This window comes from Lathyrus oleraceus, chromosome 5 (assembly GCF_024323335.1).
Source record: "Lathyrus oleraceus cultivar Zhongwan6 chromosome 5, CAAS_Psat_ZW6_1.0, whole genome shotgun sequence".
Taxonomy (NCBI): domain Eukaryota; kingdom Viridiplantae; phylum Streptophyta; class Magnoliopsida; order Fabales; family Fabaceae; genus Lathyrus; species Lathyrus oleraceus.
In genome coordinates this window covers 231,731,473-231,803,561 of record NC_066583.1, presented here as the reverse complement: position 1 = coordinate 231,803,561, position 72,089 = coordinate 231,731,473, and the positions used below count along the sequence as shown (strand labels likewise).

General features: G+C 36.7%; 1 protein-coding gene across 2 annotated transcripts; it reads right to left on the bottom strand.

The window, feature by feature from the left end:
- Positions 1-27,900: 27,900 nt before the first annotated feature.
- On the bottom strand, positions 27,901-33,606 carry LOC127083239 (uncharacterized). Of its 2 annotated transcripts, none has more exons than XM_051023531.1 (4): positions 33,219-33,606; positions 33,049-33,135; positions 32,585-32,757; positions 27,901-28,220 (listed from the first exon to the last, which is right to left on the bottom strand). In XM_051023531.1, exons 1-4 carry the CDS (start codon positions 33,502-33,504, stop codon positions 28,026-28,028), a joined length of 741 nt encoding a protein of 246 aa, XP_050879488.1. In that variant the 5' UTR covers positions 33,505-33,606; the 3' UTR covers positions 27,901-28,025. The 2 variants fall into 2 exon arrangements, with proteins under 2 accessions (XP_050879488.1, XP_050879487.1); XM_051023530.1 differs by lacking the exon at positions 27,901-28,220 and adding an exon at positions 32,179-32,498.
- Between the last annotated feature and the right edge of the window lie 38,483 nt (positions 33,607-72,089).

Genomic DNA, 72,089 nt, shown 5'->3' with positions numbered 1-72,089 from the left:
AATTCCATCTCATACAAGCCCTAAGATTGTTCTGCAAACCCCAAGGGTGCAATTCAATTTCATTCGATCTCTCCAATCAGATTTGCCCTATCCCCATTATTTTACGCCTTCAATTTGAAATCTCTAAATGTATGAGGCATTATGAGAAGAGTGGGTATCGTTAGGTTTTGCGTGTGGGTTTAAATATGCATGAATGAATATAGCAATGCCTTGAATGTTTGATCACTTAATTTCTGAGATGTGTACCATATGGTTTGGGGTTACCAAAATCGGACTGTTATCAAGGAAGGAACTAAAACCCGCAGGCATTCGCTAGCACATCGCTAAGCGAATATGTAGCGAAGCTTTGCTAGCACCTCGCTAGGCGAAGCAGTAGCGAGCGTGACAGTAGTTGTCTTTGACTGTTTGCTCCAATCTATTTTGTGTTCTGTCATGACATGTTTTCTATTGCATCCGTGCACTGTTTCTCTGACACTGTTGTTTTTATGTTTCTTTTATTTGGTGCAACCCTTGATTGCACCCCATCTTGTTACTCTAACCTGATTGTTGAGTTTTTTGTGAGGGCTCACATGACTCCTGAAAGGATAGCTTGCTTGGCATTCCACTTTATTTGTGGGATACCATTTGGAGATTTATTCCGATTACCTGTATTGACTTGCTTTCTTTGATGGTGCCAGCTCGAGAGATCTCTGGGTTTCTTATTTCTTTAGCCGTTATTACTTCGGATCTTTATCCGTGTGGTAGATCTCTTGATCCTTTATCATTCCCGCATTTTACCTCTTTCTTAGCTGGAAGACCTCAATAGGAGGCAATGTTTTCTTTTGTTTATTTACTTTTATGCCTAAAGACCTCCACGAAGAGGCAATTGACGGATAAAAGGGATTAGTAATCAATCCCCCGTTATTCAGTGTGTCGTTCTTTATGCTCACACTATGTGTCGATGCTTCAGAACAAAAACCCAAGATCTTTTGTCCGGTCAGTCAGTGGAGAGGGTTCCACCTTTCTGAATCCCCACTTTGTTCATGAGCTCACCCCGTCCAGGGTTAAGAGCTATGAGGTCTTATCCTCATTACTCTTTTGATCTGCTCACCCTGACGTTCAATGTCAGTGGTTAAGAGCCCGTTTGATTACTATTCCATGGCTTGTTTGTCGAGGTTGATATGACCCCTCTTGACTAAAGCCCTACCCATATATGTTTAAAGCCCCTTGTTGGTACGTTTGCTTTATGCATATTTGTTTTGTATGGTGTGATTGTCTCCCCATAGGATTGCCAGGCTTCGTACAGTCTCTCGTTTGCATGTCAATTAAGGTAGCACTGTTCCTTCGTCTAGGACTTCCTTTTTGCATGAGAATTCCCAAAACACAAGCAAACTCATTGATTTTTCTTCTCCTAAGAACACGTTTACTCCTTCTACTACAGGCGAGTAAGTCTCCAAAGGTCGAGCATCCGGTAGATTGCGTAGTAACATCGTTCATCCAAAACCAACACCGTAGTTAGCCAAACTACGACTTGCTCTGATTCTCATTCCAGATGAGATACGTAGGCATAAGACGCGATGTCTTAGCGAGCACACTCCTCTTTAACCCATAGGTAGCCAAGCTACGAAGACTCTGGTTCTCATATTCAGATGAGATACGTATGCAGTGGATGCGACATCCGTGCGAGTCATTTTCTTTTGACCCCTCTTTTAGTAAATAATACATTAGATAAACCCACACCCTTTAGACAAGAACAACAAGAGTGGATCCCGTAGAGTACTACGGATGCGTAGGGGTGCTAATACCTTCCCTTCGCATAATCGACTCCCGAACCCAAGATTTGGTTGCGAGACCTTGTCTTTTCCTTTCCTTTCTCCAGGTTTACTTCGAGCGTTTCCTTTCCCTCCTTTGGGATAAATAACGCACGGTGGCGACTCTTCTGTCATTTCTTTCTCGCCGGTTGTTTTTTCGCATCTCCTTTTTCAGGTTGCGACAATACGTCAAACATCATTATTCATACTATTCTTCTTATTGTTGTTGTTGTTGTTGTTGTTGTTGAGATCTGAAACCCTAATGATTTTATCTCGTTGTTATGGTTGTTGTTTAAACATATTTATATTATAGATTTATTTATATTGTTGTTGTTGTTGTTGTTGTTGAGACCTGTTATTGAGATCCTAAACCCTAGAGGTATAATATTGCTGTTGTTGTTTAAGCAAATTTATGTTATATGTCTATTGACATTGTTGTTGTTGATGATGATGTTATTGTTGTTGTTGAGACCCTAATTCTAGAGGTTTAATCTTGTTGTTGTTGTATAAACTTATTTATGTTATAGGTTTATTGAAGATGTTGTTTGTAGTTTTGTCAATAGATTGTTTTTTTTAGTTGTTGTTTAATGTAAGATGTTGTTTTTGAGTTGTTGATGTTATTGTTGTTGTTTAGTGAAAATTCTGGTATGCATATATAAGACTTCGTATGTGATGTCATAACACTAATACCAGGACTTCACACAACAATAATAGTAAGCAGATAACAAATGTTGTATACGATGTCACGACACCAAGATTAGGACATGTCACACCAGAAACAATTATGCAGATAACAAATGTTGTATATGATGTCACGACACCATGATCAAGACATGTCGCACAAGAAAACATTATTCAGATAACAGATGTTGTATATGATGTCACGACACCAAGTTCAGGACATATCACACCAGAAATAATAACAGTGTAAAAAGCAAGAAGAAAATAACACATGTCAATTGTTAACCCAGTTCAGTGCAACGTCACCTGCATCTGGGGGTATTCAAGCTAGGAAGGAAATCCACTATAACAGTATTAGATTGAAGTTCTAAACAGCCAATGGTTTTATAAACTTCTCATCTAATCATTACCCGTAGAATTTCTATCTAAGACTTACCTAGATATGAGACCTTTCTCAATTCTCGTCAATCACGCAACAATGATAACAACTGAAAAAACAAACAAAGAACAGAAGACACAATTTCAATGAAACATAATGCACTCTTGCTTAAAAGCTCATGAGTGTTTCACAATTATAACTTAATAAACCCAACCTAATTCAAGTATCAAAGAGATGCTAGAATGGCTCACAAATAACAACGACAACTTAACCTTAACAATAACAATTTCCATCGCAACTCTCTCTTCTGTCCATTAGGTTTAGTAACGTCCTCTTTAAATAGCCTTTGGTAAGCACAGGCTTAGGCATAAAAAATCAGTAGATCTAAAACAAATTAAATCAAATTAAATTTGATGTCTCATTAAATATTTTGACATCTGTCTGCAGAATCAAATCAAATGTTTCCTTAAATGTTTCAGCATCCATTATACACAATCTTCTGCAGAATCAAATCAAATTTGATCTAATATTTCTTTAAAATGTCTCAATATCCCTTTTTATGAAACAAGTGCACAACTGGAAATGAAATAAGAGTTCCTAAAAAGCCCTTATTGGACAGTCAGATATAATAGCTAAATATTCAGAGAATCTTTAGATATCTCATAATAAAATAAGTCTTCCAAGAAGTAAAACAAAACACACAAAGATGTCTGATCAACATGTCATGACATCTTGCTTAACATCTTGCTGTGATACAAGTTTTAACAAAATTGATGCCAATCATAAAAACCCAGAACTAACATTTAGTTGTTCTAATACCCAAAGTTAGGAGAATCTATATGTTTTATTATAGTCTTTTTTATTGAGTTTGAATTTTAAATTGATATTGATATTGAGTTTTTGTTTTTTGTGATTCGTTGTGCACCTCCTCATTTTGTTTTGTCGAGTTGAGTTTATTATATCTAATGTCGATTGTTTGTTTCACTAACCCCTCTTTGAATATATAACCTAGTAAATTTATTTTAGAAATAATCATATGCAATATTATGTTGTATTTGAAACTTATCTTACACTGATTAATGATTTTTAGCATTCTGCAACTCATCATTTGTCTCATGTTGTTTTATCATTAAAATTTCTCCAATACTTCTATTTTTCGTTGAACTTTCTTCCATATTTGTTCATTTTTCAAAGCATCGAATTTTATGCTGTCAAGAATGAATTAGTAGAAAAGGAAGCATTAAATAAAGAACTTGAGACATTAAAGAGATTTTAACCATAAAATAACGTGAGATGAATAATGAGTTGCACGATGCTTAAAAATCACTAATCAATATAAGTTGTTCATATAATTATTTTCCTAACCAATTTTGAGAAGTTATACGTTCAGTATAAGATTTAGTGAAATAAGCAGGCTACATTAGATTTAATAAACTCAAAATTGTTTTTCCTCTCGGTTTTATTAGATAACCGAGGTGAAAATGTGTATATCCGTCGGTGAAATTACAAAACTGAGGGGACATGTATTTTCACTATTTCAAAATTCCAAAAGGGTCCCCCTGGGGATCGAACCCATGACCTTTTCACATACCCGTAGGTTATTTTAAAATCGAGAGGTAAAGTGTGCATTTTTCATGACGTTATTCTTTACCTTGCCTTTGTAGCCGAGGTTAAATGCATTTCGTGTTCGACGTTAAATATGCTTTTTTTAGTAGTGACTACTATTAAGATGACAACACAAAATATTTGAGCGTAACGCTTGACAAGTCGCCGCCAATGATAGTGGAGTTGTGATCGTAGTTGGTATAAGCTTTTGATGGATCGAACTTGAGGCCTAGGTTAGTTTTATTGGGCTCCATGTTAGGTGTCACTGTACTGGTAAAAAAGTACATGTGTGTGTTCCTCCTACAATGGTAGAGAGACTTATAAGCCTTAGTAAGTGTATAACTCACGTGAGGTGTAAGGCTGTGTTGGTGGTCGGCGTTGCTTGATTGTAGGTGGGCGGTGAGAATAATCATGTATTATGGTTACAGGGAGCATGATGCTCTTTTAGGTAGTAGAAGATGGGTATGACTTTGAGTCTGTCCCATTTCTCCTACTAGTGGATAACTATATATAGAGGCCTATTAGGTAATGGCTAGAGGTCCAAATAATGTTTTACCCTAGCTTAGTGACCAAGGAATATTGTCATGGGATGACTTAGTCTTCTTGGATTATGGAGAGAGTGGTTTCTCCCTTTACTAGCCCTTTTCTAGTTAGTCATTGTAGGTCTACATCATCATCCATGTTTAATGGACGTGGGAGCCAGCTCTCGGCAGCCACAATTCCTTTTTCGAGCAACCATATGGCTTCTTCGGGTGTTCCCTAACTTTACAGGGTATCTCGCCCCTCTCCATGACGCCTAGCCTTCTAGTGGAGGGGGGCTTTGTCGGATGACTCGCCTCTCGCCCCTCTATTGTCCTTCCTCGCCTTTGCTTAAGTTGTCATCTCTTAGAACCCAATAAAAATATAACACTACACATTAGTTACTTGTACAAGTTTTGTCTAACCACGTGGCATATTTTTGTCACTAAGAATTTATTCTATAGAGATTCCAATATATGAGATGTGAGTTTTTCCTAAAGTTATCCCTACAAACCTTCTTACAATCAAATATGAGATTTTACACTAGCTAATCCACAAACCAAACAAGATATTTTACAACTGATTAATCTTAGAACCAAAACCGAGCTTTTTCACCTGACTGAGCTTAGAAACCAAACTTAATTTTTTACATCTAAATTCAATAACCAAACGGGTTATGTTTTCACATACTATATCTTTTCCAAGATATCCCGTCGATTATTAAAAAATAATTTATCTTTTATTGAAAAAAATAAATTAAAAATAATAATATTTAAGAAACGACACCAAAAAAAAGAATGATTTACAATTAGAAAAAATATATTAAAAAAATGATAAATTGAAATTATCAAACTAAGTTTTTCATTATGACCAATATTTAAAGTTGCATATCCCTATGGGAGACTGAAGTTGTATGTCCCTAATACATTCATGGGAGAATCCCAATAGTGTTTTTGTTGTCTGTCTTATCGCTTTCGTTTTCATTTACTTTTTTCTATTGAGTCTCCTTCATAATTGCACAACTCTAAATCATGTTTGAATCAATTTGTTTTTAGCATGCATAAACCAATGATTATATTTGAGCTTGATCATGATGTTTTTAGTCAATTGCATAGTGGAATAAGAACCATGTGTTTTATTGGTTCAAGTTAGGTGGAAAGAAAAATATCAAAGTATTTTTAAAATCATGAAAAATTAAGATTTTGTGTGCATCATTCGAATCATGTACATATCTTGACTCGAACCAAATTGAACAATGGAAAACCAAAAATTTTCAAACACTCCGATTAGAATATTAATTTTAACTTGATTTGAATCAGAAAACTTTGTGATTCAAATCAAACGTTACACTTGATTCGAATGAAACTGATATGAGTCACCCCTGCTTCATTTGATTCGAATCAGACTTTACACTTGATTCAAATCAGACAATTTTTTCTGCATTTCTCTTTTGGCTATGTTTAAACTAATTTGAATATTTTTTTACACTTGATTCGAATCACATGCTTTCTGACTCGAATCATACTATGTTCTTAATTCGAAATAGATGAGAAATGGGTCAAAATTCTTTTGCTTTCTTATTCCACTTCACTTGCTCATTTGACTTAAATCATGTAATGTTCTTGATTCGAATCTAACTAACTTTTTTCCATTCATTTTTGTGCTTAATCTCAAGTACATATACAATATTTTTATCATCATTTTACAGTAAGAACTTAACATAACTTTACAACTTCTTTGCATTGTGATTTTGTGAAATCAACACTCTCTCTTTTGGGAAGTTCAAAAACTCTTGCAAATGAATTTCTTGAATCTCCAACTTTTAGCTTGATTTTAGATCTTGATCATGAGAGATTTGTAATCGATTGAGGGAGACATTGTTTTGAAACTAATCGTTCTTGAAGATTTGGTTGAGATTTTCAGGTAACTTGTAAGATTGAGGTTGTTATTATTGGTCCTGAAAAGTTCCAGTGAAAAGAATGAGGTTCTTCTCTCAAGACTACCTTGATAGTGATTGTGTGGAAATCTATGAACAAGGTAGCATTCTTCTCAAATCTTCATACAGTTCATCGCTCAAGGAATCAGTAAGATCAAGGGGTGATTACTACACACGAAAGCTTGGAGCAGATAGGTGAAACTTGAAGATTCAAGAAGCGTGAATTGATTAAAGATTACACAGAAGAGTTTGATATTACGTTGTATACAAGTCAAGATTCATATAGTAGATTTATTTTTCTCAGTATTATTGTGGATTAGTGATTGTATGAACTTTTGCAATATTTTTCAAAATAAAAAAGGAACACAACAAGTTCCAATGGGAAGCCATTGAAGAGTGGAGTAGGCAAAGTGAGAAAGAACACTGAACCATTATATATCCCAATGTACTCTCTCTCACTCTTGCATTTAATTTTTGTAGGATATTGCATGCTCAGGTTTTCAATTCTTAGTCAATTGGTAGTGATTTATTACGTAAGGTTAGTTTTTGTTAGAGTTTGTGCCTGTCATACCCAAAAATTTGCCCGTTAATCTTGCAAGACATTTTTCAAGACATTGATCTTAAGGGAACAAAGACCCAGCACACAGGTGGCCAAATCCAGAAAATGACTTAAAATGGCTTGCTCGCTAGGCGAGCAAAATCATTCGCCTAGCGAATCCTTTGCTGCACCACTCGCCTAGCGAAGCTTGCGAATACCAGAAATTTTGGGCTTCATTCTGAGCCCATCAGGTCGCAAAAATTATTATAAATAGCAGAGCTTCATTCACAAAGGGGGAGACAGAAGGAGACGGACAGAAACCCTAGCAAGGAGACAGACAACAAACCCTGGGGGCTAACCAAGAGAATTCAGAGCAACCCTAAAGGAAACCCTGAAGGAAACTCATCTGCACAAAGGTTACCTCCGCCCAACTCAATCCGGCACCAACCCTAAGAGTGATCTGCCAATTCAACATTGCAATTCAATTGCCAACAGGTTTGCACTACCACTACCGATTTATGCTTCCAATTTACATGTGGTATTATGATTGAATTTATAAATATATCTTAGGTTTTGCATGTGGATTTAAATATGTATGGATATCTTGAATGTTTAACCATAAAATTTCTGTAATGAATGCCATAGGGTGTAGAGCTTGCTGAAATCGTACTGTTCTTAAATTCAAAACCCGCAGCCGTTCGCTAGCACATCGCTAAGCGAACATGTAACGAGGGTTCGCCAGGCCCTCGCTAGGCGAGGCAGCAGCGAACATGACAGTCGCTGATTTTTTTTTTGTTCTGATTTTTGCTAATCTGACATGTTTTATTGTAACCATGCATGGTTTACCTGACATTATTACTGTTGTGATTCCTTTTGGTTTGGTGCAACTCCCGATTGCACCCTGATTTGGTATTCTGACCTGTTTTCTGAATATTGTAAGGGCTCACATACTCCTGGAAAAGGTAGCTTGCTAGGTATTCCACTTTATTTGTGGGATACCCCTGTGGAGAGTCATCCTAATTACCTAATTGATTATAATGTGGAGATTCATCCTAATTACCTAATTGATTATAATGTGGAGATTCATCCTAATTACCTAATGGATTATAAAATATTGCCTTTGAATATGTGATCCTGGACCTCTCTTTGTTGCCCTACGGTATTACGGTAATACGGTCATGTCCCGCGAATATGGGGATGCACTTAGCAAAGACCCTTCGGTTAAATCATCATGTCCCTATAAGATAAATCATAGTCCCTCGGATGTTGCCTGCGAATATATGATTTTTGTCCCTCGATGACCCGTCGTTGTAGCCTACGGTTAAATGATGATCGTCCCTTCGAATGCTAAGGTATCCTTACAAATGTTGCCTTCAATGACCAATCGATGACCCTACGATGTCCCTTTTACATCCAAAGGATAAAACTACTTACTTCTCAATAGTAAGGACAGTTTTACCCTCATAAGGATAGGAAATGCCCATAAAGACCTTGGGTAGGTATAACTCTTAAATGCTGACTCACAACCTAAAACATTTTTCATACATCACACTTTGCAAAACATCTACTAGAAAATCACCACTTGGTATACATTCATACTAGAATCATTGCCAAGTTATATTTTTCTAAACAACTTTCAAAATTAAACGAGATAAATACTTTGTATACATTCATACAAGAATCATTACAAAGCTAAACTCTCTTTTCAAAACATTTTCTAAGCAGTTCACAAACACTTTTTTAGACAAGAAAAACATAAGTGATCCAGCAATTAAGAGCCCATGGATAACCATGGATACAAAGGGTGCTAACACCTTCCCTTTGTATAATGTACCTCCCGAACCCAAAATCTAATTAAGGTCTTTCCTGTTCTTTTCCACCTTTCCTTATTGGATAAAAGAAAAGTCGGTGGCGACTCTTGCTATCCACGACATTTGCTTTCCAAAGCAAAAACACACCAAGGTCAGTTCACCGTATGACAGAACTGGCGACTCTGCTGGGGAACCTTAAAAAGAGAGGTTACCTTAAAAAACAAGATCACTTATTTGAATTGTCTGATTTACTTTTAAGGGATTGCTTGGGTATTTTATGCTTGAGTGAAAGATCCTACACCCGGATCTAGTGTACCTTAGGTAAGTAGCAAGAGATCATCGCGACTATCCGGCGTATACTGGAATGGTTAAAATGATGGCTACGGTTAATGTGACACTTTGGATGTCCTGATGTTCCTCATGTTTACTTGAGGAAAAATTTGGCGTCTGCGTGGTGTCATCAAAGCATTAACCAGACCTTTAGAACCCTAATTGACTCATCCTAGCTGTAGGTGTTTGATTGGCTGCATTATATGGTAAAACACTAATGTCTTGACTGATGTCATGACATGTATATGTGACTAAATTGTAGTTACTGCAGGACTAGCTAACACAGGATTATTGAATGCTGTGACATTCATACCTGTCAACAGATACTAAGGAACAGAAGTTCTGTTAGAACTTAGTATTCATTTGCAGTCTGGTTATCAAGGAAGAACCAGACCTGGCATAAGGCCTACTGACTGAATGTCAAACTGGATGTTGTGACATTCATCATTGACAGCAGCTACTGAAGATTAGGCAGAGTGGTGTTCTGCTATACTTCAGCATATTACTTAGTTTGTTCTTCAAGAGAATAACAGAACTAACTTAAGGCCAATTGTGTAAATGTTAAGTTGGACACTTTGACATTTATTAATGTAAGCTGTTACTGTAGTTTGGTCATTTTGATCATGTACAGGTCAGCAAAATTGTACAGTCTGTTTTCTGGAAAAACAGACTCAGCATATGGACCTTGATGTCAAGCTGAATGTCGTGACATTCGTGCCTGACAGCATATGCTAAATTGTAGGTTGTTCAGTTTTCTGTTTAAGCTTTTTCTCAGGCTATTCTTTAGGGATTCAACAGCTGAGAGAAAATCCAGGAAATCAACAACCAAGCTACATTCAATGAACCTAACAAATAGCCTATTTGTTAGCAACCTAAATGTTGAATTTGAGGGAACTTGTGTGACCTAAAATTCAGGAAAATACAGGTGCAAAAGCCCAGGTGCTGCAATATAAAAAGGAAGGCATTCCTTCATTCAGTTTCGGGGATTTTGAGGCGTGAAGATTTAGTGTGTCCATCATACTTCATTGATGTATTTTGTGAGTCTTGTATTAGACGTATCTTGTAAGCCAAGCCATTATCAAGTAGATGATTGCTTTGGCATAGGGTGTTCATTGAGTTATAAGTGTTGTGTCACTCAAAGCTTTTAAGCGTGAGTGCTGTGTATCTTGATTTAAGCTGTGAAGCATAATCAAGAGTTGTTTTTGAAGTGTGACTTCAAAGTGTCTTTAATATCACTGAGGTGATTGAGGGGGAGTGAGTAGGAACTCTGATCTTAGGTTAAGATTGAAATTGCATTGGGTAGGGATTAAGTGATAAGTTGTAAACGGGTGAGTTTAGCTTTGAATTGATACTACTAATAGTGGATTTCCTCCCTGGCTTGGTAGCCCCCAGATGTAGGTCATGTTGGACTGAACTGGGTGAACAATTACTTGTGTTATTTACTGCACTTACTGTTAAGTTCTGCATAATCCCTGTCTGTGCAGAATTGGATGTCATAACAATCAGTGTGACATCCAAAGTCTGATAACTAGAATTTCACTAGCCATTAGAAAGTAGTGAGATAACTGACTTCGGTTCCGACTGGGGTTGGTTGATACTCGATACTACACTCTTTGAGATTGGACTTTAGGGAAATTTTGGTCAACCGCTTGGTGTTGCACTGAAGTGGACTTAAGGGAAGGTCGATGATTCGAGACCCTTCTAGAACCCGGTTACTATTCTAGGACAGGTGGAACCAACCAAACTTCAGTGGGGAGGGTACTTACCTATGGAAATCATACAAGCCTTAAAACTTAGGAATGATTGTTGTGTGACTTGCTTGTGCTTGTTATTTACTTAACATCATAACATCATAACATCATAACATCATAACATCATGGCATTGTACTAACCATTTCAAGGACTTAGGGATTTAACTTTGCTCTATTTTGTAAGGCTATGGCTTCCAGGAAGACCATCCGGATCAATTTTGTAGCGACCTCTCCTCAACTCAAGGATTTAGTGTCAGAACTTCCTGATCATGCTCAGTTTATCAAGAAACATGGTTCTCTCCTCAATTTGGTTACCACTGGTTTCAAAGAAGATATGATGAGAGTCCTATTCCAGTTCTTCGATCCTAAACATCATTGCTTCACATTCCCAGATTATCAGTTGGTATCCACATTAGAAGAATTCTCCAGGCTGCTTGGGGTACCTATCCTTGATCAAACACCTTTCAGTGGTTTAGAAAAGATTCCGAAGTCTGAAGAAGTTGCCGCAGCTTTACACATGACAAAGTCCGACATTGAAACTAATTGGGTAACAAGAAGTGGAGTTAAGGGTTTACTTGCCAAATTTCTGATAAATAAGGCCCGAGAATTCCTCAAGGTTATGGATATCCATGCTTTCGAAGATGTCATAGCATTACTAATCTATGATTTGGTGTTATTTCCTAATCCAGACCAATTCATAGACATGAATGCTATTAAGATATTTCTCACTCATAACCCTGTGCCTACCTTGCTTGGAGACATTTTGCGTTCCCTTCACACTCGTATTATGAAAAGGCAATGGACTCTCATGTGTTGCGTACCTTTATTATCCAGGTGGTTTATTTCTCACCTTCCTCCATCAGTCTTGAAGAATGAGCAAAATCTGAAATGGTCTCAAAGGATAATGTCGCTCTCCCATTCAGACATCCGTTGGTGTCCTCATCTCGAAGAAAACGTTATCATCATTGACCGTTGCGGAGAATTCTCTAACGTACCACTCCTGGGGATAAGAGGAGGTATTACTTATAACCCAGCTTTAGCCCTACGTCAGTTTGGTTATGCTCGAAGAGATGGTCCACATGAGATAATTATCCAAGGCACTGTGTTTGACTATGACAACGATTCACAAGGTCTCCGTCAAAGATTTGTACGAGCTTGGAGCATGGTGAAAAGAAGCACTTTAGGACAGAAAAACTCTATTCCTATGGAAGCTTATCTCAGATGGGTACGCGCAAGAGCTCGTGAACTTGCCATGCCATATCTTGCAGTCGGACCACTGATTGTTGAACCAGGAGTTGAAGGAGGTACTCCTCAGATCATTCCTTATCCAGATATGCCTACCAATGTTGAAGAATTAAAGAGATCCTGGATCCAGTTGAGAGAGGAAAGGGATACTTTTGAAACTCGGTTCGGTGCAGAAAGGAAGAAGGTGTTAGAGCTCACCAGCCAGCTTAATGAGGAACGAAGACTCAATGCATATCTTCGCCCAAAAAGAAGCCGTCCCTGGGAGACTTGAGCTTTCATTGTATTTTTATCATTTTTTTTGTAATGAACATTGATTAAAGAAATTATTAATAAAAGTTTCCCTCTTTTGGTGGTTTACGCAAAGTTAAAATCCAACAGTCCTTGAAAACATTTCATACATTGCATAACATAACATAACATTGCATAATAGGTATTCTAAAGGATCATTGTTCTCACGGTCTTCCTTTTAAACAGAACAAATGGCTCTCGAACAAACTGTCAAAGATCTCCAGGCTCAGAATGCTCAATTCCAGGAGATGATCTTGAACTTATCCAAGGGGCAGGATGAACTGAAGGCTCTCTTGCTCGAGAAGAAGAAAGACAAGAAAGCTGTGAGTTACATTAACCCGGGAAGAAGGCTTAAAGGACAGGCCGCAGGAGTCAAGATTAGAATTCCGAAGGATCAAGAAGAGGAGACAGAAAATGATTCGGAAGAGGAGAATGTTGATCCCTTCAACCCTGAGGACGACGATGAAGATTATGAAAACGAACAGTACTCTCCAAAAGATGATAAGTATAAGTTGCTGGAAGACCGTATGCTAGCTATGGAGGGTCAGAAGGCGCCCGGTCTGGATTTCGAAGGTTTGGGTCTGGTCTCTGATGTGGTCATTCCCCGCAAATTCAAGGTCCCTGCTTTCACTAAGTATGATGGTGCGTCTTGTCCTCAGATGCATCTGAGAGCTTATGTGAGAAAGATCCAGCCGTATACCACTGATAGGAAGCTATGGATCCATTTCTTCCAAGAGAGTCTGTCTGGCACACAGTTAGAGTGGTATTATCAGCTCGAGAGCTCTAACATCCGCACCTGGACTGATTTAGCGACAGCTTTCTACAAACACTACCAGTATAATTCTGAATTGGCGCCTACTCGGCTACAGTTGCAGAATATGACTATGGGATCTAAAAAAAGCTTCAAAGAATATGCTCAAAAATGGAGAGATTTGGCTGGCAGAGTCAAACCCCCTATGACTGATCGAGAATTAGTGGACATGTTCATGGGTACACTGACTGGCCCATTCTACAGCCATCTACTAGGAAGTTCTTCATCGGGTTTCATTGAACTTATATTGACAGGTGAACGCGTTGAAAGCGGCATTCGAAGTGGAAAGATACAGGCAGCTGCCTCTGCAAGCACCAAAAAGCCCCATCAGGGAAGGAACGAATCAAATGCTGTGTATGGTCAAAGGGGTCATAACAAGAAAAACCGTGACCATACCATTGGAGCAGTTACGATTGCCGCACCGCCATCCCATAACTTCCAACACAGACAAGACAGGCTGAGAAGACAGTTTACGAAGATCAATATGACTTTAGCACAAGCACTGCAGGGTATGCTAAAAGCAAATTTAATTACCCTCAGAGATCCTCCTGCAAATCCCAACACTACTTCTCCTCGTTATAATCCCAATGCCAGGTGTGCATATCACTCCGATAGTCCCGGGCATGATACAAACGATTGTTGGTTGTTGAAGAATAAGATTCAGGATATGATCGACGCTGGAGAAATTGAATTTGAATCTCCGGAGACTCCTAATGTCATCACTGCTCCTATGCCTAACCATGACAAGACTGTTAATGCTGTGGATGACAATTCTCACATTTCTAATGTAGCTGACTTAGCATCTCCTCTCTTGACCATCAAGAAGAAGTTGTTGCAAGCTGGTTTATTTCCAGGTTGTGCTGAAAATTGCGATATCTGTATACCCCGACCCAATGATTGCTTGAAGTTGAGGAGTGGTATTCAACGGCTGATGGATGATCGCACAATTCTCTTCGAAAAGATTCCTAAGGTGGAAAACCCTATTGAAGAAATATTTGTGATTGCTAGGTCCAAAGTTCCGGTGAAGATTACCGCTACTAGAGTTCCTGTGAAGATTACTGCTGAGCCCAAGGTAGCTCCCCTAATTATTACTGCACCTGGCCCAATACCGTATTCCTCAAGCAAAGCCATTCCATGGAATTATGGAGGTGATGTTTACATCCACGGCATAAAGCAAGTTGATAATTCTGCTAATCCTAATGACTTTGTTGGGACTAGTAAAATTACTCGAAGTGGAAGGATTTTCTCTCCAGAAATCTCACCTCCCGCCTCTGAAACTCGAGGAAAGGAACCAGTAACCAATCCTTATCAGTCAAGGACACCGGTCGAAGTTACTACCGAAGATGTTGCCAAACGGGAAATGGAAGAAATGCTGAAAATCATCCGCAAGAGTGATTTTGATATGGTAGAACAGTTGGGGCATACTCCGTCTAAAATTTCGATGTTATCCTTGTTGTTATCTTCTGAATCTCATGCCAATGCATTGATAAAATTCCTGAAGACCGCTCATGTACCTCAGGAGACATCTGTCGATCAATTCGAAAACTATGTTGCTAACTTGACTGTTGACAATGGCCTAGGCTTTTCCGATGCTGACCTGACACCAGCAGGAAAGAATCATAACAAAGCTCTGCACATCTCCATCGAGTGTAAGGGGATCACCTTGGCTCATGTGTTGATCGATAATGGCTCTTCTTTGAATGTGCTACCGAAAGCTGTACTCGATAAGCTTGACTGTAAAAGCATTGAACTGAAGCCTAGTGACGTTGTGGTGCGTGCTTACGATGGTGCAAAGAGTGATGTCCATGGTGAAGTGGTTCTCCCTATCAAGATAGGACCTCAAGTCTTCAACACGACCTTTCACGTAATGAACATTCGTCCTGCCTACTTCTGCTTGTTGGGACGCCCTTGGATTCATGGGGCAAGTGTTGTAGCTTCGTCTCTCCATCAAAAGCTGAGGTATCCAATAGAGGGTAAGATTGTCACTGTGTGTGGAGAAGAAGAGTATATTGTCAGCAGTGTGCATACCTTCAGATACGTCGAGATGGATGGTGAATTCTTTGAGACTCCTTCTCAGTCATTTGAAGTGGTTTCTCCGACCAGTCCCGTCCTTAAGCCAACTTCCCATGTGCCCAAGGTTATTCGTGCTCCTCCTGCTATGACTTCTCTGAAAGACGCTCAAGTCGTGGTCGAAGATGGTGGTCGTACTGGCTGGGGTCAACTGATCGATGTACCGTACAAGTCTGATAGATTTGGCCTGGGATTTCGCTCTGAAAAGAGGGTCAACGATCAAATTAATGTTGTAGAAGATGCTGATAGCGATTGCGACTTGGATAACTGGATCTTCCCAACAATTGGTGACGGACTCAATAATTGGAAGGCTGAAGACACTATCCTGATTGCCCTTAGTCAGGAGTAATTGTTATTGCTTATTTTAATGTATTAAATTTTGTTAAAGGTTTTGTCATTTTCATAAGCATATTCACATTCAATAAATCAATGGACCTTTTTTGCATTCAAATATTGCGCTCTTTATCTTTCCTGTCATCTTTCAAATAAGCTATGTTTTCTTACACACACTCACGTAACAAATTGTTGATCCATATCCACTCTGGATCCTGTTGATAATAATTCTGCTACTGTTCATTATGACTTTGAAAATCCGATCTACCAAGCCGAGGATGGAAGTGAGGAAGATTGTGAAGTACCTGGAGAGCTTGCTAGACTGGTACTGCAAGAAGAAAAGACTATACAGTCGCATGAGGAATCAATTGAAATTGTAAATCTGGGTACTGAAGTAAACAAGAAAGAAGTCAAGATAGGAGCAGGCTTGGGAAACAGTGTCAAAGAAAGATTGATTCAGATGTTACATGACTATATAGAGGTTTTTGCTTGGTCTTATGAAGACATGCCGGGACTGGATACTGATATAGTAGTGCATCGTTTGCCAATGAAGGAAGATTGTCGTCCTGTTAAGCAAAAGGTTCGTCGCATGCGCCCTGAAATGTCTGAGAAAATAAAAACCGTGGTTATGAAACAATTTGATGCAGGTTTTCTGGCTGTTACTTCTTATCCTCAATGGGTTGCTAATGTGGTACCAGTGCCAAAGAAGGATGGTAAGGTGCGAATGTGTGTAGATTACAGAGATTTGAATAAAGCGAGTCCCAAGGATGACTTTCCACTTCCGCACATTGATGTTCTGGTAGATAACACCGCTCAACACAAGGTATTCTCATTCATGGATGGATTCTCGGGTTATAACCAGATTAAGATGGCACCTGAGGACATGGAGAAAACTACGTTTGTGATGCAATGGGGCACTTTCTGTTATAAAGTAATGCCATTCGGTTTAAAGAATGCAGGGGCAACGTACCAGCGTGCTATGGTGGTTTTGTTCCATGATATGATCCATCGTGAAATAGAGGTATATGTGGATGACATGATAGCCAGATCTCATACTGAAGAAGAACATCTCGATCATTTATACAAACTGTTTGAGAGGTTGAAGAAATACAAGTTGAGATTGAACCCGAACAAATGCACCTTTGGAGTAAGATCCGGTAAACTCTTGGGCTTTGTTGTCAGTAGTAAAGGAATTGAGGTTGACCCGGCTAAGGTGAGAGCTATTCAAGAAATGCCAGTTCCTCGCACAGATAAAGAAGTCAGAGGTTTCTTGGGACGTTTGAATTACATTGCCCGATTTATCTCCCATTTGACTGCTACCTGCAAACCCATCTTCAAATTACTGAGAAAGAATCAAGAGATGATATGGAATGATGAATGTCAAGAAGCTTTGGACAAAATCAAGAAGTACCTCAAAGAACCTCCAATTCTAATGCCACCAGTTGAAGGAAGACCTCTAATCATGTATTTGACCGTGTTAGAAAGTTCAATGGGGTGTGTGTTGGGGCAACATGATGAGTCTGGTCGAAAAGAGCACGCCATATACTACCTTAGCAAAAAGTTTACCGACTGTGAAACAAGATACTCACTTCTCGAGAAAACTTGCCGTGCTTTGGCTTGGGCTGCTCGCCGACTAAGACAATATATGTTGAATCATACCACTTTATTGATTTCTAAGATGGATCCTATCAAATATATATTTGAGAAACCTGCCCTCTCCGGAAGAATAACAAGGTGGCAGATGATTTTAACAGAGTATGATATCCAATACACTACTCAGAAAGCAATCAAAGGAAGCGTGTTAGTTGATCATTTGGCTCATCAAGCAGTTAATGATTACCAATCTATGAATTTGAGTTCCCAGATGAGGATGTCATGCTTGTTACGGATTATGAAGAACCTGGACCGGATGAAGGACCCGAACTGGGATCCCGATGGACTATGGTTTTTGGTGGATCTTCTAATGCGTTGGGCAATGGTGTTGGTGTTGTAATTATTTCTCCCAGGGGTTGCCATACGCCTTTCACTGCTAGACTATGTTTTGATTGTACCAACAATATGGCTGAGTATGAAGCATGTATTTTGGGACTCAAGGCTGCGATAGACCTGAAAATCAAGTTTTTGAGTGTGTACGGAGACTCAGCCTTAGTAATCAGTCAGATCAAAGGAGAATGGGACACTAAACATCCGAATCTCATCCCTTATCGAGAGCGGGTGTTGACATTAATCCCATACTTTGAAGAGATTACATTCGAACATATTCCGTGAGAAGAGAATCAGTTGGCAGACGCATTGGCTACCATGTCATCTATGTTCAGAGTCAGATGGGACAATGAAGCTCCCATGGTTACCGTTGAACGATTAGATGAACCAGCATATTGTTATGAACTGAATACTGATGAAGTGGAAGAGAAACCTTGGTTCCACGAAGTAAAAAGATATATAGAAACTCAAGAATACCCTGAAGGGGCATCCATCAATGATAGAAAGTTTCTGAGGAAGTTCTCCGCTAAATTCTTTTTGAGTAATGGAGTATTATACAAACGTAATCATGATTCGACTTTGCTTCGCTGTGTGGATAAAAGGGAAGCAGAAAAGATTATGGAAGACATACACGACGGTACTTTTGGGACTCATTCTAGTGGACATACGATGGCCAAGAAAATTCTGAGATCAGGGTATTATTGGTCTACCATGGAAGCTGATTGCCACCATCACTCCAGAACTTGTCACAAGTGCCAGATCTATGCGGACAAAGTACATGTATCTCCTACTCCATTGAACGTGTTGACAACACCTTGGCCCTTTGCAATGTGGGGCATTGATATGATTGGAGAGATTAAACCTATTGCTTCTAATGGACATCGTTTCATTCTTGTTGCTATTGATTATTTTACGAAGTGGGTAGGGGCAGCCTCATTTGCTTCTGTCACCAGGAATGTGGTGGCACGGTTCATCAAGAATAGTCTTATTTGGCGGTATGGCATCCCTGAAAGAATTATCACTGATAATGGTACTAATTTGAACAACAAGGTGATTACTGAACTCTGCACGCAGTTCAAAATAAAACATCATAACTCTTCTCCGTACCGGCCAAAGATGAATGGCGCCGTGGAGGCTGCTAATAAGAATATCAAGAAGATCATACAAAAGATGACAGTAACATACAAAGACTGGCATGAGATGTTACCCTTTGCTCTTTATGGTTATCGCACTTCAGTGCGCACTTCGACAGAGGCAACTCCTTTCTCTTTGGTCTACGGAATGGAAGCTGTTTTACCAGTGGAAGTTCAGATTCCCTCTCTAAGAATTATGAAAGAGGCAGGTTTATACGAGGATGAATGGGTTCAGACTCGACTCGATCAGATAAATTTGATTGATGAAAAGAGACTTGCGGCTGTTTGTCATGGGCAGATATATCAGAAGCGCATGACCCAGGCATTTAACAAAAAGGTCAAGAGACAGGTGTATCAAATTGGCGACTTGGTAATAAAGCGTATCATTCTACCACAAGGTGATCCCAGAGGCAAATGGACTCCCACATACGAAGGGCCATTTGTAGTTAAGAAGGTATTCTCTGGTGGAGCCATGATGCTTGCTACAATGGATGGCGAAGATTTCCCGCATCCTGTGAACGCGGACATAGTTAAAAAATACTAAGCATAAAAGAGACCCGCTAGGTTGACGTATCTAGGCAAAAGTAAGGGCATCCCGGCGAACCAAAAGGGTTCGGGCAAAAATTAGGGATAAACATATAAAAATGTACACCCGGCAAGTCGAAAACCCGAAAAGGCGGCTTGGGCAAGAAAGGGTATCCTGGTGGACTGAAAACCTGAAAAGGCGGTCCAGGCAAAAATTAGGGATTAAAGCATATGACTATGTCCCATTCTAGGTCAGCTTCACCCAAGTCAAGGGGACTGAACAAGCCAATCACTTCTATCCGACAGCAGGAGATGAGAGGCTTGAAGACATAATGACAGTAGTGAAATTAAAATCAATAGGACTTTTTCTTCATAGCTTTTTCTTTGTTTTCTTGACAATTTCCTCTTACTAGGATCTCTGTCTCCTTGTACTCAAATTGCCTGTTTATAGGCCCTCTGTCAAAATCAATACAATTTTATTTCCAAAAAAATGCTTTTGTTTTACTTACTCTGTTTTGTTTGCATAAACGTCCATTGATTTAATTCGAATTAATATATGCGTTTGAATATGATTGATGTTTACCGAAAATACATGCATAAAATAGAAATACCAATTACTAAAAGACTTTAGGGTCGAGGATAAAATCTAACCATGCTTTCCGATGAATCCAGTTGCTAATCCTATTCCCCAGCAAAACCAGTTATTTCCCAGAAGAAATTGGCATTACTAGACAGACTGGTCATCTCTTTTATCCCCCAGTCAGGCTTCTGGTGAATATTTCTACCATCAGACAGAAATCAAATACCCCCAGCTAAGAAAAATTCATCAATACAAATGTCTCCAACCAGAATCTCGGGATTTATTTTCCCTCGGCAAAATTTTCAGACGCATAATTCATTCATGCATCATTTCGCATCATACACATGCATGCAATGTTCACATTTATTTTCACAAGCATAAAACATCTCATGCATCATGACATGGCATGAGGCTAACTTTTTCAGGTTAATTATCCTCCCGATATAGTCAAAATAAAGGTTCATTCAGACGGACACCCTCATCGGTTACATTTTAGATTCAGATGCATCTTACAGATATAATCCATATGGATGTTCATTCTGATGAGCATTCTGACATCCTCCTAATGATGGCATCTTTAAGCCCATCCCAGACGTTTATTGCAAATACAACATATACAAATGTTATCAGATATAGCCTAACGTACGGCTCATTCTGATTCAGCCCAACATATGATTCCTTCAACTAGTCCAATACGGTCTAGCGTACGACCCATTTGGATGTTCATTTCCTCAGATACTACCCAGCGTACGGTACATTCCGAGGTGTAGTCTAGCGTACGACTACTTTTTGTCAGATACAGCCTAACATACGGCTCATTCTGCAACTCAGATACGATCTAACGTTCGATCCATTCTGATCTTCATTCCTCAGATACTACCTAGCGTACGGTACATCCCGAGGTGTAGTCTAGCGTACGACTACTTTTTCTCCAGATGCCGCCTAATAGACGGTTCATTCTGCAACTCAGATACGATCTAGTGTACGATCCATTCTGACCCTTATATCTCAGATATAGCCTAATGGACGGCTCATTCTGCTACTCAGATACGATCTAACGTACGATCCATTCTGACCCTTTTCTCAGATACAACATAATAGACGACTCATTCTGCAACTCAGATACGATCTAGCGTACGATCCATTCTGATCTTTCATCCCCAGCGAAGTCACCCGCCTAATGGATAACTCATTCTGCTACTCAGATACGATCTAGCGTACGATCCATTCTGATCTTTACCTCTCTAGAGGCAGCCTAATAGACGGTTCATTCTGCAATTCAGATACGATCTAGCGCATGATCCTTTATCCCCATCGAAGTCGACGGCCTAATGGATGACTCACTATACGGTCTAGTGTACGACCCGGTGTGACACCCATGTCTTCAAATTGGTCTGATGTACGACGCACTCTGAAGCTCTCATCATCAAATTTCCCGGATGGCATCTCTAAGCCCATCTCCATCAGGACTAACTTCTAATTAGCAAGCGCAAATTTTTGGGCATTCTAAGTGTTCAATAATCTTCCACCTCCAGACCATGAATGACGTACATACCATTCTAACTCTCTCGGTTCAAGAATATTGAACAGGGGCAGCTGTCATACCCAAAAATTTGCCCGTTAATCTTGCAAGACATTTTTCAAGACATTGATCTTAAGGGAACAAAGACCCAGCACACATGTGGCCAAATCCAGAAAATGACTTAAAATGGCTTGCTCGCTAGGCGAGCAAAATCATTCGCCTAGCGAATCCTTCGCTGCACCACTCGCCTAGCGAAGCTTGCGAATACCAGAAATTTTGGGCTTCATTCTGAGCCCATCAGGTCGCAAAAATTATTATAAATAGCAGAGCTTCATTCACAAAGGGGGAGACAGAAGGAGACGGACAGAAACCCTAGCAAGGAGACAGACAGCAAACCCTGGGGGCTAACCAAGAGAATTCAGAGCAACCCTAAAGGAAACCCTGAAGGAAACTCATCTGCACAAAGGTTACCTCCGCCCAACTCAATCCGGCACCAACCCTAAGAGTGATCTGCCAATTCAACGTTGCAATTCAATTGCCAACAGGTTTGCACTACCACTACCGATTTATGCTTCCAATTTACATGTGGTATTATGATTGAATTTATAAATATATCTTAGGTTTTGCATGTGGATTTAAATATGTATGGATATCTTGAATGTTTAACCATAAAATTTCTGTAATGGATGCCATAGGGTGTAGAGCTTGCTGAAATCGTACTGTTCTTAAATTCAAAACCCGCAGCCGTTCGCTAGCACATCGCTAAGCGAACATGTAGCGAGGGTTCGCCAGGCCCTCGCTAGGCAAGGCAGCAGCGAACATGACAGTCGCTGATTTTTTTTTTGTTCTGATTTTTGCTAATCTGACATGTTTTATTGTAACCATGCATGGTTTACCTGACATTATTACTGTTGTGATTCCTTTTGGTTTGGTGCAACTCCCGATTGCACCCTGATTTGGTATTCTGACCTGTTTGCTGAATATTGTAAGGGCTCACATACTCCTGGAAAAGGTAGCTTGCTAGGTATTCCACTTTATTTGTGGGATACCCCTGTGGAGAGTCATCCTAATTACCTAATTGATTATAATGTGGAGATTCATCCTAATTACCTAATTGATTATAATGTGGAGATTCATCCTAATTACCTAATGGATTATAAAATATTGCCTTTGAATATGTGATCCTGGACCTCTCTTTGTTGCCCTACGGTATTACGGTAATACGGTCATGTCCCGCGAATGTGGGGATGCACTTAGCAAAGACCCTTCGGTTAAATCATCATGTCCCTATAAGATAAATCATAGTCCCTCGGATGTTGCCTGCGAATATATGATTTTTGTTCCTCGATGACCCGTCGTTGTAGCCTACGGTTAAATGATGATCGTCCCTTCGAATGCTAAGGTATCCTTACAAATGTTGCCTTCAATGACCAATCGATGACCCTACGATGTCCCTTTTACATCCAAAGGATAAAACTACTTACTTCTCAATAGTAAGGACAGTTTTACCCTCATAAGGATAGGAAATGCCCATAAAGACCTTGGGTAGGTATAACTCTTAAATGCTGACTCACAACCTAAAACATTTTTCATACATCACACTTTGCAAAACATCTACTAGAAAATCACCACTTGGTATACATTCATACTAGAATCATTGCCAAGTTATATTTTTCTAAACAGCTTTCAAAATTAAACGAGATAAATACTTTGTATACATTCATACAAGAATCATTACAAAGCTAAACTCTCTTTTCAAAACATTTTCTAAGCAGTTCACAAACACTTTTTTAGACAAGAAAAACATAAGTGATCCAGCAATTAAGAGCCCATGGATAACCATGGATACAAAGGGTGCTAACACCTTCCCTTTGTATAATGTACCTCCCGAACCCAAAATCTAATTAAGGTCTTTCCTGTTCTTTTCCACCTTTCCTTATTGGATAAAAGAAAAGTCGGTGGCGACTCTTGCTATCCGCGACATTTGCTTTCCAAAGCAAAAACACACCAAGGTCAGTTCACCGTATGACAGTGCCTAATCGAGCTTTAATGGTGATTAAATTCTAAAAAATTATTGACGTTAGAATTCATTGAAATTGAATAGTTGTATAAACACACCTCGTGAAGTATACAACTAAATAAATTGATTGCCTTTTATATATCCTCATAAAACCATCGTTGGTATTTTTGAATTAGTTAAGTGTTAACGTGATCAAGTCCCAATAAAAGTATAATCTTCATATTTTCGTTTTAAACCTTCCACGCGTAATTTTGAAAAACCTTTTATATTCTATTTCTGGAAAATCAGTCGAAGGTTTTTTTGGGTCTATTCACCCCCTATAGTTTCTTACTCCATATTCTCACCCAACAATATTTGCAATACAATATGCACAACAATTAGTATCTTGATAAATATGTTTGATTTCACACTTTCAATTTTCTAATCCATGAGAGATACAATAACAACAAACAACAACTAAGCCTTATCCCACTAGGTGGGGTCGGCTGCATGGATCAACTTTTACCAAGGACCATGCATAATATTCTATCAAGGACCATACTTCTATCTAAATCATTAATCTCAAGATCTTTCTTAATAACTTACCTTATAGTCTTTTTGGGTCTTCTCATTCCTCTAATTGTTTTTCTTCTCTTCATATGGTCCACTCTCCTTTCTACAAAATTTACATGTATTCTCTCTACATGCATACACCTTTTAAATCTATTTTCTACCATCTTCTTCACTATAGGCGATATCTCGCCACTATCTCTAATATTTTCATTGTAACATCCTCATCTCCATTACACTTACTGTATTCTCGTGATTAATGAGAGATAACACTTCAAAAAAAAATTGAAGCAACTTAATATTATAAGTATTTTGAGAGATTATCATATTAATCACAACGATTCAATCCATTTTGCCAAGAACGAAAGTGAAATCCAAACTAGTCGTCATTCTCAAGTCATGGACTAAGCTCCAGATCTCGACCGAAAAAGGAGGTTGATCGACTATGATTACCAAAAATTTCACTAGCTGAATTTTTCTTAAAGTCTCTAATGAGACCTCTACAATCTGAAAGCCTTGTGCTACTGAAGTATGATTCATTGATGTTGAGCTTGAAAAAGTTAGTAAGAGGAGGTTTCCATTTTACATTGATTTTAGTTCTATTATACAAATAAGGCTTAAATAGTCTTTTGTCCCCGTAAGTTATCGGGTTTTTGATTTTTATCACTGTATTTTTTTTTGTCTAAGTCCATGTATCTCACTTTTGCGTTGGTTTTAGTCCCTAAAAGCAAAATTCGTAGGAAACTTACGGATTTTCCTGCTGATTTTGATTTTATGGACTAAAACCAACACAAAAAATGAGATATAAGGACTCAGACAAAAAAAATTACATGGACCAAAGTAAAAAACTCGCTAACTTACAGGGACCAACAAATTATTTTAGCCTATAAATAATTATTTGCATTATTTTCAATTTAATATCTTATATATTATATAATTGTTAATATTGTTTGAAATTATGTTTTTGGAAAAATCTCATAGGTATATTAAAATTTTAAAAAAATTATAAGAGAAGTTATTAAAAAATATTTTAAAATTAATAATTTGGATAAAATATAATTCAAGATAAAATATTATGGCAAAAATTGATTTATGTAGTCGATCTCACTTAATATAATAAAACTTGGTTGTTATTGACAGATAGTTATTTTGAAGAGTGTATATATACTGAGGATTGCATTGTTTGATAGAAGGATCTATTGTAAAGAAGATTACATTTTGTTATTCACATGTTGTCATTTTACAACTAAATTGATTTTTTCCTCTATTTTGAAGTTTTTTTTATATGTATTATTGTGTTCTTTATTCTTCTCTATGTTGATTTTTCTTAAGAACGGAAGTTATTAGCCTGCTTTGTTGTTGCAACATGGTTTGATTTTCCACATCTTAAAAAAGGGAATTTATTTTCCCACTTTTATGCCTTTTCACAAATTCTTGGTGAAAATTCAAAAATATTTCTAGAGTTCGGAGATGCGATGCACCGATTTTCCACATAATTGAACGTAAATGAGTGAGACACCCCTATTATACTTAATTTTAATCTGGAGTTGCATCTCCGAAAGTGTATTTGGTATAATTCTGAGATGCATATCCGAAAATGGCTATGATACTTCAAACCAGAAATAGAGACAATATGAGCAAGATTTAGAAACAAAATCAACTCGACATTAAATTAAAACACTCAATATTATATAAATAGTTGTTAACATAAATTTAACATTATATATCGTTATAAACGGGTAGTTCAGGATGTTGCAACATATTGATAATATCATCAATGAATCTTGTAATATGTGCATCCACATCAATCAGTCCATTTGACGTGTAGCGGTAAAATGTACTCCACATGACCTTTAAATCTTCATCCGTCTTCAGTTTAAAGTTTGTGAACTGTATATTTTCTTCATTGTCAAACGAGGATGAACGACACTCGAGCTTGACAACTTTTCGATTTTCTGAATATCGCAGGAGAGTATTCATTTTGGATATCAGATCGGTGATACGTGTGTCATCTGTGACCCTAAATTAAAATGGCGGCTTCACGCCATTCAAATACACAAGTGCAGGATGGGAATATGCATTCATTCTCTGATTGTGGTGTATTTTGTAGAAAACATGGGATGATAGACACTCTATTTATATAAGTTTTGAGTCACTTTGGACCTTAGAAACCTTATCATGTCATCAAGGAGCTTTTCGAAGATGCATCACCGGATAAATCCTATTTTTTTTACGAAAAAAGGGTGATTACGAATATGCACATTCGTAATAAATCTACAGATGCATATGGTGTAGAATGTATCCGAATATGCATATTCGAAATCACCATGAACCAGAATCACACCAAAAATTGTGTAAACAAAAACATAAAATGTAAAGTATAAAATTTTAAACTAAAACAATCGACATTACACCATCATTGCTTAATATATATTACTTGTGCATAAATCCTATCAAGATTACATTGTTGACGAAAATACATTCAAAAAAAGTGTATCGGTTACAGTCTAAAATATATCAAAAATGCATCACCGCATAAATCTACTAATGGTTCCTTCTTCGAATTTTCCTTATTTAATTCTCTTTCAAGCTCTCTCAATTTAGTGAACTCATTCATCCTCTTTTGTGGAATGTGTCGTCCACTCCAATGATGTGCTTGGTATAGGACACCCCAGTTTCAAATAAATCTCAATAAAATGTAGCGATTTTGAAAGTGATATGGAGTGTGGGAGAAATGATCATGCAAGGTGATGATATATTCAATTTTCTGTTTGGTATAATTTGGAGACGCGTTTCTGAAAATGCCACTGAATGTTTAAATAAATCAGCTCAATGAAAAATGTGAAACAAATGGAGTTCATGATTATTTTCAGAGATACATATTCGAATACACCCCAGAAAATTTCGCAGATGAATCTTCAGACAAATTTTAAAACAAAAATAGAATAACTGCTTGATTTATGAGGATGAGATGTTTGAGATACGTTTAAAGATGCATATCCGAAAATACCTTAAGACAAATTTGAACTTTCAATAGTGTAAGTGACACCCTAAGTGTGAGATATGATATTCCGTACTATATAAGTGTGGTTATATAAGTGTGGTTAAGTGAGTCCATTGTGACTTAACTTCTTTTTTGACACTTAATGAGTCCATTGTGACTTAACTTCTTTTTCCTATAAACCTCCCTGATGCATCGTTTACTATATAGATACAACTCCAATCTTACGCTATATAATTTAAGGCGGAGGGAATAATTACTTATTAAACTCATAAGAATAAAATTGACTTTGAGAGAACTAAGTGTTATGAAGAGCTTATTTTTTTGTCTATTAGTAGCTCTTCTATTAATTCTTGTGATATTTTTTACTCTATAAAAGAGTTTATGAGATGCAATTAAATGTTCAACTCAATAATGCCTTATATACAAGACATTCATTCTCCTTGGTCGATTTAAGGTGAACAGATCCGTCTACAAAGTAAGGTAACAGGTTATCTGTCTTTGAACGATGTGATTATGATTCAACTCAAATGTAAAACATGTTATACAAATTTCTCTTCGTGGTGCCAATATTTACAAGCTAGCAAAGAATATATACATGAAAACGAGAAACATCAAGGAGGGTTCAAACAGAAGGGCTAGATCTGAGAACCTTCTCAAGCTTCTCAGCTTTAGTGTAATCCTTGTCACTAAGAGGTCCAACAGGAAAAGGAGTGATCTCCACAATGAGATGAGGAGTTGGTAGCTCATCAAAAAGAGCTCTCACGTTGTTGCAACAAACACTTTCTCCATGAGCACTTTCTCGCCGGATTTGGCAACCCTACAATGGTTATCGGTTTTCGAAGATAAGAGAAAAATTATAATAAAGTAGCTTGCTATCGAAACATACAGAGGAGAATTGCAAACCTTGTGAGAAGTGGCATCAACAAAGTGGTCATCATCTGACAACAGAGATGCAATGGCTTTGAGAAGTCGTCGCCCCTCAGACTTGGTTATCGGTTTTAACGTGATCAAGTCCCAATAAAAGTATAATCTTCATATTTTCGTTTTAAACCTTCCACGCATAATTTTGAAAAACCTTTGATATTCTATTTCTGGAAAATCAGTCGAAGGATTTTTTTGGTCTATTCACCCCCTATAGTTTCTTACTCCATATTCCCACCCAACAATATTTGCAATACAATATGCACAAAAATTAGTATCTTGATAAATATGTTTGATTTCACACTTTCAATTTGTCCGATCCATGAGAGATACAACAACAACAAACAACAACTAAGCCTTATCCCAATAGGTGGGGTCGACTACATGAATCAACTTTTACCATAATATTCTATCAAGGACCATGCTTCTATCTAAATCATTAATCTCAAGATCTTTCTTAATAATTTATCTTATATGCTTTTTGGGTTTTCTCATTCCTCTAACTGTTTTTCTTCTCTTCATATGGTCTACTCTCCTTTCTACAAATTTTGCAGGTATTCTCTCTACATGCATAAACCTTCTAAATCTATTTTTCACCATCTTCTTCATTATAGGCGATATCTCACAACTATCTCTAATATTTTCATTTTTAATTTTTATCCTGTCGAGTCTTACCACATAACCATTGTAACATCCTCATCTCCATTACACTTACTTTATTCTCGTGATTAATGAGAGATAACACTTCAACAAAAAAAATAGAAGCAACTTAATATTATAAGTATTTTGAGAGATTATCATATTAATCACAACGATGCAATCCATTTTTCCAAGCACGAGAGTGAAATCCAAACTAGTCGTCATTCTCAAGTCATGGACTAAGCTCTAGATCTCGACCGAAAAAGGAGGTTGGTCGACTATGGTTACAAAAAATTTCACTAGCAGAATTTTTCTTAAAGTCTCTAATGAGACCTCTGCAATCTGAAAGCCTTGTGCTACTGAAGTATGATTCGTTGATGTTGAGCTTGAAAAAGTTAGTAAGAGGAGGTTTACATTTTACATTGATTTTAGTTCTATTATATAAATAAGGCTTAAATAGTCTTTTGGTTCCTGTAAGTTATCAAATTTTTGATTTTTATCCCTGTCTTTTTTTTTTGCCCGAGTCCCTATATATCACTTTTGCTTTGGTTTTAGTCCCTAAAAACAAAATTCGCAGGAAACTTACGGATTTTTCTGTTGATTTTGACTTTAGGGACTAAAACCAACACAAAAAATGAGATATAAGGACCCAGACAAAAAAAATTACATGGACAAAAACCAAAAACTCGCTAACTTACAGGTACCAACAAACTATTTTAGCCTATATATAATTATTTGCATTATTTTCAATTTAGTATCTTATATTTTATATAATTGTTAATATTGTTTGAAATTATGTTTGTTGGAAAAATCTCATAGGTAGATTAAAATTTTAAAAAAATCATAAGAGAAGTTATTAAGAAATATTTTAAAATTAATAATTTGGATAAAATATAATTCAAGATAAAATATTATGGCAAAAATATATTTATATAGTCGATCTCATTTAATATAATAAAACTTGGTTGTTATTGATAGATGATTATTTTGAAGAGTGTAGATTTACTAAGGACTGCATTGTTTGATAGAAGGATCTATTGTAAAGAAAATTACATTATGTTATTCACATGTTGTCATTTTACAACTAAATTGATTTTTTCCTTTATTTTGAAGTTTTTTTTATGTATTATTGTGTTCTTTATTCTTCTCTATGTTGATTTTTCTCAACAATTAGTCTTGTAGCTTTTGGTTTGATTCAAGAATGGATGTTATTAGCATGCTTTGTTGGTGCAACATGGTTTTATTTTCCACGTCTTAAAAAAAGGAATTTATTTTCCCATTTATATACCTTTTCACAAATCCTTGCTGAAAATTCAAAAGTATTCCTAGAGTTCGGAGATGCATCTATGGATGCACCGATTTCCCACAAAATTGAACGTAAACGAGTGAGACACCCCTATTATACTTAATTTTAATTTGGAGTTGCATCTCCAAAAGTGTATTTGGTATAATTTTGAGATGCATATCCGAAAATGGCTCTGATACTTCAAACCAGAAATAGAGACAATATGAGCAACATATTGATAATATCATCGATGAATCTTGTAATCTGTACATCCACTTCAATCAGTCCATTACGTGTAATGGTAAAATGTACTCCACATGACCTTTAAATCTTCATCCGTCTTCAGTTTAAAGTTGGTGAACTATATATTCCCTTCACTATCAAACGAGGGTGAACGACACTCGAGCTTGACAACTCTCCGATTTTCTGAATATCGTAGGAGAGTATTTATTTTGGATATCAGATTGGTGAGACGTGTGTCATTTGTGACCCTAAAATAAAATGGCGGCTTCACGTCATTGAAATACACAAGTGTAAGGTGGGAATATGCATTCATTCTCTGATTGTGGTGTATTTTGTAGAAAACATGGGATGATAGACACTCTATTTATATAAGTTTTGAGTCACTTTGGATCTTAGAAACCTTATCATGTCATCAGGGAGCTTTTCAAAGATGCATTACCTGATAAACCCTATTTTTTTTAACGAAAAAAGGACGATTACTAATATGCACATTCGTAATAAATCTACACATGCATATAGTGTAGAATGTATCCGAATATGCATATTCGAAATCCCCATGAACCAGAATCACACCAAAAACTGTGTAAACAAAAACATAAAATATAAAGTATAAAATTTTAAACTGAAACAATCGACATTACACCATCATTGTTGAATATATATTACTTATGTATAAGTCGTATCAAAATTACATTGTTGACAAAAATACATTCAAAAAAAGTGTATCGATTACAATCTAAAATATATATAAAAAATGCATCACCACATAAATCTTCTTCGAATTTTCCTTATTTAATTCTCTTTCAAGCTCGCTCAATTTAGTGAACTCATCCATCCTCTTTTGTGGAATGTGTAGTCCACTCCAATGATGTGCTTGGTATATGACACTCTAGTTTCAAATAAACCTCAACAAAATGTAGCGATTTTGAAAGTGATATGAAGTGTGGGAGAAATGATCATGCAAGGTGACAATATATTCAATTTCCCATTTGGTATAATTTGAAAATGCGTTTCTGAAAATGTCACTGAATGTTTAAATAAATCAGCTCAATGAAAAATGTGAAGCAAATGGAGTTCATGGTTATTTTCAGAGATACATATTCGAATACACCTTAGAAAATTTCGCAGATGAATCTTTAGACAAATTTTAAAACAAAAATAGGGTAACTGCTTGATTTACGAAAGATGAGATGTTTTAAGATGCGTTTGAGATGTTTTAAGATGCGTTTGACGTACATCTCGAAAACACCCTAAGTGTGAGATAAGAAATTCCCTACTATATAAGTGTGGTTAAGTGAATCCATTGTGACTTAACTTCTTTTTTTACACTTAATGAGGCCATTGTAACTTAACTTCTTTTTCCTATAAACCTCCCTAATGCATCGTTTACTCTATAGATACGACTGCAATCTTAGCGCTATATAGTTTAAGGCGGAGGGAATAGTTACTTATTAAACTCATAAGAATAAAATTGACTTTGAGAGAACTAAGTGTTATGAAGAGCTTATTTTTTTGTCTATTAGTAGCTCTTCTATAATTCTTGTGATATTTTTTACTCTATAAAAGAGTTTATGAGATGCAATTAAACGTTCAACTCAATAATGCCTAATATACAAGACATTCATTCTCCTTGGTCGATTTAAGGTGAACAGATCCGTCTACAAAGTAAGGTAACAGGTTATCTGTCTTTGAACGATGTGATTATGATTCAACTCAAATGTAAAACATGTTATACAAATTTCTCTTCGTGGTGCCAATATTTACAAGCTAGCAAAGAATATATACATGAAAACGAGAAACATCAAGGAGGGTTCAAACAGAAGGGCTAGATCTGAGAACCTTCTCAAGCTTCTCAGCTTTAGTGTAATCCTTGTCACTAAGAGGTCCAACAGGAAAAGGAGTGATCTCCACAATGAGATGAGGAGTTGGTAGCTCATCAAAAAGAGCTCTCACGTTGTTGCAACAAACACTTTCTCCATGAGCACTTTCTCGCCGGATTTGGCAACCCTACAATGGTTATCGGTTTTCGAAGATAAGAGAAAAATTATAATAAAGTAGCTTGCTATCGAAACATACAGAGGAGAATTGCAAACCTTGTGAGAAGTGGCATCAACAAAGTGGTCATCATCTGACAACAGAGATGCAATGGCTTTGAGAAGTCGTCGCCCCTCAGACTTGGATGGGACTCTGTAGTTCCTCCTCAGTGTACCCTTTGTTGTAGGATGCCATTTGCTCGTAAGGTTCCCTCCGTTAGCTTCTTCCTTGGCTAACCAAACAAAATAAGTAGAAATAATCCATACATATTGTAACAGAAAGATACATTGCTAAGGTTCTTGAGCTTAATATAGGAGCTGAATAACCATTTTCTATGATGATTATCTCTGGTTTCTCAGTGTTTTGCAACCAAAAAATCAGAGAGACCCCATGAGCATAACTAAACAAACTCAATTTTCTAACATTACACATGATAACTCCACTGACATTACTACAAGGCATAGATAGATCACAAGTATAAAAATAAGAAACAGTTAGAGATAAATAAGTTACAATGATATACCTGGTTTTCCAAGTAAGGACTGTGTCCATTTAGAGAACCCTAAGTCACCAGAATCATTACTATCACCATTACTACCAATTTCCAAATCTGAATCAAACAACGAACTTAACTAATAAGGATCCATACAAAAATTAACCACAGCAACAGAAGAATGCCAAAATAAGTAAAACCTGAGAGGAACGGATTTGATGGAGATCCGACTAATCCAGTCTTGAGAAGAGCATAGAAGACGCAGATTCTACCAACCCATAGAACTGGATTTTCATGAAAAGAAGCACGGGTGGTAGTAGTAGTAGTTGTTCGAGATTTTTGAGTGGAAAAGACGAATCTATTGAGAGAAAGAGATGGTAAAGTTGCGAAACAAGGAAGAAAGGATTTGTGGAAGATGGTTGAGGAGGGATTGAAAGAGTGAAGAGAGACGGTGGTGGTGATTTGCAGTGAAGAAAATAGAGTCATTTTTTTTGTAGGAGTGGTTGGAGGTTAGAGTATCACAAGTGTAACTGCAAGGAAGAAGATGGAGTTTGTTGGGTTTCTTTCCTAAACTTATTTAATTATATTTTCCTGCTTGAGCACATCTTACGTGTACATTGTAAAATTGTCATTATTAGTTTTGGATAAGTCTATATTTTTTCTACATAATTTGGATAATATCTACCAATGCTTTTACTACAAAATTATTCAATTATTGCTGAACACCTTCGGTACATTTTCTAACTTTACTCGATAATTAAATGGGTGTGTTTGTTTGATGGATTAAAATTATACTCCCGGGAATATCATTCCTAGGAATAGTATTGCCAGGAATTTTATTCCCATCAATGTGTTTGGCAAAATCAATAAAGTTCCTAGGAATATTTTTAAGTTTTATTTAATTAAATTTTAAAAATTAAAAAATTAAAAATAAATGTGTTAAAATAACATGAGAGTGGGAAGTTATGGTTGGTTATTTTATATTCCCATGGGAATATAAGATTCCCATCATTTGATATGGGAATAAAAATGGAGAAATTTATGAACAAAACATATTCCTGGGAATAAAAAGTACCCAGGCATAAACTATCAAAACTTGAAACAAACAAGGGAATATGTGAATTCCAATGTCATATTCCCGGGAATAATATTTGTATCCACGAAACAAACACCCCCTTAGTATCTAATGTTATTCAATGTCATATTTTTTTAAATAAAGTAAATTTAAAATCTATTTTCATTAAAGTTATTTATTCTTTATTGGAATCAGAATTGATCAATGACTATGACTGATGTATGTGGATTGCAAAAGGAAATTGAAGTTTCTAATGTGGTGGATGAGGACTGACTTGCAATGTTATCACTTCAATTCAATATGAGAGTAAGATGACTCAGGTGAAAAATATGAGATCAAAAAGTGTCTTTTGTATCTCATGTGTGTCAATTATATACGATGAATAATTTTAATGAGTTTTGTATCGGTTGATTCAATATTTAGGATCTTTAACACCATAAATTCTGAAACTTATATAAAAAGAATTACTCGACAATTTAAGGTGTCACTTCGACAACCAACCAACAAAACTTTCAGAAACATTTAACAATGCATCGAAATTTAACATAATGACAGTTTCAAATAAAGTATTAAACTTTAACATCATAATTCGACACCAACTCAAAACATAACAAAAGCGTCACGTCTCCGATGTTACAAGATTAGAGTACTAAACCATTAAAATACAATAACGATAAAGTAAATGAAGATGAGCTTCAAGTCCGTCTTCTAACTCACAACAACTACTACTCATGTTCCTGAGTATCTGTAACATTATACATCAACACACAAGCAAAGCAACAAAAGGGTGAGAACACGCTCAAATATGTTAGCGATGCAAGAGATCGGGAAGGGTGGCATAAATAATAATATCAACAATCATCAGCAGGTAATGTATTCACACGAAAATCATAAATTCTCAAATGCAACTTCTAGGCAAAGAGACAACACCTCGACTCTATATGCATCTGATACCAACTCAACAATAGTTCTCCATACGAATCAGGCTCTAACATCTGAACCCTAAGCCCACTCACCTGGGCTCCACACAAGTCACTCGTCCATTCATCTGAACTCGTGACCCGCTTCTTTCACAACAACGACAACATATGATGTATGACATATAATTTATGCAATAATAACTAAAGATTTATGACCCCCCCCCCCCCTTGAAGCATAAACAACATGGAACATAACAACAATGTAGTTCCCCATTCGAAACTACCACCATAATAAACAATGATTATGTACTCTCCACATAATTAATCATCAATCATCATAACAACTTTCATTATCAATCAATTGAACACAACTTGACATAAACTCAAACATTTCATGTATAATCAATATCAATTCAATAAAATGCACCGCTTCTCATTAAATAGAAACACATAATCTCAAACAATACATGACAATACCGATTAATCATTAAAATAGTACAATGTCACCAAATTAACTCGAAAACAACTCAATTATGTGATGTCACTCTCGTTGGCGACCTATAACTCGTTGGGCGAGCGTTCACTTGACAAACTCTCCTCTCGCTGAGCGCACATCTCAGAAACTATAATTCCTCACTCTGCATATCTTGTTGGGCGAGACATTTCTTGTAGGGTGAATTTAATCCTCGTATGGGCGAGATCGTTCAGACTAGAACCCGGTAAACATGATTTTCCACCATTGTAGCCCTATCAAAGCTCTGATTTTGACTCCAATTGATCACAAACGCATGAAATTCAATCATACATGTTAATACAGTATTAAAATACTAAAATAGGCACAAATTAACATATATTACATCAATTTGATTCAAAATCATCATCACCTTCAACAATTATAACACAACTTATAAGAACATCAAATTTCATAATTTAATCAGATAAATTCACACAGAATTGACATGAAATCAGTAAACGAAAATTGACAGCACATGAAACATTCAAAACATATTCATCATAGTTCGTAACAAACATACATACACATTATCAATTGGGAAAAAGAGAGAAAACCTATAGGGGGTGAGAATACCTCTATACCCTTCAGATAATATACACTCATAGTAGAGTAATTTTACCCTTACCTGATTTTCCAACAATCTCTAAGCTTTAGCTATGGTGATTTCATTTCCAAGCCCATTGTTCTTGCTCTTTTTCACTTTGCCTCTTGCCTCTCAATTTCCAAAGTGTTTACACGTACGGTCAAAAGTTCAAACTCTCACATTTTCTATTTAAACCAAAACTTAATTCCCTTTAATTGTACTAATCCTCCTTTACCCCAAACTTACTCTACTCCTCTTACTAAATTTAATTTCTTTTATTTTAATTTTTAATTCTAATAACTCAATTTTCCACCAAATTATACTATTTCTCTTATTTTTCTACAACTATCACAATTTTATTTTAAATCTAATTTTCATCCCAATAACATTATTTTTAGTCATTCCTCTTAAATTAAATTAATTAAAATTAATCCAATTAATTTCTACCATTCCCTTAACTCTCTCCAATACCCACTAAGACACATATATTCACCAATTATCCAAATAAAAATATTTAAATTTATTTAAATAATTAAATAGAACAAAACTAAATTTAATTGAATTTGAGGTGTTACAGGGTCCGCCCGTATTGGCCTTTAGCCAATCCATAATAGTTGTCCCCAAGACTTGTTAGGCGTTTCATCAATCGAGAAAGCTTTTGAAGTCGATGTAGGCCATGTATCATCAAAGTCGCCTTTAAGGAAAACATGAAAGTCATGTGTAAAGCCACAAACTGCTTTCAGGTGTGAGACTATATGGTTGAAGGAGAGCTTATAAGGATTTATTGGTACTATCTATACCAACAAAATATATCTTCTTTTTGATAGCCTAACAAATAAGAACTCTATAGTTAAGTGTGTTTGACTTGAAGTAGCATTTAGATGGGTGACCTTATAGGAAGTTTCTCAAAAAGCTCGTGAGTGAGGATAAAGAATGCTGAAAAGACCCGTGTTGGTTTGTGGGGTCAGTTGATAATTCTGAAAGCAGTCTAGGGCATCACACCATGAGGTAATTACAGAATTAGTAGGGGAACAATCACATTAAATGAATTTCCCATCATCAACGTTTCACCGATTTTTAGGCATGTGGCCTTAGGCTCGCATGTTATGGCGTGATGATCTTCTATAGGACATTCGAGTGTACTTGAGTTTGCTTGTATTCCCAAGGTGAAATTTAACTGTCAAATTTTAACTTACATCTTCTTTTTTATTTGACCCGTTGTATGCTTTCTCTATATAAGGGTTTCCTGGCTCTTTGGGTAAAAAAAATCTCCACTCATGAAAATCAGTTTTCCCTTTTGTGAGAGTGATTTCCTTTTCCTTTTCATAAGTCTTTTCCCGAGCGCTTGCTCTCTTTAAAACAAAACATTTTTTTTTGCATTTAACCTCTTCTTTCTCTGCATGCTCTCATATTCTACAAGTATCATGAAGGTGAGAAAAACACAAGAAGGGGGGTTGAATTGTGTTAGATTTTTCTTTATTTTCTAAAAAATCTCTTATCATTTTCTGAACTCAAAGTCTATAATCTGATATTGAGTTAAGTGTTTGCAACGGATAAAAACAAGTTCAAAGTTAGAGAGTGAAAGAAAGAGAGACACTGGAAGATTTATCCTAGTTCCTCCCACAAAATAAGAGTAGTCCAGTCCCCTTGCAGTTCCAAGGGATTTCACTATAATCACTACTGATTACTAATGCTCAAGCACACAAGCAAGAGAGTTCCAATTCTTAAACACACAAGTAAGAGACTTCTAATCCTCAACCACTCAGCAAGAGACTTTAGATGCTCAAAAATACAAGCAAGAGACTTCTAATAACTTATCTTATAGATAAAAGATTGTTTGTTTCATACACTTGATATACAATCAGATGTGTAAATAAAATACAAAATAGGACTCTTTAAGACTTATGAATTTCTAAAATATACAAATGATAAGAAATTATAAGTTAAACTTGTGCTATTTGTTTTACATAGTAACAACTCTTTTTGTTGTCAAGTGGTTAGTTGATTTTTCTTCAAGTCTTCAGCTCCTTATATAGAGAGATATAAAAAAGTCGTTGAAGAGAAAAGCTAGCACACGTGACTCTTAGAGAATCTTGATCATATACACTGGAATGTTACTTGATATGGTTAATCCCTTTGAAAAGATATTTGAAACCCCTTATTTCAAGAGGAATTCTTTGTTACATCCCAGTTGTGTGTGTAGATTTTTGTTTAAATCTTCACGTGATCAGAAGAAGACAAATTGCTCCCTGAGTCTGAAAGTGACTTATCATAGTCTTTTTTATCCCTGCTTTTAGTGACCTTAGAGCCTGATAGTGACTTATTAGAGTCTTCTTGATTCTTGTGTTGACTCACTTTAGAATCTGAGAACTTCCGAGGAAGTTGACCTCTTCTAGAGTCTGACTCTTTAGAATCTGGATCTCAAGTTCTGATCCTTCAAAGTCCGAGTCTTCAGAGTTTGGTCTTTAGAATCCGGTTCTTAGGTTCTGATCCTTCACATTCTGAATCTTTTAGCTTCTCTTTAAATGTTCATATTCAGTACCAGTAGTAAGTTTATGTCAGAAATTTTAGTCTATGGTCATGCACACTTGAATATATGTTAGTGAAGCTAGCGGAAATACACCCGAACGTATCACACACTCGAACATACAATAGAGTTGCCATAAAATTTTATTTATTCCCAAAGGAAAGGGAAAACATCAATAAAACTTGGGAAAACATATATGTTGGGTAAGGAAATCGGTTATGCAAGAGGAAGGTATTAGCACCCCAAACATCCACGGTACTCCATGGGAACTGTTTTGATTGTTCTCGCTCGAATAGGTGTGATCTCAAAGATTACTTGCAAAAGAATGGGATAACAACATTGGTCTGAACCAAAGAATTATGATTTGAAATCCAACAAGGGTGAAAACATGAACCCAAGAGTAAAGTGGCTTTTACCAGTACGTGGGCTAGCATGGCTGCTGCTATAGGATAATGCCGAAAATAAGAAGAAATAAGTGTTTGGGAATGGTCCAAACATCTCTTGGTTCACAAGGTGACACAAGATAAAGCACAAAGAGGTAGTGTATTTGGCTCAAAGGTAACTAGTATATCACATGGAGTGAATGAAGGTAGTATATGAATGCATCATGGATATGTACGGAATGAAGTGACCAAAGTCACATAATCGAATATCTAGTAACAAGTGACTGGAAAAGTGTTGTTTGAAACCGAAGGTGAAGGTATATTGGAATCCATAAGAGAAATGGGATTTGTACCATAGAGGGAAACAACGTTAAACAATACGTGGACTAGCATGACTGCACTACGCCAAATAAGGGAAAAGAGGGCGCTTATTTTGACCTATAACAGCGCTTTTAAGCGCCCTCTAAAGTGGCGCTGGCATAGGTAAAGACAGCGCTTTGTTTTCCTGGAGAAAGCGCTCTCTAAAGTGGCCCTTTAAGGGCCACATTATAGTGCGCTTTCAGAAAAAAGCGCCCTCTGGAGTGGTCCATAAAGGGCCACCTTAGAGGGCGCTTTCTGGACAAAGCGCCCTCTAAAGTTGTCAATGTAAAGTGTTTAGAGGGCGCTTCCTACAGAAAGTGCCCTCTAAAGTGTTAGTTATTTTAAAAAAATTCATATTGATATACCATTAATCCAATGAACCTGTTCGCATGCTGCAAAAGTCTAAAATTCATATTGATTTCATCCTTTAATCCAATGTTATACACCATTAATCCATTGATATATACAACATGAATCCATTTATATACAACATTAATCCTCCATATATACAACATTAATATATTGATATTCATGCATGTACAACAACATTCCATACATATATGTACAACAACTACAACCTATATGATTCTATGATCAATAATGAATTGACACAATTTATCCTTCATTTCATCCAAATGAGCTCTTGAGTAAGATTTGTATTCGTCAAAGTACTACAATTAAGAGAATAAAACATATTCATGATTTAATAACAAATTAGATGAAATATCCGATAATATTAAAATAAACCCTAAGTTATTATTCCATACCATTTTTGGGATGTCTATACGATTCAACGCAATGATATCTCTCATAAATCTCAATACAAAAAATCTGCAATCGATCGAATTGTTTTGCTGAGGACACTACACAGAAAAACAAACAAACAATATATATATATATATATATATATATATATATATATATATATATATATATATATATATATATATATATATATATATATATATATATATATATATATATATATATATATATATATATATATATATATATATATATATATATATATATATATATATATATATATATATATATATATATATATATATATATATATATATATATATATATATATATATATATATATATATAGTTAATTTCTTACGAACACTATTATAAGCAAAAAACAAACACTATTATAAGCAAAAATAAGAAACTTAATATATACCTGAACTCTGACCCAGGTAATGTCCTTCCTATTACGATAATTCTTTTTCGATCTAAATTTTAGTATTGCCCTAACAAAATAAAAACGTATATTGAGATCAATCTGACAGACATAATTAAATATACAAATACACACGAATATTTAGGGGAATTTCACTTACGCGTCAACCGTCTTCTTCATACTCGGATATTTACTCCAATCACCCGGTAACGAATCGAGATAATACACCATTAGTCTCGAAAGACCCATAGCAACCAACACCCAGTGACCACTGTAAAATAAAACAAAAATTTAGATGCATGAAAATTTTCTACGTAAAAGATATACATAGATTAGAATGAAATTATTAGAAAGAAAATCTAACCCGTTGCCAGAATTAAACGGTAAAAAATACAAACTGGGTGTAGTATTATCGCCGGCCACCATGAATCTATCGACTAGTTCATTCATTACAGATGTTGGATTTGTCGTTATAAACGTTATGTTGATACGGGAAGCAGCAATAAAATTGAATCGGTTACACAATTCAGTTCCCCGCATCAATGTGTCATACATATACCTTAAATAGAAACATAATAAAAATTAGACTACTCATTGAAATGTGTAAATAAATTGTTCAACTAAGTAAATAATAGATTGTTCGGAGTACCATATGTATGTATGAATGACAACGATGCCCAATTCTTCGTGTTCAAAAAGTTGTTGCATGTCCTCCTTTGCAATTATTTCGGAATGAGCAATTCCGAAAACACCTACATCCATATCTACACTACGGATGGCGCCGTGCATAATATCTGACTCTTCCACCATTTTCTCAAGACGCATCATAATTTGAGATTTTGTCCCGGACGTCGTTGGAATTTCCTTACTAGCTTTGTCCAACATTTGACCGGGAACCTAAAAATATAAATTAAATCATGACTTTTTGTGATGCAACAAAATCGTTGTGTATATAATTCAATGGGCATATATATTTGTACCTCTTTTTGAGATTTAGGATTTGTTTTTGTCCCGGACTTCGTTGGAATATCCTTACCGGCTTTTTTCAACATTCGACCGGGAACCTACAAATTCATATAAATTAAATCACGACTTTTTGTGATGCAACAGAATCGTTGTGTATATAATTTAATGGGTATATATATTTGTACCTCTTTTTGAGATTTAGGATTTGTTTTTGTCCCGAACTTCGTTGGAATATCCTTACCAGCTTTTTTCAACATTCGACCGGGAACCTAAAAATTCATATAAATTAAATCATGACTTTTTGTGATGCAACAGAATCGTTGCGTATATAATTTAATGGGTATATATATTTGTACCTCTTTTTGAGATGCAACCGACTCGATGCGTCTTGAAATCCTTTTACCAGCTTTATGTGTGGGTCTTGTAGGAGTCTAACATTACCATGTAATAAGGATTGATTAAATATCATAATTGTAGCTGAATTGAAATGTGAATACTAAATATTCATAATCATTTAGAACATATATACCTCGGCGTCTGGGAAAATTAGATCTGACAGCCATCCAACAAAGGATCCGACTGCATCTCGCATCAACGTTGTCTCTGAAACAACGTCAGGTAATGGTAGAAGCGCGTCCGTATCTAATACAAGGTCAACCGAAACTTTCATATATCCCACCGGGAGGGGATTATGGTGAAGTAATTCACCCGAAGTGTTGTGCACTTTTCCCTTGCCAACTATGCGATAAGTTGGTGACGATAGATACAACTGACAAGGTGTAATGCCCTAAACCAATAATAAATATGTTATTGTTAACGTGTATATGTGTCAAGTAAAAAAGTGCTATTTTAATTTCATAATAACATATATAATTACCTCGGGAAATTTCGGTTGACAATTGATACTAGCTCGGTCACTAGTATCGTTTGCCTCGGAACCGCGCCTTTCCTCTCTATACCTTGCATTCTCCTTTTGTAGTTCGAGTACTTGTGCCCTTAACTCCGTCAAGGTCTCCATCACCTCTTTGTTGGTAGGATTTTTTGTTTTTGTTTTTTTATAAAATGACGACGGAGTCACACCAAAACTCTTACCCCTCACACGACCGGAATGCTCAGGAACATTTAGTACTCGACTAAGTAGGCTCCTGCAATCCTGGACCTCGGTTGAAGGTGAGGTTTGGGATAAAGTCTCCTAAAATATTATTAGAGGAGATTAAAAATGAATTATATGTCTAACAAAATTTTCGATATAATTAAAGAAATAATGTTATATATACTTACACATTCGTCATAAACATTTTGAACCGTTTCAACGACAGCCCCATCCTTCCCAACCCGAGCAGCCTTCCACAATACGTGCTCCGGAAGAGATGTTGCGTCACTTTTCTCCTCGGCTAGCTACACATTGAATCAGATTATAAGATCATAAATTATAACATATTGTGACAATGTATAAGCTCATAGCATTTGAATATACTCACAATTCTTTGTTGTAACCGTGCATATCCCGTACGCCCTTTTTTGTACGGATACGCGGGTTTTGATGCCCTTTTCCGATTTTTGTCGCTTACTTCCTGGATAAAAAAGTTTAAGGCATATCAGAACCAAGTAACTTAACAATTGTATAATACCATAATTAATAGACATTACATGGAATTTTTCGTTTCTTCGTTTGGCGACAAAGTTATCCCATTCTTCGGCTGAAATAATCTCCGCATACTTCATTCGCCGTTCTGCTTCAACAAATTTTCCTTCCTCATCCTTGAGAAATTTGTTGGACAAAAAGGATCGAAATCCTCGGAGTCTTTTTCCGGCCAATTGAATACAATATTTTTGTCGGCTTTCATCGATGTGAAAGGATCTCTAAAAAGCATACACATGGAGTGTGTTATTTTAAGTAATATTATAACAATATATGGTCAACAAATAGTCAACAAAAAAAACATATAACAATATATGGTAAGTACCTGTATCTCGGACCATATTTTTTCTTTGCCAACCTTCAATTCCGGACTTCTCCAATTATCACATGTAATCGGAATATGTTGTCGAACAAGGAAACCAATGTAACTTGCCAACATTGAACCGTTAGGCTCAATTAGTTGGTCTTCAGCACTCCAATGTACTTCGAATTTTTCACCCTTGTCTCTTGCACGAATGATTGACTTCATAACAGTCAATCCTCGTTTGATTTCATTTTCAACATTGTTACGTGATCCACTCGCGTCATGGGTATCGTCTTGGTTACTAGCCATTTTATCTGTAATATAGAAATGATTCAATAAGACCCAAGTAAGACAATGACCATATTCGTGAAGCTACACAAAAAACACATTCATATACCTTCCATTTCTCTCATGTTACAACAATCTAAACTCTCTTTTTTTTTCATCATTATTGAATACAAACTCACACACACCTACTGCATACAAAAGACCAATGCAAACTTATGGTGTTTGGAACATGAACAAACTTGCATCCATAATCATCAAACTTCCAAGCACAAGCTCAAACACACTCCAAATGACATCACTTTTCAATCAGAAATAAAAAACCTTACATAACCATACAACATACAACATTCAGAGATCAAAACCATACACAAAAAAATAACAAAAAATGATTTTCAACAAGGTGCTCACGAACACCATATAGTGCTCGTTTGCCCTAAACAACATTAATCAACATAATGCACAAAATGTAAAACTCAGTTTAGAAAATGCCCTAATCAAACACCTGAAAATACAAACTATTGAGAGAAATACCTTCAAGGTGACGGTAACGATGGAAAAGAAAGTGAACAGCGACGGTGGACGCAGATAACTCAGTGAACGCGAACGCAACAGCAGAAAAAGGCGACGACGACGACGACGGTGAGGGAGGGAGAACGAATGGAGGACGAGAGTAATCGCAGTAGAGAGTAATCGCAGTAGAGAGAAAACCCAGTTACGTAAACGAAATAGCATATAGCGAGGGAAAATAAAGAGACATGTAATATATGTTATAATTTTAATGTTTACTAAAGGGGACCTTAGAGGGCGCTTGTGTAAAAAAAGCGCCCTCTAAAGGGGGTCTAAGAGGGCGCTTCTAAAAGCGCTCTCTAAGGCTTTCCAAAAGCGCCTTATAAACTAGAAATGTACATGGACTTAGAAAGCGCTTTTTTAAAAGCGCCCTCTAAGGGTACCCTTAGAGGGCGCTTTCATAAACGCGCCCTCTATTGGTGTCCCTCCATTTTCTCATTATTTTTTCGCTTCACTTTAGAGGGCGCTTTTACAAAAGCGCCCTCTAAAGTGCGCTATCTATTCCAGTTGTTCGCTCCTTATTTTTTCTCTTCACTTTAGAGTGCGCTTTTGTAATAAAGCGCCCTCTAAGGTGCGCTGTTGTTGCACCCCAAAATTTGCCCTCTATTTTTAACTCTAACCAATTTTTTGTTTCACATTCATTTGCATCATCTTCATAGCATAACATTTTTTTCTGTCTTAATATTAGCCGGAATAATTTCTCGGAATTTACAAACAGACTGGTCAAATTAACTTTTTAACCGTGCCTAAAATTAGTCAACGAAAAAATGTCAAGTTTTGCAAATGTCGGTAACATTAATCTGCGGTTCACGTGGTTTAATTTGACATGCTAAAAATATTTTTACGACTATTTTTGGTCATATGTTGATCAGTCTGAGCAGTTTAAACGGTCATAATTTTTATTTCAAAATCCGACCAAACGCTGTATTTTTCCGAGTCATTTATTTCGCGCTGATTATTTTGACGTGTTCATTTTATTTTTTCGAGCATTTTGGTGCCCGACTTTTATTTTTTTGAGTCTATTTATTTTTATATTGGGTCTAGAATAAATAAATAGGTTAATTAGTTTTTATTTTAATTTTAACTATTTTAATTATTTAACTTTATTCAGTTTTTAATTTAATATTGGGTTTCAAAATAAACTTAGGCCCATTATCATTAACCTAATTTGTTCCTATATATATTTACTAGCATGACTGATAGAGGGAGGCCGAAAGACAGAACAAAAAAAAGAGAAACTGAGAGTGGCTGATCTATACTATCGTACACACAGTTTGGTAATAGTTTATATATGATATATACTTTATCTATTTTGTTGATATATTTGTTACTGTGTTTCAAATACATGTTCATATATGTAACTAGTGTGTTAAATATATATATATATATATATATATATATATATATATATATATATATATATATATATATATATATATATATATATATATATATATATTTCTATTTTATATTATAATTTGATTATGTTTTCGGATCGGATCGTGTCAATACGCCGTTTTCACATATACGTGTATGAGGCGTGACATTTGTGTTATCCGATCCAGTTGCGATGATCGCAATTTTGCGCTAGCAACGCCGTTGTTTTTTTTAAATTCATATTTTTTTTATATACATATATTTAGATCTGCACATTTTTTTTCATAACTAACTACCCTGATTTTTCCTAAACCCTGACAATTTCGCCACAAACTCTAAATTTCAAACCTAAAACTTTAACCGTGTTATTTCCTTTAAACCATAAACCTTTTCTTAAACCTTAACAAACCTTGTTATTATTTCCTATTTTCGCTCATATTTATGTTATTCATACACTGTAACCGCTTCGCCCTTGTAATATTTTAAGTTTTAACTTGTAATATTTTCAGTTTTACTTTTCGCCATCTTTATTATGTAACTGCACCAAAGCGTTGTAATAATTAGGGTTTTATTTTCTGCCATTTATTTTTCTGCCATTTAAATTCCTGCCATTGATCCTATATTAACTGCGTGGTTTAGTAATGTAGGGCGTGAAAACCTACTAAATTAATTATTTAATATTTTTCTATAACCTTTATATTTTTTGTAAATAAATAATAAATACTAACTATTTTAATAACTTTTTTTTATTACTTACTTATAATAATAAATCCTTATATATTTTGTAAATAAAATCTAATTGACCATTTTTCTAATTGAATAATAATAATAAACCTATTAATCTAATAATTTGATATTTTCTATAACCTTTATTTATTTTGTAAATAACAAACTTAATATTTTTCATATAACCCTTTTATTTTATAATTTGTACATTAATGTATTTTAAATTCTTTTATTATTACTAATTTATTTTAAACTCATATTTTTCTCATAACTTCTAAAAAAATCTAACTTGTTTAACCTAAAATAATTTCTTTTAAAATTCTAACTTTTTTATTATCACTTTATTATTATTGTTATTATTGCTTTATTACCATTATTTATTTATTATTTTATTATTATTTGCTTTTATCTATTCTATTTTTGCTTCATTATTTTCCTTATTTTAATTTTGTTTTATTCATAATATTAGGAACAAATGTATAGGTTGTAAATTTATTCTTTCTCGCCTGATTATTATGTATCTGTCCCATAGCCATGTAATAGTTTAGGAATTTATTTTTCTTGCTTTTATTTTTGTAAATATTTATTGCGTGGTTAGTAATTTAGGGAGTGCAAAAAACTAACTGTAAATAATTGAACTTAGAAAATTAAATTCAAGACAAATATCTGAAAAATAACACTCACACACGTAAGTCGATCTTTGATCGCCATTTGTACTTCCTAGGGTATTCCTCTTGGTTGCCTTCTTTAAATGGTCAAGTCCCTCGAAAATAGGGGTGTCTTAAACAAAGTCCCTTCAAACAGAAAAATCATCAAGTCCCTATAAACTTAAAAGATCAAGTCCCTACGAGGTTGCCTACGATATAATGATCTTATCCCTTCGGTAAATATGATGATAGTCCCTACGAGTTGCTAAAGACACCCCTTATGTTGCCTTCATTGACCATACGATGACCCTACGCCCGTCCCTTAAACACATCCAAGGTAATGACTACCCATTTCTTAATAATAGGGACAGTCTTACCATTGAAAGAATATACGAGAACACGAAAGACTTAATATAGGGTAGGTATCTCATAGTTACTTGCTCACACTTTTCGAAATTACTTTTACACCTCACAATTTCTAAACTAGGCTTTGTATACACTCATACGAGGGTCATTACAAAGTACTAAAATAAATTTTTCTAATCACACACTACACTCTTGCAAACAAACAAAGTGAGCTAAGTAACTAAGAGCCCATGGATAACCATGGATATAAAGGGTGCTAATACCTTCCCTTTGTATAACCTACCCCCCGAACTCAAAATCTTTTTAAGGTGTTTCCTGTTCTTTTATGTCCTTTCCTTTTGGATAAAATAAAAGTCGGTGGCGACTCTTGCTATCCGCAACATTTAACTAAAGTCAGTTCTCCCACCGTGTTACAGAACTGGCGACTCTGCTGGGGATTTAATAAAAGAGGGGTACCCTTAGGAATTAGATCACTTTAAAATTGTTTGCCTTGTTTGCTTTATACTTATCTGTTGGGTGCTCTTATGTGTGAAAGACCCTAACCCGGATCTAGTGTACCTTAGGTAAATGGCAATAGACCAAGGAAACTGTACGGCGTATATCGATATGGTTGATCTGGTGGCCATAGTTAGTGTGACTTCTTGGTTGGTGCTTATGTTCCTTAAGCAAGTTGAGGATAATATGAGGCTGCCATATGTTGTCAATACACTAACTGACTTTTAGAACCCTAGTCATCCCATCTTGGCCTTTAGAAAGTAGTGAGATAACCGGCTTTGGTGAAGACTGAAGTTGGTTGATACTCGATACTACACTCATTGAGATCCTAAACTTGGAGGGTTTTGGTTGGCAAGTAAGTTGCCTACTGAACAACCACCCTTGTGAAGGATCAATGATTTTGAGATCCCTTAGAACCTGGTTACTTTTGTAGGACAGGATGAATCAACTAAACTTCAGGGGAGGGTAGTTACCTTTAAACCTCATGCAAGCCTTCAAACCTAGGGCTATTGTGTGACTTGTTTGTGTGTGCCACATGTTTGTGATTGAGCATAACATCATAGCATCATCATGCATCATAAGCATAGCATTTTCACTAACCATTTCAAGGACCAAAGGATTTATCTTTGTTCTTTGTTGCAGGTCATGGCTTCTGCTCGTAGGTATACTATCCGGATCAACTTTGTAGGAATACCTCCTAAGCTTAAGGAATTGGTCTCTCAAGTTTCTGAAAACTTCCAGTTCATCAAGAGGCATGGTCACCTACTGGATCTAGTCACTTCAGGGTTCAATGAAGACATGATGAGTGTCCTGTTTCAGTTCTTTGACCCTAAACATCATTGCTTCACATTTCCCGACTATCAGCTGGTTCCTACAATGGAAGAGTTCTCCAAGCTTCTAGGTATACCTATTCTTGATCAGAAACCCTTCATAGGCTTGGAAAAAGAGCCTAAACCTGAAGTCATTACTGCAGCCTTACATTTAAAGAAATCAGACATTGTCCTAGAAACAAGGAGTGGAGTTAAGGGTATTCTTGCTAAGGTATTGGTGGAGAAAGCTCAAGTATTCCTGAAGGCTATGAGTTATGATGCTTTTGAGGAGATCTTAGCCCTATTGATTTATGGCTTAGTACTGTTCCCCAATCCAGACCAGTTCATAGACGTACACGCCATCAACATATTTCTGACTCGCAATCCAGTGCCTACATTACTTGGAGACATCTTACACTCTCTTCATACCCGTACTACGAAGGCACGAGGAACTCTGATGTGTTGCATACCTCTATTATCTAGGTGGTTTATTTCTCACCTTCCTCGATCAGTGATGAAGAATGAACAAGGGTTCAGGTGGTCCAAGAGGATTATGTCACTTTCTCATTCAGATATTCATTGGTGCTCTAGATCTATGGAGAATGTTACCATCATTGACCGTTGTGGGGAGTTCCCTAATGTGCCACTCCTTGGCATAAGAGGGGGCATTACCTACAACCCTTCTTTAGCTCTACGTCAGTTTGGTTACGCTCGGACTGATGGTCCTCATGACATGCTTATTCAGGGTATTGTGTTCGACTACGACAACGATCTTCAAGGTTACCGTCAAAGGTTCATACGAGCATGGGGTAAAGTGAACAAGGTTGACAGCAAGACTCTGGAACCCAAGTACACTATTCCTATGGAACCATATCTCAGATGGGTACGATCTCGTGCTCAGACTCTTATGATGCCATATCCTGCTATCCTGCCAGTTACCATGGAGCCTGTTGCTGAAGGAGATACTTCTTACATCATTCTTCATCCAGACATGCCCACTGACATGGAAGAGTTACAGAGGTCCTGGATCCAGTTGAAGGAGCAAAGAGATACTTTTGAGACTCATTACAAGGCAAGTCAGGAAAGAATCCTGGAGCTAACAGAACAACTTCACGAGGAGCGGAATCTTAACTCATACCTCAACACAAAAAGGAAACGTCCATGGGAGACTTAAAACCCCATTTTTTGTATTCATTTCATTTTTATTGTAAGCCCAAGGGGCAAACGAGTTTATTACTAATAAAAGTTTACTTTTTGGTGGTTTAAACAAATTTAAATCCTACGGTCCTTAAAAACATTGCATAAGCATCTACATACCATATTATTGCATCACAGGTTTCTTATGAACAGGTATCTTATCTTCTCGCTGTTTATTTCAGCAGAAATGGCTCTTGAACAGACTGTCAAAGATCTCCAGGCTCAGAATGCACAATTCCAAGAGTTGATTATGAACTTGTCCAAGGGGAAAGATGAGTTGAAGACATTGCTGGCTAAGAAGAAGAAGAAGACTAGAAGATCAAGAGGCCTTATCAATCTGGGAAGAAGATTCAGAGGCCCTATCAAGACAAAGGAACATGTTGATGATTATGAGTCTGAAAATTCTGAGAAAGAGGGAGGTAGTCCCCATGATACTGTGGGAGATTCTGATTCTGAAGCAAATTATTATCATGATCCTAATGAAGATAAGTACAAGATGCTGGTGGATAAAATGAATGCTATGGAGTTACAAAAATCTTCTGGGCTGGATTTTGAAGATCTGAGTTTAATATCTGGAGTGGTTATACCTATTGGTTTCAAGGTTCCTGCTTTTGTGGTGTAGGATGGCGTCTCATGTCCCAAGCTGCATTTAAGATCCTATGTCCGGAGGATTCAACCACATACTGCTGATAAGAAGTTATGGATTTATTTCTTCCAAGAGAGCTTGTCTGGAGCTCAATTGGAATGGTATTATCAATTGGAGAGTGTCAATATCCGTGATTGGAATGATCTTGCTGAGGCCTTCTACAGGCAATACCAATACAATGCTGATTTAGCACCTACTCGCATGCAGCTACAAAGCATGCCAATGGGTGCTAAGGAGAATTTCAAGGAGTATGCCCAGAAATGGAGAGACCTGGCTGGCAGAGTTCAACCTCCTCTGACTGACAGGGAGCTAGTGGATATGTTTATGAGTACGTTGAATAGTCCTTTCTATAGTCACCTCATTGGAAGCTCATCATCTGGTTTCACTGAGCTCATAATGACTGGAGAGCGTGTGGAAAGTGGTATAAGAAGTGGTAAGATACAGGTGGGTGCCTCTTCATCAAGCACTGCAAAGAAGCCCCCTAGTGGAAAGAAGAAGTCTAATGCTGTGTATGGTCAACCTGGCCATAACAGAAGTCACCAATCCGTAGGAGCAGTTCACATTTCTAATCCTATTCCTGCAACACCAGAGCTACCACAGAGTAATCAACAGAAGCCTAGAAGACAATTCACCAAGATCAACATGTCACTGGCCCAAGCCTTGCAACACATGTTGAAAGGGGAACTCATTACTTTGAAGGACCCTCCTCAGAATCCTAATACTTCCTCTCCTCGGTACAATCCTAATGCACAATGTGCCTATCATTCTAATTGTCCGGGACATGACACCAACAATTGCTGGGTGCTGAAAAATAAGATTCAAGATATGATTGAAGTTGGGGAGATTGAATTTGACCCTCTTGGGACTCCAAATGTGATTACTGCTCCCATGCCCAATCATGGGAAGACTGTTAATGCTGTTGATGAAGTTTCATATGTTTCCTCAGTAGCAGATGTGACTACTCCCTTATCTATTATCAAGAAGAAGCTGGTACAGGCTGGATTCTTTCCAGGTTGCAACGAAGACTGTTTTTATTGTGCCTACAAACCTGATAGTTGCTGGAAGTTGAAAGATGGTATTCAACGCCTCATGGACAATTACACTATATTGTTTGAGAGAACTCCTTCTGTGGAAAGTATGTGTGAACACCTAACTCGAGGTAAGAAGTTTGAAGATGTGGATATGGTTGATAAAGTGCCAGTGAAGATTACCTCCAAAGGCCCTGTCAAGATCACTTCCAAGGGTCCTATCAAAATTACTGCTGAAGGCCTGGTGAAGACTGTTGCTGAAGTTAGAGTGCCTCCCATGATTATTACCACTCCTGGCCCTATTCCTTATACTTCGGATAAAGCTATACCCTGGAATTACGGTTCTGATGTTTATATCCATGGTGTTAAGCAGGAACCTTTGACTGATACACCTGTTACTGATGATAACCTTGATGTTGATAATATTGCTGGATCTAGTAAGATCACCAGAAGTGGAAGAATTTTCTCTCCTCCAGCTACCTCAAAAAATACAGTTCTTCCAACTACTACCTCCACTTCTGAGCCAAGTACTGATGCTCGAGGCAAAGGTCCTGTGGTTGAACCTGTGCAAGCTGAAGCACCGACTGCTGAAAATCTCTCTAAACAGATGGAAGAAGTGCTGAAGATCATTCGTAAGAGTGATTATGATATTGTTGACCAGTTGGGGCATACTCCCTCCAAAATTTCCATGTTGTCTTTGTTGCTGTGTTTTGAGGCTCATGCTAAAGCCTTGATCAAATTCTTAAGGACTGCTCATGTACCAAATGAAATTTCTGTGGATCAATTTGAAAATTGTGTTGCACATCTGACTTATGATAATGGGTTAGGTTTTTCTGATGCTGACTTGACTCCTGCCAAAAGAAACCATAACAGAGCTTTACATATCTCCATTGAATGTAGGGGCACTACCTTGTCTCATGTGTTGATAGACAATGGCTTTTCATTGAATGTACTTCCCAAAGAGGTTCTGAACAAGCTCAGTCCTGAAGATGCTGTGTTAAGATCAAGTAATATAGTGGTGAGAGCCTTTGATGGTTCAAGAAGAGTGGTGCATGGAGAAATAGATCTCCCGATCAAAGTAGGCTCTAAAGTCTTCGATTCTACCTTCTATGTAATGGATATTCGTCCTGCGTACTCTTGTTTGCTTGGGCGCCCCTGGATCCACGGGGCAGGTGCTGTGACCTCCACTCTACATCAGAAGTTGAGATATCCAGTGAAGGGAAAGATCGTAACTGTTTATGGAGAGGAAGAATATATGGTCAGTCATGTGAATACATTTAAGTATGTTGAAGTGGAAGGTGAATATGTTGAGACTCCTTGCCAGACATTTAAAGTAGTTCCTTGGGTCGTTCCCGCTACTGAAGCTCCTCCTGTGGTTAAAAGAGTTCCTGTGGTTACCAGAGTACCTCCTACAATGGCTTCCCTCGAAGATGTTAGAGCTGTGGTTGAAGAAGGTGGTTGTACTATTTGGGGTCAGCTTCCCGACATTCCTTACAAGTCTGACAAGTTTGGTTTAGGTTTCGCTGCAGAGTCCCAGAAGGCTGTTCGTCGTGCTCGTGCTGTTCGTATCACAAATCCAGGGAACATGAAAGATCAAATCAATGTTGTGGGTGACTATAATGAAGACTACAATCTGGATAACTGGATTTTTCCTACTGTGGGTGATGGGCTCAACAATTGGAAGACTGAAGACGTTATTCCTATCTCCTTTAGTCAGGAGTAAATACTATTACTGCATTGTTATTTTTAAGCCTTGTGCCTTACCCGGGGCACAATGGTATGCTTGTTTCGGGATGTCATTTCATTTGCATACTTCATTCAATAAAAATTAATGGACGTTTCGTTTTCGTAAATATTGGGCTCTTTGTTTTTCTTTTATTTTATTTTCATCAGCTATGTGTTCTTACACACACCCACATCACTAAAATGCAGATCCTCATCCACCCTGGATCCTGTTGATAACAGTTCTACTATTGCCAATTATAATTTCGAGAATCCGATCTATCAAGCTGAAGATGGAAAGGATGAAGATTGTGAAGTACCTGTAGAGCTTGCTAGGTTATTACAACAAGAAGAGAAAGTTACACAGCCGCATGAGGAATCAATTGAGGTTGTAAATCTGGGTACTGAAGTAGACAAGAAAGAAGTCAAAATAGGAGCAGGCTTGGAAAACAGTGTCAAAGAAAGATTGAGTCGGATGTTACGTGACTATGTAGAGGTTTTCGCTGGAAAAATCAAGAGATGATATGGAATGATGAATGTCAAGAAGCTTTTGACAAAATCAAAAAGTATCTCCAAGAACCTATAAATCTAATGCCACCAGTTGAAGGAAGACCTCTAATCATGTATTTGACCGTGTTAGAAAATTCAATAGGGTGTGTGTTGGGGCAACATGACGAGTCTGGTCGAAAAGAGCATGCAATATACTACCTTAGCAAAAGGTACCGACTGTGAAACAAGATATTCCCAGCTCGAGAAAGCTTGCTATGCTTTGGCTTAGGCTGCTCGCCGACTAAGACAGTATATGTTGAATCATACCACTTTATTGATTTCTAAGATGGATCTTATCAAATATACATCTGAGAAACCTGCTCTCTCCGGAAGAACAACAAGATGATTGCTGAACTCTGCACGCAGTTCAAAATAAAACACCATAACTCTTCTCCGTACCGGCCAAAGATGAATGGCGCCGTGGAGGCTGCTAATAAGAATATTAAGAAGATCATACAAAAGATGACAGTAACATACAAAGACTGGCATGAGATGTTACCATTTGCTCTTCATGGTTATCGTACTACAATACGTACTTCAACAGGGGCAACCCCATTCTCCTTAGTCTATGGTATGGAAGCAGTTCTGCCCATTGAAGTTCAGGTCCCTTCCTTAAGAATCATGAAGGATGCAGGCTTGGATGAAGATGAGTGGATTCAGACTCGACTCGACCAGATAAATTTGATTGATGAGAAGAGGTTGGCAGCTGTTTGTCATGGTCAGATGTACCAGAAACGGATGATTAAAGCTTTTAATAAGAAGGTTAAGCCAAAGGTATATCAGGCTGGTGACTTGGTGATCAAGCGTATCATACTACCACAGGGTGATCCTAGGGGCAAGTGGACTCCTACATATGAAGGACCATTTGTGGTCAAAAGAGTATTCTCAGGAGGTGCCATGATGCTTACTACTATGGATGGTGAAGACTTTCCACAGCCTGTAAACGCAGACATAGTTAAAAAATACTACGCATAAAAAGAGACCCGCTAGGTTGACTGGCCTAGGCAAAAATAAGGGCATCCCGGCAAACCAAAAGGGTTCGGGCAAAAATTAGGGATATATATAAAAAAAATGTACACCCGGCAAGTCGAAAACCCGAAAAGGCGGCTTGAGCAAAAAAGGGTATCCCGGGGGATTGAAAACCTGAAAGGGCAATCCAGGCAAAAGTTAGGGATTAAAGCGTATGACTATGTCTCGTTTGGATCACTCATGTAACTTCAACTGATGGTGCTACCTAAATCAAGTTCAAACAGATAAAGATCAATCCAATCGTTTCTGTCTCAACAGCAGAAGATGAGATATTTGAAGATAATGGCAATAGTAGAATTGAAACTCAATAGGATCATTTTTCACATAGATGTTTTCTTTGTTTTATAAAAAATTTACGACGAATTCCTCTTACTAGGATTTCTGTCTCCTTGTACAAACTTGCCTATGTATAGGTCATTTTGTGATATAAATAAAATTTCATCTTTGAATCCAGATTTACTTTTACTCTATTTACATAAGCGAAAACGTCCATTGGTTGTGTTTGAATGTATGTATGCTTTTGAATACGATTGATGTTTACCAGAAATGCATAAAATGCAGTAATAGTATTTACTAAGGACGAACGAGGGTAGTAGTTCAACGAAGCTTCGCCGGTTCATCCCCACTACAAATCCCCAGTAGAGCAAATCTATCTTTATAGATGCTTCGAATTACGTCTCCCCTTGAATTTATGTCCATCTCTTTTATCCTCAGTCGGGATACTCAGGAACTTATTCCTTCAATATAAGTACGACGAACGAATACGGGAAGTGACAAATATTATACTATCAAACAAGACGGGAACGAGTTCCTCATATTCTTCAGCAACGAATCGGGATTTATTTTCCCTAGCCAGCAGTTGTTATACAAAGATATCCGGACGCTTCAGGCCGCATGATTCATACATACATCATTTACATCATACCATGGCATATCCATAAGTGCATAATACATTTACTTAGATGCACCATGCCATGCACGCATACATATTGCATAAACTAACCTTTTCCTTGCAGGATGGTTATATACAGATAAAATACTATCAACAATTCACAACAGGTCAGAAACGATCTATACGAAGATCTAGTGCTGATACTTAATCATTACTCAAGGTGTCCTTGGATAGTAGGCAAACGGTCTATACGAAGATCTATTCCCTAGTCCAGGATGTTTTCAGGAGAGTTAATCCTGATACTCTTTTGTCCTCGGATAGTAGGCAAACGGTCTATACGAAGATCTATTCCCTAGTCCATGATATTTTCAGGAGATTTCATCCTGATATTCTTTTGTTCTTGGATAGTAGGCAAACGGTCTATACGAAGATCTATTCCCTAGTCCAGGATATTTTCAGGAGATTTCATCCTGACACTCTTTTGTTCTTGGATATTAGGCAAACGGTCTATACGAAGATCTATTCCCTAATCCAGGATATTTCCAGAAGAGATAATCATCACGAAGATTTATTTCTACTGGTCTATTCAACAATTCAAAACAGTTCAGAGACGATCTATACGAAGGTCTAGTGCTGATACTTAATTCAGAAAGAAATCGCCACGAAGATTTGGTTCTGACACTTAAATTAAAAGTATGTTCTTAGATACGATTCAGAGACGGCCTATACGAAGACCTAGTACTGATATCCAGTATCAACATCAAGATATTATCACCTCCTGATATTATGGATGGCATTTATAAGCCCATCTCTAGTTCTTCCAAGTGGCATCTTCAAGCCCACTTAAGCATATACAACCAGTCATCAGTGTTACTTTACGCACCAGCGAGTGCAAATTTTTGGGCTTTTGTGTTCAATCCCCTTCAACCTTCCAAGTCACGAATGGCACACATGCCAATCTAACTCCTCAGGTTTCAGAAAATTGAACAGGGGCAGCTATTGCACCCCAAAATTTGTCCTCTATTTTTAACTCTAACCAATTTTTTGTTTCACATTCATTTGCATCATCTTCATAGCATAACATTTTTTTCTGTCTTAATATTAGCCGGAATAATTTCTCGGAATTTACAAACAGACTGGTCAAATTAACTTTTTAACTGTGCCTAAAATTAGTCAACGAAAAAATGTCAAGTTTAAGTTTGCAAATGTCGGTAACATTAATCTGCGGTTCACGTGGTTTAATTTGACATGCTAAAAATATTTTTACGACTATTTTTGGTCATATGTTGATCAGTCTGAGCAGTTTAAACGGTCATAATTTTTATTTTAAAATCCGACCAAACGCTGTATTTTTCCAAGTCATTTATTTCGCGCTGATTATTTTGACGTGTTCATTTTATTTTTTCGAGCATTTTGGTGCCCGACTTTTATTTTTTTGAGTCTACTTATTTTTATATTGGGTCTAGAATAAATAAATAGGTTAATTAGTTTTTATTTTAATTTTAACTATTTTAATTATTTAACTTTATTCAGTTTTTAATTTAATATTGGGTTTCAAAATAAACTTAGGCCCATTATCATTAACCTAATTTGTTCCTATATATATTTACTAGCATGACTGATAGAGGGAGGCCGAAAGACAGAACAAAAAAAAAGAGAAACTGAGAGTGGCTGATCTATACTATCGTACACACAGTTTGGTAATAGTTTATATATGATATATACTTTATCTATTTTGTTGATATATTTGTTACTGTGTTTCAAATACATGTTCATATATGTAACTAGTGTGTTAAATATATATATATTTCTATTTCTATTTTATGTTATAATTTGATTATGTTTTCGGATCGGATCGTGTCAATACGCCGTTTTCACATATACGTGTATGAGGCGTGACATTTGTGTTATCCGATCCAGTTGCGATGATCGCAATTTTGCGCTAGCAACGCCGTTGTTTTTTTTAAATTCATATTTTTTTTATATACATATATTTAGATCTGCACATTTTTTTTCATAACTAACTACCCTAATTTTTCCTAAACCCTGACAATTTCGCCACAAACTCTAAATTTCAAACCTAAAACTTTAACCGTGTTATTTCCTTTAAACCATAAACCTTTTCTTAAACCTTAACATACCTTATTATTATTTCCTATTTTCGCTCATATTTATGTTATTCATACACTGTAACCGCTTCGCCCTTGTAATATTTTAAGTTTTAACTTGTAATATTTTCAGTTTTACTTTTCGCCATCTTTATTATGTAACTGCACCAAAGCGTTGTAATAATTAGGGTTTTATTTTCTGTCATTGATTTTTCTGCCATTTATTTTTCTGCCATTTAAATTCCTGTCATTGATCCTATATTAACTGCGTGGTTTAGTAATGTAGGGCGTGAAAACCTACTAAATTAATTATTTAATATTTTTTTATAACCTTTATATTTTTTGTAAATAAATAATAAATACTAACTATTTTAATAACTTTTTTTTATTACTTACTTATAATAATAAATCCTTATATATTTTGTAAATAAAATCTAATTGACCATTTTTCTAATTGAATAATAATAATAAACCTATTAATGTAATAATTTGATATTTTCTATAACCTTTATTTATTTTGTAAATAACAAACTTAATATTTTTCATATAACTCTTTTATTTTATAATTTGTACATTAATGTATTTTAAATTCTTTTATTATTACTAATTTATTTTAAACTCATATTTTTCTAATAACTTCTAAAAAAATCTAACTTGTTTAACCTAAAATAATTTCTTTTAAAATTCTAACCTTTTTATTATCACTTTATTATTATTGTTATTATTGCTTTATTATCATTGCTTATTTATTATTTTATTATTATTTGCTTTTATCTATTCTATTTTTGCTTCATTATTTTCCTTATTTTAATTTTGTTTTATTCATAATATTAGGAACAAATGTATAGGTTGTAAATTTATTCTTTCTCGCCTGATTATTATGTATCTGTCCCATAGCCATGTAATAGTTTAGGAATTTATTTTTCTTGTTTTTATTTTTGTAAATATTTATTGCGTGGTTAGTAATTTAGGGAGTGCAAAAAACTAACTGTAAATAATTGAACTTAGAAAATTAAATTCAAGACAAATATCTGAAAAATAACACTCACACACGTAAGTCGATCTTTGATCGCCATCTGTACTTCCTAGGGTATTCCTCTTGGTTGCCTTCTTTAAATGGTCAAGTCCCTCGAAAATAGGGGTGTCTTAAACAAAGTCCCTTCAAACAGAAAAATCATCAAGTCCCTATAAACTTAAAAGATCAAGTCCCTACGAGGTTGCCTACGATATAATGATCTTGTCCCTTCAGTAAATATGATGATAGTCCCTACGAGTTGCTAAAGACACCCCTTATGTTGCCTTCATTGACCATACGATGACCCTATGCCCGTCCCTTAAACACATCCAAGGTAATGACTACCCATTCCTTAATAATAGGGACAGTCTTACCATTGAAAGAATATACGAGAACACGAAAGACTTAATCTAGGGTAGGTATCTCATAGTTACTTGCTCACACTTTTCGAAATTACTTTTACACCTCACAATTTCTAAACTAGGCTTTCTATACACCCATACGAGGGTCATTACAAAGTACTAAAAGAAATTTTTCTAATCACACACTACACTCTTGCAAACAAACAAAGTGAGCTAAGTAACTAAGAGCCCATGGATAACCATGGATATAAAGGGTGCTAATACCTTCCCTTTGTATAATCTACCCCCCGAACTCAAAATCTTTTTAAGGTCTTTCCTGTTCTTTTATGTACTTTCCTTTTGGATAAAATAAAAGTCGGTGGCGACTCTTGCTATCCGCAACATTTAACTAAAGTCAATTCTCCCACCGTGTTACAACTGTCTATTCCAGTTTTTGGCGTAGTGCTGCCACTATCTGATATTTAGCCAAAAAAGAAGGAATTAAATGTCTGGGTATAAGCCAAACAACTCTAGGGACAAATGCGGACTGCTGTTATATCGTTCTAAAAGGGTGTATATGGAATTCCAAAGAAAGTTGTATTTCGATGTCAAAGGAATGATATGTCACTAGGGTGAACAAGTTGGGAAGATAACAAATCATGAAAGATATGAGTGGTGCCCTAAGACGGAAGGAGGAATGATTAGGAGTATGCTCGTCAAGGACTCGCATCCCTGTGCCTACGTATTCTCACTGCGTGATGAGAAAATTAGAGCAATCGTAGTTCGTGGAACCACGAGAACAAAGAGAAAGATAAGCGATGAAAAGTATAACTTGTATCAATAGAATGGTATCAGGGGAACCCATAAGTGGATAGAACTTGAAATCAAAGAGTAAACAGGCATTTACCAGTACGTGGGCTAGCATGGTTGCCGTTATAGGGTAAAGCCAAAAACAAAGACTGAATTAAGTGTTTGGGTTCCAGCCAAATAACTATTGATTCACAAGATGGACTGTCGCTATATCGTCCTAAAAGGGTATAGGCAGGGCCCAAGAAAAAGTATTATTGTGTACAAGGAACAGTATATCACTGGATAGGGAACAAATAGTTCGAGATCAAAGAAGGATAGTATCTTGGATCCAAGAAGAGATAGACTCTGAATCAAAGAGCAAGGTGGTGTCTAAACCCCAAAAGACTGAATTAAATATTTGGAGGTGATCCAAACAACTCTCGATTGATGAGGTGGATTGTCGTTATATCGTCCTAAAAGGATGTACAAGGAGTCCAATGTGAAGTATATTTAATCTTAAAAAGATGGTATTGATTGATGAATGAAGAATGAATTTAATAAATAGGGTAGCTCGCGAAGAATCTGAGTTCTCTTGCCTACGTATCCTTATAGTGCAATAAGGAAATCAGAGCTTTCATAGTTCATCCCACTAAGGCTGAAAACAAGAATGACTAAGGAGGCAATAAGAGTGATAGATTGATTGAAAAAGTGGAATAAACTTGATAGTTATTGGATAAGAATCACACTAAAGTCTATGAGTAAAGGTGGATACGATGAGCAACGGGCCAAACATCCCGCACCCAAAGATATCCAGAATGAGTGTAGGAAAGCTCTAGTCTCATTCCTTCTTTACTAATTAAGGCTCTTGGCATGCATTTCTCATCCTAACTTACAAGTTGCTGGAGGAGAATCTTTGTCGTTGTTTCTTATGATAAGGATGAAGAGAGACACTTGACAGTTGATTGACGAGGATCACACTAAAGTCTATGAATAAGGGCAAGTTCTTTGAATAGCTATGGCCTACGCCCTGTATGCAAAGTCACTCTAGACAAGGATGGGAGAAACTCCATCTCATCATTCCCTATTGCTTAAGGCTCACGGCGCATGATAGTTCTTATAACTGATAAGTTGTTGGGGAAGAATCTTCTTTGTTGCTCCTTGTGTTGATATTATTTTATGTGAAGAAGACTTGGTAGTTTATTCGATTCGTATTGCACTAAATTCTATGAATAAGGGCGAACGCTTTGAATAGCTAGGGCTTACACCCCGTACACAGAGTCGCTCTAGACAAGGATAGGAGAAACTCCATCTCATCATTCCCTATTACTTAAGGCTCATATCGTACAATTTGAATTGTATTTACCAAGTGTTAACCTTTAATTTATCTTGTATGATTCGCTGCTTGGTGCGACTGAGAGTTCCTTAATTGAAAGTCTGACTTGAGGCTTCGAGCTTCACAGCTTAGAGAGGAAATTCTTATTAAGTGACCAAGTGTCTTTTGGTCACTCAACTTAGACTGTACAATATCAAAGGATTTAGTTTATCAAAATTACTTATGATCCCCCATATTTTCAACAGTCACTATTTCCAATATCACTCTATCCTTATGGGCAACCAACAATGCCCAGAGTGTCATACCAGCAACCATGGACCGCTTCTCATTCAAATCAACAAGCTCAAGGACAAGGATATCAGAATCAACATCAGAATCATCCTAGGCCTCAAAACAATATAGAAATAAGGAATTACCCTCTGGTAAGACCCCAATTTTGGGCCCTAAGATCCCTCATGGCTCATATCATATCATATCATTGTCTCAAGGATCATTGCATGCCTTAGCTTCCCTCCTAGTGGGTGGTTTGCCTTGTGGGTTGCTTCTTGATCACCAAGCATACCTTGCATTTGTATATCTTTGCTTTCATATGTTTATTATTCAAAAAGTACAAAAATATTGTCAGTCTAACCTTGTTGCTTGCAGTTGAAGTAATGAAGCAATTAGGTCAAAGTCAGTCAACAGTCAGTCAAAGCAATGGATGGTGGCCATTCTTGCAGAATTTGGGCACCATGATCAATAATCAAGAGCTCATATATCTTGGGACATCATTTGAAGTCAAGTTCTCAAGGAATTAGGGTTTGGAATTCATCAGAAATGCTTCAGTCATCCAAAACCCTAGAAAAGTCAAACTTGGTCAACTGTTGATTTAATCAAGGATTTGATGGATAGAATTGATTTGAAGAAGCTCATTCATGCTTGTATAAGCCTCATCTATCATGTCAAACCTCATCATGGAAGAAAATCAAGCCAATCAGAAAATTTTCCAGAAATAGAAAGTGGACCTGTAATTTCAACTGCCAAAAATGGAAACTTCTTGATCCTCAACTTACATCATGATACAAGCTCCAAATGAATTTTTGCCCAACATGAAAGTTGAAGATCTTGTCTTCCCATTTTCAAAAAGTCCAAGAACTCTCAAATCCCATGTGTGGTTGTCAAGATATGATCAAATCATTTTCACCAATTTCTGAACTTCAACAAGCCATATCTCTCAAACCATAAGGCCAAATTTGGTGGGGTTTTTTCCTACAAACCACATTTTTCATCCTCTTTCCAAAAATATAAATTTCATTCATCAAAACCCTACCATTCAAAATGGCATTTTTGGACCTTTTTCATTTAAATTCAAAGTTTGACCAAACTTTGACTTTTTGTTTCTTTGATTTTTTCTTGATTTGGCCAATTGGGAAATGTTCCATATATCATTTGTGATTTGCTCCAAGCTTAAAATCATAACCATACCACCATTACACCTCATTTTGACCAAAGTTGCATAAGTTGGTGTTTTTGCAAATGGTGTGAAAAGAGTAAGAAGCAAGTACAGCATTCTGCAGCAGATTAAAAACAGCACAAGCAAAGGTCCTTTTGCAGCCTTTCAGGCCCAGCTCGTGGCAAGATTGCACCTCCATTACTCACTTATGTGCCACTTAGCAAAAATGCAAATGAGGGCATTAACACTAAACTAGCTTACAACATGGATTAAGGATGTTAAACAGACTACATAAAGCCTTGCCTCTGCTGATTGCAACCCTAGTTTTCAGAGCCACACGACCAAAAATCCTCTCATTCCCTCATTGTGCATTTTTTGCAAAACAAGATTTCTGCAGAAACCATTCAAAGCACACAAGAAACCCTTGATTCCTCCATCATCTAAACATCATTTGGGAGTGTTTTTGCACATCATTTATCAACTGGAACCTCCCCTTTAGCTCTGCATCTTCAAGGCACCCTTCAATGGCAGAAATCATTTCAAGCTAGCTTGTGCATCCTGGAGTGGAAATAGCTTCATCATCCATCAATATAAAGCACAAGAGCCACCTGTTTCGAGCTGTAGCATTCAGACAGCACTGCATTTCGATTTTCATCAAACCAAGTAAGCTTTTTCGATCTTCCTTTTTCTCCAATCCATGGTGTGCTTCTGGTAGAATACACATCACTGAGTCCATTGCAATTTGTGGCATGTAAAATAGTAGAGTTATGCATGAGAAATCTGATTTTAAAGTAATATGTCCAAAGTTGTCTTGGTATGTTTCTTTTGTTTTAGCTCGATTTAGTGATGATGGCTGCTAGAATATGCATGAATGATGTTTGTTTGACATGTTGGTGGGTATAGTTTCATTTTTTGGGCATGTTGATTCTTGATGATTTTACATGATGATGTTGCTTACTGCTGTTCTAACCTTAAACTCTGCCCAGAAATTCCACTTGTTTTGTTTGGTTTGTTATTTGTTGTATGTTGCTGAATGATGTTGTTGAAACACTAATACCATGCTGTTGCTTGTTTTGTTTGGTCGAATGATGATAATGATGAATGCTGTTGCTGCTTAAACATAACTCTGTCCAGAAAACCCTCATTGGTTATGCTTATGTTGTTGTTGACTGATGATGCATGATGTTGGTGCATGAGTCGTGCTCATGTGATTTGTTAATGCCGTGCTGTTGTGTTAGTTTTGCTTGAAACCTGTGTTATGAATGATGAACTTGATGCATATGCCCTGTTGTTAAATCCAGCCCAGAAATTCGTATGAACTAATGTTGTGGTTTGTTGCTGTTTACACATTGCATGAACCTTGTTATTGCTTTGATGCTTGCCATGCCATTCGATTTCTTGGACTGCATGATGATTACATGATGATTGAACATTGCTTGCTGTTGTTCCAAAACCCTAAGCATTTCCAGAATTCTCCCTTTGATTATGTTGGTTCTGTGGATTAGTTAATGTTGCATGAGGGTAGTGTCGCATGGCCATTGTTTGTTTGTTAGTGCTGGTTATATTTATTGTTCATGATTTTGTTTGAAAATGCTGAAAACCATGGCTGTATAAACCCTAAGGGTTTTGAAAACTCATAAAACTTGTTCATTGGCGCATTGCACTGTTCCATTGGCTGAGAGCCAATAGGAACATTTCATTTCCTTGCCCAAAACGCTGCAGTTTTGATTAATGAGCCCAGAATTACAAATTTGCCACGGTTGACTTTGCTTTGACCAACATTGCCATGCTATTTTGTTCATCTTGCTTCAATTATTCATCCAACTTCAACAATTCATTTTTAATTCATTTTAACTCCAAAAATTGTGGGATTTTTTGCATTAAACTCGTGAATGAGTCTAGTATTTTATTGTGAATTTTAATTAATTTTTCAGTGGCTGGATTTTAAATGATAATTATTTTCCCAACATGTATGCCAAAATGACACCCTTTGCCATTTCAATTGTGAAATACTCATGACATACCCTATGAGCTTGAAATTTTTTGTGGTGAAACTAGACACATTGACCTTCATTTCCATATAAAGTTTGTGCATTTATCATTTGTGGATTGAGAGTTATGATTTTCTGAAATTATGTGTTGCATTTGGTGTCATACCATGATATGCATTTTCCCAATTTTTGTTCACATGCTTCCTCTTATCCAAATAACCTCAAATTTTGCATGAATCATCTATCACATGTCTAGTTTGTGTATGAATTTTCTTGGATTTAATCATGCTGTTTTCCATTTAATTGAGAATTTTCTTCCATGCTTAGTCATTTGTTGACTTTATGTGATACATGTTGCCAAATCTTTTGTGAAATTCTCAAATCCTATTGTATGATCATGAAATTTCATATGTGATAACTAGACATCTCAAGCTTTGCATTGGTGTTAATCTCACTCATTTCTCTTCTGTTTTCAAATTGATATGATTTTTTGAAGTTGACCCATGTTTGTTGACTTTCATCATGCTTACTTGAATTTGGTTTGACTTCATGATTTTACTTGACTGCCTTCCTCTCATCCAAATGCCATGAAATTTTACATGTCTACCATGCTAGATGTTAGGATTGAGTGTGATTTATTTCATGATTTTTGAGATTGTTTGAGTTGACTTTTGAAAGAGGTCTTGCTGTTGACCTATTTGTGCTCTTTCTTGCCATGCTTTGCATCCTTTTGCATATGAAATGACATTGAGGCATGATTTGAGTTTGAATCCAATTGAGATTACTTCTTAAATGTTTGAACATGAATTGGGTTGACTTTTCCTTGCTGCCTTGACTTTTTCCTTCATCTTTGACCCTAGGCTAGTCCTAGTGGTCTTCTAAGCTTATGTTGAGTTCATCTGTTTCAGGTTAAGCACCAATGCCTTGAGGATCACTCAAATGTGTTTTAGTTTGATTGTTTCATGTGCTAACACTTGTTTTGTAGGTTGACTCATGTAACTTGAGTCTTTGTGCCTTGCATAATTGGTCCCTCTGTGGTTGACTATTGGGTTATTTCCTTTTGATTTTGACTGTTGAGCTGTTTACTAATTGGTTTGACTTTTGCAGGTACTTTAGTTGCTCAAGTTCTCTGAACTTGCTTGCTTTGCTTTTTAAGCATTTGCTTTGAGGTATAAATACTTCTTCTTCATGTAGTCTGGAGACCCGGTCTGTTATTTGACCGGGCAAACTGTCTGAAGTCCTCCTTAAGAGGCAATGCCTGTGTGTGTTTAATTTTGTCCCAAGCAGGAAAAGTCCTTCAAGTAAGGCAATTGGTGGAAGGTAGGGATAAGTAATCTATCCCCCACTATTCAGTGTGTCCTCTCTTTGCTCCCATTACATGGTTGAAGCATTGAGATAAAAACCCAAGATCTAATCGAGTCAATAAGGGGAAAGAGTTCCATCTTTCTGAACTCCCCCACTTTCTATTTGATGCTCTCCCTGATCAGGGATAGAAGCAATGAGGCACACCCCTCATCTCCTTTTCATCTGCTTCACCTTAGCCTCTCAATGGCAAGGTTAAGAGCGACCTTTACCCATTACAGTGGACTTTCATAGTCAAACCCTCTTGTGTGAGCCCCCCATTGTTTGGCTATAGAGTGTGCTGTTTGATATTCATTGATTGATTGATTGCTTCATGTGCACTTGCTTGCCTGTATGCTATGCATTTATCATCATCATCAATTGCCATTAATGCATGATCATCTCATTTATCTTTGTGATGCTATCATTGTTGTTTGCCTATTGAGGACAATTGTAAGTCCATTGCCTTGGCATTTGTTCCTATGACATGGAAGGATAGAGTGTAAGACCTCATTGGTCACTCATATCTTCTGTTTATCTGTGTGTATGTGAGGATACAGTTATAAGTCCCTGTAAGTTGGCATCTGCTTTCCTGTGATCATAGTTTGTTTATCTGTTTGTGTGATAGGTTGCAATTATAAGTCCCTGTAAGTTGGCATTTGCATTCCTGTGATCATATTGTTGCTTTTGTTCTTGTATGTGAGGATCCTTGTAAGTCCCTGCTACGTGGCATTGGTATTCCTATGAGCATCTGTGGAGTTAACCTAAGTCCAGATAGATTGGCAGTTGACTTTCCATATTTTCATTCCTTTGTTTTCTTTTGAGGAGATTAGTGTAAGACCATTGAGTGGCATCTGATATCCATTTCTGTTTTAGGAGACTGGTGTAAATCCATCTATTGGTATCCGGTATCCGCCTTTTATTTCTTTGTTTGAGGAGATTAGTGTAAGTCCATAGAGTGGCCTCTGATATCCCGTTTTGTTTTAGGAGATTGGTATAAGACCATTGATTGGCATCCGGTATCCGCCTTTCTTTGCTTTGTTTGTTTGTTATTATCCATTGCTATTCCAAAGGACACACTTGAATCATCTCCCATATGATCTCAAGAAGTGAACCTCCTGAGAATTTTTACTTTCCATCTTCATCCATTCATCATTCATTATGTCCTAGACTTTTCACACTTTATCTTTCAAACTTGACATAAGTGTCGTGCAAACATCTTCATGTTTTCTAACTAAAAACCTGGACTCAAGTCCTTGACTTTTTTCAAACTCCATTTCATAACACTTCTTTTGAATCAATCTTAATCATACTCTGACTTCACTTTCATAATCACAATCAATTAACTCCACTCATTCACTTGTTTTGGCTCTGTCCATTGTTAATCTTTTCACATTAGCCATAGGTTTCAATTATCATTGTGGTTGATGTAAATCTTGCCTATCCTTAGTGAGTCGACAGTAAGACTTCCGTACTGAAAACAGGGCTAACCCCTCTAGTACGTCGAAGCTATCCTCGCATGGTGGATGTTGTTTTTTGGTCGAGTGTTCTCCCATTGATAATGAAAAGCCTCAGTGCTTGTGTTTAAAACTGAATCCACCAACTTTTGGAAATCTTTTAGCCGAACTACGGCGTTTTGATCCTTACCTTTGATGGAAGGTACGTAGGCAGCGGGTTCATCCGTTCAAACCCAATAAACACAAAAACACAAAAATAACTAACTTGTATATTCTTTTCTCATCATCCCAATCATGTTTGCACAATACATATGTCATAACAAATATTAATTTAGCATAACAAGTGTGAAAAGGGCTCCCTAGGAGTACCTAGGACGTAGTGGGTGCCTAACACCTTCCCATTGCGTAATTTACCCCTTACCCAGAATCTCTGATCTTTTTATTAGTTTTCTACGTGTAAAACTTCTTAGGTTTTTGTTCGCTTTTTAGCCAATCCTTTGGATAAATAAAAGTGCGGTGGCGACTCGAAATTTCAAGGTATCTCTTAGCTTATGGTTTAATCGATAGATCATATAGCGACGAATACACCGTCACAGAAAAGTGGCGACTCCACTGGGGAGAAGTCACAGAAAAGTGGCGACTCTGCTGGGGATCTCACCAGAATCCTTGGTGGTATTGCCTACTTTTCACCCTTGTTGTGCTATATTATTATTTGTCATTTGACATATTTTTGTACAATTTGGGATGACTGTATTGATTGTAATGTGTGAATTGCTTGATATACATTGCTGTTTGCTTTGGTGATCTGTGAGATGAGTTCTATACCCGAACTCGAGTGCTTTCTAGGATAGGAGAATGGCATAGTCTTGTTGACTGGTGTGGAGTATTCCTTAGCCAGTTGACTTGCGAGCCCATTCACTTGGTGGAGGTCATGTTGAACTAATAATGTCACACAAGTTATTTGTGGTTAGGCATTATTCTTTCAATCATGTTCCGCAGAAGCCAATGACCTTAGTTTACCAAACCCATCTTGGCCTATTTTTAGGACCGTAGTGCGGAGGTCGTTCAGATGTCAGTTCTGATACGATTGTTACGCGATACTACACTCGTAAGAGTTTCTCTTGAGAATATTCTTGGAATACGAGTATTCGTTCCTCCGATAATATTCGAAAGATGGAACGATGATTATGGGAACCTCTGATAGAACATGTCTGGCAGGTTTAAACCCTAGTACACTCCCTTTGGGTGGTTCTTAACCGAGACTCCATGCTCGTGACTCTCAACAAACCCGTGATTCGTGGTTGAGTCGTTCAAACATTGTTAATATCAATGGATCCCGGATCAGGTGTAAAACCTAAAATCCATCAAAGCGGCTGGTTGATATTAAGAATGTCTGAACCGGTTCATGTACCGTTAATATCAATGGAACTTGGGTGTCGATAAGGTGAAAACCTAAATCCACCAAAATGGATGGCTGATATTAGGGATACATAGAGCTTTCCCACGACCTTTGTCTGGTGTGTCATTGCTTGATCCTTGATGTGTTTGTTGCATTCATGCATTCACGCATTCATCCGCATTCATGTCATCAGAAAAAAGAAAATTTTCAAGGAACTCAAAGGAGTTTATTTGCAAAAAATTTCAAAACGTGAAAAAACCGGAAAAAAATTTTCACCTGATATATCTGATGAGATATTCTCATGTATGATCAGAATGCTTAAACATTTCAAAGTTGCAAATAAAACCCTCGGGTTCCTTTGATATAAAAAACAAGCATATGCATAAACACTTCATGCATCATTTGCATAAACAGGTACTTTGTTCCAGTCTCCCGTCCTGTGGTCTGACCCTGCGACCTTCATTCATTTTGAAGACGCACTTTGCCGGTATTATACCAAAGCTAACTCTGCCAGATTGATGGATCATCCTGAGCAAGAGAATTGTGGATTCGAGGAGGATTTTGTCAGCCTTAGTGCTGTTGATGGATTTATTCCTGGTTAACCGATCCCGGGCTGGCATTGGCTACTGTTCTGGGGCACTTAAGGAGCATGGTTTATTCAAGAGTGAAGGATTCATCCATACTGATCAACCTAAAGAGGCTGCTGCTATCTTGGAAGAAGATGCAGAAGATCTGAACAATTTCATCATTCCTGGTGGTGTCTGCCACAATTGGGTCGCTGTGGATGTTCCTACGGTCATTCATAAATCAGCATGATTTGTTCACTTTGTTCAAAACCCTTCTCCCATGCCAAAAGGAGAAGTGATGACATTGTTGGCAGCATTTATTACAATGATATTTTCATTCAATTAATACATTGTCAAACATTTGTTTTTCCATTTGTTTTCACTTTTTGCTTTTGCATGAAATCAGTGATCACAAAAAAACCATGAAAAACAAAAACAACATTTTTCATCTGCATAAATGATTTGCTTGTTTAAATTCAAAAGCTTTTCATTATCCAGAATCATTATGCAGGGATTTCTAAACCCATTGAACATAATGATCCAACGCCATCTCCCAATCTCGAAGTCCTTGTATCTGAGGCAGAGGAAGATGATGTTGAAGGGGATTCCTGATGAGATTGCCCGCCTTCTTGAGCACCAGAGAAGCTCATTCAGCTGTATCATAAGAATCAGCAAACAGTCAAACTGGGACATTGCAAATGCAATCAAAAAAAAAAAAAAAAAAAAAAAAAAAAAAAAAAAAAAAAAAAAAAGAGAAGAGGGTGAAAAAGATGAAAAAATCAAAAATCAGGAAAATTTTTCAAAATTTTTCCAAAGTAAAAAAGAAAAATTTATACCCTCAAGTCCCTAGTTGACTAATGCTGAATGGATTCAGAGTCGTTATGACCAACTGAATTTGATCGAAGAGAAGCGTTTAACTGCCATGTGCCATGGTCAGTTATATCAGCAGAGAATGAAGAAAGCATTCGACAAGAAGGTCAAGCCTCGTGTGTTCCAAGAAGGTGACCTTGTGCTCAAGAAAGTTTTGTCTTTCGCGCCCGATTCCAGGGGCAAGTGGACTCCAAACTACGAGGGTCCATATGTTGTTAAGAGAGCCTTTTCAGGCGGAGCTTTGAGGCTTACAACAATGGATGGGGAGGATTTCACTCGTCCTGTGAATTCAGATGCAGTTAAGAGATACTTTGCCTAAAAAAAAAGTATATGCAAATGAAAAAAAATAATAATGAAAAACAGAATAGCTCGCTAAGTTGAAAACCCGAAAGGGCGGCTTAGGCAAAAATGAGCGTCTCGGTGGAGAACCCGCAAGGGTAATCCAGGCAAAAATTAGAGACTTGAAAAAAGAAGAATATTTGCATCCCGCTAGATTGAGTACCTCACTCTGGGGCAATCTAGGCAAAAATTAGGGATTTGGCAAAGTAACTGCATCCTGACAAGACTTTCTGGTTCATCAGTCGTCATTTCGTCAGAAGATTCTCGATTCGTCGTCAACTGAAGCTTCGGATACATCGAGATTCAAATTGGTAGAGAAAGGATCATTATGTTCAATGTAGCCCTCTTCCAATATATATCACTGATTTCGAATTTGTACAGATCTATGGAGTCTTGCCATTTGCAGACTACCATTCCATCAAATCAATTTGAGCTTTTTATCCAATTATTTGCACTCTTATTTGTTTCAATTCAACAAATGTTTTGCATGTTTTAAATTGATAAAATGTCATTGTTTTAAACAAATCAAATTTTTCAAAATTTGTTGTTTTATACAAAGTGAACATTCACAAGATTGAAAGGATACTCAAGAATATCTCAGTGCTCTCCCGAGGGTGGCATGATTCCCAACAGGTAAGACATTCGTTCATTTTCCTGGCTTGGTTGTATCTTCTTTCTCCAAATCTTTGTCGAGGTTGTTCCTCGAACAGAGTTGTTGTTGGGGCTGTTCCCCAGTACAGTCGCAAGCAGAGTGTTGTTGAAGACTTCGTTTTCTCCAGCAGCAGTTTCCCCAGCATGGGTGTTTTCCTTATAGAAATTTCGGCGGTTGATGGTTTATCATCTTGGTGCCCGTCACTTTCTCCAGTGGGTCGTATTCCCCGGACTTTATTTGTCTCCTCAGCACAGTCATGAGTATAACTGATTGATTGATACTCCCCTCGGAGTCGTGAGTAGAGCTGTTATTAATATCCCCACCAGGGTTGCAAGTGGAGTTGTTACCGCTTTTCCCCATGCAGTGGACCAGCAGGATTTGTCTGTTTCCTCAGCACGATCGCTTTCTCTTTTGAAGACTTGGTAAGTCAGTGGTTTGATACCCGGTACTTTACCCTTTCCCCGGCGAAGTCGTCTGCGGAATTGTTGCTATCTCTCCATCAGAGTTTTTCTCTTCAGCAGAGCAGGATTTATTTTCCTACTCGTTGTTTGATTTGGGTCGATATCCCATATTGCAACCATCTTTTCCTCAGCTTAGTCTGCAGAGTGTTTGTTGTGGCAGCCTCGCCCGTTGATAC

Coding starts and splice junctions, on each gene's coding strand:
- LOC127083239 (XM_051023531.1), bottom strand. CDS start 33,504: ATGACTCTATTTTCTTCACTGCAAATCACCACCACCGTCTCTCTTCAC. Junction 33,136..33,218: donor ATCAAATCCGTTCCTCTCAG/GTTTTACTTATT, acceptor TGTTTGATTCAG/ATTTGGAAATTGGTAGTAAT. Junction 28,221..32,584: donor TTGATGCCACTTCTCACAAG/GTTTGCAATTCT, acceptor TAACCATTGTAG/GGTTGCCAAATCCGGCGAGA.